At 40.7% G+C, this 72,089-nt stretch overlaps 1 protein-coding gene across 3 annotated transcripts; it reads right to left on the reverse strand.

Annotated features, from left to right (window-relative positions):
* Nucleotides 1-21,217: 21,217 nt before the first annotated feature.
* LOC140725920 (uncharacterized) lies at nt 21,218-48,403 on the reverse strand. Of its 3 annotated transcripts, none has more exons than XM_073041852.1 (5): nt 48,322-48,403; nt 26,699-26,808; nt 26,445-26,484; nt 23,798-23,979; nt 21,218-23,571 (listed from the first exon to the last, which is right to left on the reverse strand). In XM_073041852.1, exon 5 carries the CDS (start codon nt 23,158-23,160, stop codon nt 22,195-22,197), a length of 966 nt encoding a protein of 321 aa, XP_072897953.1. In that variant the 5' UTR covers nt 23,161-23,571; nt 23,798-23,979; nt 26,445-26,484; nt 26,699-26,808; nt 48,322-48,403; the 3' UTR covers nt 21,218-22,194. The 3 variants fall into 3 exon arrangements, with proteins under 3 accessions (XP_072897953.1, XP_072897952.1, XP_072897951.1); XM_073041851.1 differs by having other exon boundaries at nt 21,218-23,567; nt 26,441-26,484; XM_073041850.1 differs by having other exon boundaries at nt 26,441-26,484.
* Nucleotides 48,404-72,089: the final 23,686 nt, after the last annotated feature.

Genomic DNA, 72,089 nt, shown 5'->3' on the forward strand with positions numbered 1-72,089 from the left:
CACAGTACAATGCAATACATAATAGAGAATGATGTGAATTGCAGTAAGTGTGTGTATGTATATATATATATATCTATATATATATATATATATATATATATATATATATATTATATATATAGTTTTATTAGTTACATTAAATAATCAGTGCAAAAAACAGAAATAAAAAAGTAGTGTGGTAGTGTGATGGGTTCAATGTCTGTTCAGGACATGGACGGCATAGGGGTCTGTTGATTCAAGGGATGTTTCCTGAAGAGATCACTTGTAAACTTTGTGAGATCACTGTGCCTTGATCGCAAAAGTTAAAATGATGTTGCCTGCATGGGGAAGTGGGAAGCGTACAAAATTCATTTACCGCTTCTTTGCAAGTTTTGTTTCAATAGGAGCAACGTTAAGTGTTGGGTGGTTTATGGACAGATGGTCAGCAACAAATATCACAAGGATTTACCTTTTTTCTCCTCTTTCCCCAGAAAGAGAGATATGCTGAGATGAATACACTTAGCTATTTCAGAACCCATATGCAATGATTGTACACTGGGAGAGTTGCTTGCAGCTTTGTGAGCATTCCTTGATATTAGCTGGAGAACTCCTGCTGTTCTGTCTGAAAGAACGTGAAGGTGCTGTCCATGGAGACAACTGCATCGGTTATTGTTTTGATCCCTATGCATGGGTAGCAGGTTTCCTAATTTTGCAGGATTGGTTTTGAACAAGCCACTGCCATAACAAATGGGGACAGCACCCAAAGATTGCTGGCAGCTTTATCCTGAAGGTGCAGGTATCATCATTATAGGAAGTAAAGAGGCACTTTGCTGACCCAAGGAATTCAGAGCTCATTGTCCCGGATAAAGGCAGTTAAATGTGCAAAAGTCTGCTGAAAAAGTAAAGAGTAGTTCAGAAATAGGAGACAACAGTCAGTGGAAGCTGTGATAATGTAGGTGGGCACTGGAGTTCATGGAAACAAATGCACAAAATAGAGAATAAATTCAGCGCAAATTGCCATTTGAGTTTACAGCATAATATTAGTAACGAAAACCTGCTCAAAATAAAGGAAAGAGGAATTAAATATTCCTCCTCCAAAATATTCAGTAAAGATAAGAAGAAAAGGGTGGGTGTATTAATCACATTTACTGTTACAGTACCTAAAGGAATGATGCACTTGTCAGTTTGAAGACAAGAATCGGCATGGTTTGAATTAAGGAATAATAGATGAATCATTTTGCTCCTGGGTGTATGCTTTGGGTCTCCAAATAGAAGGAGGAGTGAAAGCATGAAAAAAGCAAGAAAATATTAAGAGGCTGTGAGAATTGTGGGCAAATTATAAAAGGGATTTAAATTATCCATTAGAAAGGGGGCAGGTAACACAGTCATGGAGAAAGACGGAAAAGAAGTTATGAGCCTTGAGAAAGAAAGTTTTTGTGATTGATACATTTTTTTGCTGTGCAAGGAAGGAAACAATACTTCTGAGGGAAAGATGCAGCGAGAGCTGGGAACATGCAGCAGTGTTATAGAGGAGTACAACAATTAATTATTCAATAGGATGAAGGCCAATTTCAATAGATTGTGAGGACATATAGGTGCAGGTCCACTGTGATCAAAGGTTGACAGGTAAAATTTAATGAGCAGTGGACAACTTGATTGTTAATATTAAGTATGACACGTTTCCCTGAAGGGGCAAGCAACTGGTGAGGTGATTCGAACAAAAAGGAAAAGTAAAGATTTAACATGTTGAAAAGAATTTAAATAAATACAGAAAGTAGAAGAAAATTAAAAATGAGTTAAGAAATAATTGATGAATCATTTTGATGCTGAGTGTAGGCTTTGGGCCTTATTTATTGCATCCTTTGTTCCTGATGTGACTTCCTATTCTTGTAACACTTAGAATGGATGACTGCTTTGCCAAGTACCAGTGTGTCCAGTCTGCCATACCATGTTGGTTCTCCCAGCTAATAGCCATTTTGATGCTCCTCCACATCCCCACACCAACATGTCTGTCTGCAGCCTCCTCCCCAGGGTGAGGCCAAGCTAATATAGAGTAACAACATTTATTCTATCTAGATAGTCTACAATCTGATGGTATAAATGTTGAATTTTCCAATTTCCAGTAAACTGCTCCAGCCTGTCCCTTTTCTCTCTCTTGATGGTCTACCCAGTTCATCCTACACCCATCACAGCCCCTATCAACCTTCTTTGTTCCTCTCCTCCACCTTCTCCATGTATCCATCTTGCACACACTCCTCCCAGTGGTTCTCCTCTTGCATTACCCCCATCTGCCCTCCCCACCTTGATTCCATGCCCCATCTTTCTCTTCTATCAGATTCCGCTATCCTCAGCACTTTGTCACTTCCACCTACCATCTCCCAGCTTCAGGCATCATTTCTGCTCTCCCCTCTCTCATCTGCCTATCACCCTCTTCACCTGGATCCACCTATCTCCTGCCAGCTCTTGCTCCATCCATTCCCACTGCACCTTTATCCTCACTACCTCCCCTTTATCTTTTAGTCCAGATGAAGATTCGCGATCCAAAATGGCAACTGTCCATTTACCTCCACAAATGTTACTTGGCTTGCTGAGTTGCTCTAGATTCGGGCATCTGCAGTCTCTGTGTCTCCAACTGAAGTCAAGGTGGTAACAGAGGTGCTAACTACACTGGATGTTGCAAGAGTACAGCAGTTTCTGGGTTTCATCAACTATATAAGCCAGTTCCTATCCCATCTGAGTGGGATGTCTCAACCCTCACTGATAGGTTGCCAAGAAGGATGTAAAGTGGCATTGATTCAACATTCATGAGTAAGCAGTCAAACAAACAGAGACACACACAAAATGCTGGTAGAACACAGCAGGCCAGGCAGCATCTATAGGGAGAAGCGCTGTCGACGTTTTCAGCTGAGACCCTTCGTCAGGACTAACCGCCCGGAAACGTTGACAGCGCTTCTCCCTATAGATGCTGCCTAGCCTGCTGTGTTCTACCAGCATTCTGTGTGTGTTGTTGTTTGAATTTCCAGCATCTGCAGATTTCCTCGTGTTTGCTAAACAAACAGAGAGGGCACTTACAGCAGAACTTGTCTTGCAATATATTGCTGGCAAGAAGTACATGACACTACAGACAACCTCCTCAAAAATGGATCACAGCAATGATCTTGAAGAGGTTCAGGCAGTAACAAATACAAGCAGAGTTCTGACAAGCTTTGAAGATGGTATTAAGAATGAACTGTTTGCTGTGATCTTTAGCCTGGAGAAGTTTCACATACAGGGGAATTGTTTATGTACATATGTGCAATGAAAGCAAGTCACTCAAGATCTTTGCTATTAAACTCATCCCAAAGAGACATGACACTGATTGAGTGATGTCCAGGTAAAGACATATATGAAACTATTACATTTAGCAGGCCTATTCGAGAGTTTGTGATATCATAAGGCTACTAAACTTGGGACAAACAAGGTTGTAAGGCACATTCCAATGTACCAGCTATTGTTGTAACAGCTTGACAAGACTAACTGGCATGAAGATATGATACTGTACTTAAAACAACAGATTCAGACAGGATAGAAAGAGATACAGTGAGAGGTTAAACCTGTTTTCAAACCACACTTGCATGTGAGAGGTAATGAATTTCTGAAGGAAAAACATATTTGCTTCAAAACTAGGAAGGAATAACACCATCAAATGTGTTTGCTGCTCAAGTCAAGGAATGATTGTTTGTCTCCACTGCCCAGCTCTTTTAGAAAGGATTTCATACAAATAATTATATTTTTCAATTCATGGCATGTACATTTTTCAAATAATTAGAACTCAATGAGATAGACACAATCATTATCAAAAATTACATCCATGTAAAACATAATTACTAAAATTGCTCAATATTGATTTCAATGGGATTATGTCTTTATTAACACAGTTTCTCATGGGTTCTTCTTTAAATGATTGAAACATCTGGTGCAGAAGTGTGGAAGATGTAAATTAGCTAAGGATTAATTGGTAAACACCCAATATCAGAGACTGAAGCCAAGAGCCCAAGTTTTTTTAACCCCGTTCCTGCTCTGCAATTGTATTGTAAATAATAAGCAAAGTAATTGAATCATGCTGAAAAATAGTGATTATGAGTTAATTGTGTTTTCAGAGGGTGGACATTCCTGTCAAAGCAATAGGCAAGATAGGTTATATTGGATGAAGATTTGGATTGTTAGAAGCTAGTGAACACATTATCATTCAGAGTCTAATTAGCAGAACAGGCATTTGGGGTTGTCGGTCCTTTTGGAATATTACACCAGTCAGCCATATCAGATATCAACAATTCAGTTAAAACCATGGGTTAATTACGCATAGAAAGCCAGGAAATAAACTTTGGAGGAGGAACTTCAAAACTCACCTGTACTCATTGTCAACTACTTACAAATTTGTAATTTGTCAGTGAATGACTTAAGATCCCTGGCTACTGGCAAGATGGGGGTTAATTCTCTGAAATGAGGACAGAAGTTCTTTTATATCTGTAGAATGATGCTGGCAGAAATTGGCTAGCATCAACACTGATCTTTTATACTTCTGGTTGGCAGAAATGAGTGCTCTGCAGCAGCTTTGCTTTGCCTTCTGAGAGAAAGGAAGAAAGCAAGGAGGAGGAGGAGAGCTGGACAAGCTGCCAGAAGAGATGGGTGCAGGAAGGGGAAAGGCTCTGACCAGATGGACTATGTAGGTTGAGCCATCAGGGAGCATATGTCTTATGCATCTTGATCCAAGGGACTTTAGATTCTGCCACATGTCAGCTAGAGGACTCCAATACACAACGTGGAGCTGTATCAGAACCACACAGGATTTAATTCTTTAAATTTTCAGTAAAACATAACCAAAACATTGTTATATCCATAACATGTAGAGATCAACATTTTGTGTGTTTTGCTGTATTCAGCCTTATTATGTGTTACACTGCAGACACTACCTCAGGCCAATAGGTCACTGCTGAGCTGACCTCCTGTAGATAGTTTGTCAGTCCAGTCAATGTTCAACTCACAAGAACCAGTCTTGTTATGATAGGTTTCCAACCATTCACAATATTGGTGTAAAAACTGAAAATGCTATAAGTATTCAACAGGTAAGGCAGTACCTGTGGCAAAAAAAACAAAATCAGTATGTCTTCTGTACAGATTTTCATTAGAATGGAGGATGGAACATAGGGCACGATTTGAGACGAGTGCTGTAATAAGCTTTCATGATGTCTTTACTGATCTTGACCACATGTGTGAAGTCATTAGACTATTTGCAGCATTACATCCTGTTATTCAACCGTCATTCCTGGTACTGGCCTCAAGTGTGACCTTCTCTGTCTGCCATTTGACCATTGAGCTTGAGTAACTTCCAGACCCCTTTAAGTAGAGGACCTACTCTCCATATTAGGGATCCAGAGCATTGTTGGAAGATTGGTCTGCCCAATGACTGCTGCGCTCACCTAAATTCCCAATTTGTCTTCAGTCAAATGCCAATTGTATGATCAAGTACATGTGTTTTGTACTTTCTTCTGAAATTTAGTTCCATTGTACTTCAGAGATCCACATTTTGGAAGCAGAAGAATGATGGGGATGTCATTGAAAGCCCTAGATAGAATGGATGTGGAGAGGATGTCTCCTAGATTGAAGGAGTCTAGGACCAGAGAACACAGCCTCAGAATAAAAGGATGTCCCTTTAGAAAAGAAATGAGGAGGGATTTCTTAACCCCAAGGGTGGTGAATCTGTGAAATTCATTGCCAAAAATGGCTGTGAAGACCAAGTCATTGGGTATATTTAAAACAGTGTTTGATTGTTTCTTGATTACTAAGGGCATAAAAGAATTACAGGGAGAAGGCAGGAGGATGGGCTTGAGAGGGATAGTAAATCAGCCAGGATGGAATGGCAGAGCAGACTTGATGGGCTGCATGGCCTAATTCTGTTCCTGTCTTATGGTCTTACAATGCCCATGTGAATATATATTTAGAATTGAATGCATCCTGCCAAGAACTATATTCCATGCTATAAATATTATTTAAATATTAAATAAAATATGGGATGTTTTTCTATAAAACTGGAACTTTTTTTTCTTAAATAAACCATTTGAATCCACCAAGAAAGCTCTTACTCCCAGGTAGTAAGTAGAAAGAGAAATTTTCAGTCTCCCTTATAAATAGCATTGCTAACACCAGCATCACTGAAGTTACATGATCACTGACTCTATCATTTAAACAAACTTTGCTCCCATCTACAAGATTTACATAACTGATAAGTTAAAAAATCAACGACAATGAAAAATAAAATAATTTTATTAACTTTGCCTTTTCTCATTTGTAGAGATATTCTGAATGCTAACTTTCAAATGCTCAAGGGTTCACAACAAACTTGGTGCATTTGTAATCCATTGTGACGTTTCTTTGCAAAAAAAAATTGCTGCATTTTCCTACCTAAACCAACTACATAATGTTAAAATTGTTCACTGTTTGCAAATTCAGAAATTGGTGAAAATAGTTGGAAAAGTGAGAGCAGGGTGAAAGTGGGTTGTGGTAATTTATTATTCGCTTATTTCTGTGTGCAATATTATTTAAGTGCCTGACATTAATAAAGCTGTTAGAGTTGCCATGCAAAACTTGTATTGAAATTATAAACTCAATTGCACTATTTTGTTACATTTACAGTATACAGGTCGACCTTCACTAATCCGACTACCTGTAATCTGGTTCCTTCGATAATCCAGCACTGATTTTAAATTTTCTGCGCAACTGTAATTTCAAATTTTGCAGGCCACCGTACCAATCTGTTTTGGTTGCACTAGATCTGTTCACATGTTGGTGCACTCTTGTAAGCAGAGAGAGGTGATTCCTGCTTGTTTTCCTGCATTTATTAATATCATTTGTGTGAGGTGTGGCCACCCAGCACCCACCTGTCTCACCCACCAGCAGCGGGGGAGTTAGCGCGCACTAGGTCGATCCGCGTTCTCGCCCGCCTGCCGGCAGTCGTGCACTGCCCTCCAGCGTCACCCGGCCAGCGCTCCATTCTCTTCTGCCTACGACCTCAGATCAGACATGGCAACCCATTGAATCTAAGCATATTACTAAGCAGAGGAAAAGAAACTAATGAGGATTCCTTCAGTAACTGCAAGTGAAGAGGGAAGAGCCCAGTGCCGAATCCCTGGCCACCTGGTGGTTGCGTGAAATGTGGCGTATAGAAGATCTCCTTTCTCCGACTTCTGCTTCTGCTCACCCAGATGTGCTGCCACCAACATCAACAGTTTTTGAAGAAACTGCTGTGCCAGTTTCAGCACTAGTTCCTGATGCTTCACTCATTTTTCAAGATGAAGATGTTGATGATCCTGACAACCTCACACTTGCAGACATGTAACTTTGCCTGAAGGTATAGTAAATGTCTTACTTTAGAAGCAGAAGTGCTCAACTGTTCTATATAAGTCAATTCCTGTACATTTACCTGTACCCTTTCTTTTATCTGTGCCTAAACAGTATATTGCTTTGTTAAATTTTCACTTGCTACTCATTTAGCTTTTCTGTTTCATTATTATCTAACTTGTACTGATTTACACAATATTTTAAAGGTATGATGAGGCAGTTAACTATTGCTTAATATGATCCTTCTGTAATTCGGCATTTTCACTAATCTGGCACTCCTCAGGCCCCAATGGTGCCGGATTATGGAAGGTTGACCTGTATATGCTATTAATTTCATTCTGTTTTATATGGTTTGTCTATTATTTTGCTGCAATTAATAAGAGACTTAAATATTTTAACATCTAATTAATTTGGGCCATGTTGTTTTAGTTCTCGTCAATGTTGAAAAAAATCCTGATAATTTTAGTTATTAGAAAACCTTGACAAGAAATGCATTAACTTTCAGCCTTTAAAAAAAGTGCAGAAAAATCAAAATTTTCCAAGTACTATCGTTGCCTTCCCAAATAATTCTCTTAAATGCCTCAATTAGCTTTACAGTTATGGTTTTCTACTATAGTGGAACCTACATTCCCACAGCCCATTGTCCAGAGATTTTCCTGGAACTAGTCGAATTAGCCTCAATGACCACTTACATCTACTGTGATGAAGCGTTTTGAGAGATTGATGAATAAACATATCAACATCTGCCAGAGAAGCAACTTTTTTATATCAACAATGGGTTCACAGGAGATGTCATTTCATTTGGCTCTTCACTCAATCCTGGATACCTGGACAGCAAAGATACATACATTAGGATGCTTTTCATCAACTACAATTTGGCATTCAATGCCATCATCCCCTCGAAACTAACCAATAAACTTTGAGCTTGGCCTCAATACCCCCTTGTATAATTGAATCTTCAATTTCTTCACTTGCAGACCCCAATCAGTTTGCACTGGCAACATCTTCTCCACAATCTCCATCAGCAGAGTTGCACCACAAGGCAGAGCTCCAATGCCATATTTAAGTTTGCTGATAACACTGTTGTTGCAGAATTAAAGGTGGTGGCAAATCAGCATATAGAGGGAAAATGAAAATCTGGCTGAGTGGTGTCACAACAACAACCTCTCACTCAATGCCAGCAAGACCAAGAAGCTGATTTTTGAGTTCAAGAGGAGGAAACCAAAGATCACAAGCCAGTTTTCTTTGGGGATCGGAGGTGGAGAGGGTCAGCAACTTTAAATTCCTTGGTGCTTTCTTTTCAGAGGAGCTGTCCTGTGCCCAGCTCATAAGAGCAATTACAAAGAAAGCACAGCAGCACCTGTACTTCCTTAGAAGTTTTCCAAGATTTGGGCATGATATCTAAACTTCTATAGATGTGTGGTGGAGGGTATATTGACTGGTTGCATCATGCCCTGGTATGAAAACACCAATGGCTGAAATGGAAAATCCTACAAATGTAATGGATATGGTCCAGTCCATCATGGGTAAAGTCCTCCCTCCATTGAGCAGCATCGATGATCAGGGATTGCAACCACCCAGGCCATGTTCTCTTCACACTGTAGCCATCAAAAAGAAGGAGCCTTAAGACCTACACCACTGTGTTCAGGAACAGTTATTACTCCCCAACCATCACACTCTTGGATCATTAGGGATAACTTCTCTCAACATCACTTGCCCCATCACTGAAATGTTCTCACAACCCATAGACTCACTTTCAGGGACTTCTCCTCTCATGTTCTCAATATTTATTGTTTATTTATTTATTTATTTATATTATTTCTTTGTTTTGCTTTGATATTTGCACAGTATTTTGTTTCTTGCGCATTGGTGGTTTGTCTATCCTGTTAGGTGTGTGTTTTCATTGATTCTATTATGTTTCTTTAATTTATTGTGTATGCCCACAAGAAAATGCATCTCTGGATTGTACACGGTGGCATATACATACATTGATAGTAAATTTACTTTTAACTTAGAATTTTGAACTATTCTATTATAAGCTGTGAAGATTACTGCTATGGTCTAGTTAGAAAACGTGGGGACAGGAGAGGTTCCGGAGGATTGAAGGGTTGCGGATGTTTTCCTTTATTCAAGAACGTGTGTAGAGATAGCCCAGGAAATTATAGACCAGTGAGCCTTACCTCAGTGGTTGGTAAGTTAGAAACATAGAAAACGACAGCACAGTACAGGCCCGTTGGCCCACAAAGTTGTGCCGAACATGTCCCTAGCTTAGAAATTACTAGGCTTACCCTAGCCCTCTATTTTTCTAAGCTCCATGTACCTATCTCCAAAAGTTTCTTAAAAGACCCTATTTGATGGAGTTGATGGAGAAGATCCTGAGAGGCAGGATTTATGAATATTTGGAGAGATACAATATGATTAGGAATAGTCAGCATGGCTTTGTCAAGGGCAGGTCGTGCCTTATGAGCCTGATTGAATTTTTTGAGGATGTGACTAAACGCATTGATTAAGGTAGAGCAGTAGATGTAGTGTACATGGTTTTCAGCAAGGCATTTGATAAGGTACCCCATGCAAGGCTTTTTGAGAAAGTAAAGAGGCATGGGATCCAAGGGGACATTGCTTAGTGGTTTCAGAACTGGCTTGCTCACAGAAGGCAAAGAGTGGTTGTAGATGAGTCATATTCTGCATGGAGGCCAGTGACCAGTGGACTGCCTCAGGGATCTGTTCTGGGACCCTTACTCTTTGTGATTTTTATAAATGACCTGGATGAGGAAGTGGAGGGATGGGTTATTAAGTTTGCTGATGACACAAAGGTTGGAGGTGTTGTGGATAGTGTGGAGGGCTGTCAGAGATTACAATGGGACATTGATAGGATGCAAAACTGGGCTGAGAAGTGGTAGATGGAGTTCAACCCAGATAAGTGTGAAGTGGTTCATTTTGGTAGGTCAAATATGATGGCAGAATATAGTGTTAATGGTAGACTCTTGGCAGTGTGGAGGATCAGAGGGATCTTGGGGTCCGGGTCCATAGGACGCTCAAAGCAGCTGCACAGGTTGACTCTGTGGTTAAGAAGGCGTATGGTGTATCGGCCTTCATCAATCGTGGAATTGAATTTAGGAGCCAAGAGGTAATGTTGCAGCTATATAGGACCCTGGTCAGACCTCACTTGGAGTACTGTGCTTAGTTCTGGTCGCCTCACTACAGGAATATGAATAGCTACAGAATATGAAAAGCTTTATTTATTTAACTCAGGGGTACAGCTTTACTTATCCTTCTCTCTTCTCCATCATACTAGCTGTAAGACAGATAAGAGTAATCATTGTCAATTAGTTTGCTTGCAAGTGTTACTGTTTATGAAATGCATGTGTATCTGATTTAAACTTTGTGGCGGGGAACCTAATAAAATAGGCTTGCTTACATGATCTCAAAAAAAAAAGTCTAGGCCAAATGAGGCCTGCTAGATGTTGTTGGTATTTCTGTGTCTTTAGTATCTGGTTTTATATTACTCAATTATACACTAAACACTTCTGGAGTTTGCACACTAAAAATAAGTCAGACAGTGAAGTCACAGAAGCCTGTTATGCAATAATATGTCAAACATAAAAGATAAGATTTCAAACTAAGTTGGCTTAGGGAATTTTCAAAACATAATGTCTGCACATGAGAATTCTGAACATGATGTTTTTATTTCTGCTCTGTAGAGCAAAGGTCATTTGAAAGGTCAAAGGGCAATTGAAGCAAAATCTTTGGATAGTTCAAGGCAGAGAGAGATAGAGTCTGGATAAGCTAGGAGACCGAAAGTTACTACCGGTTGACTAGAGGCAGAGTTGAGATCACAAGTAGATCAGCCATGATCTTATTGAGTGGCAAAACAAGCTTCAGGAGCTAACAGGTCATCCAAAGCAGTTCCATGGCTGATGTCTCATCCTAGCCCAACAGTAATCTCAAGGGACCCACTGGAGCAAACACAACTCCCATCCCTAAAGAGAATGGAAGTCTTACCTGGAATATGAGGGCGAGTCTACTAGCTGAAGTAAGAACAGCATCTATACCTCATGCTCAAGCAGATCTTCATTCTTCCAATAAGAGCAACTTTTAATTTCAAGGTCCACAGCATCATCTTAGGCTTCAGTATTGCAGGAAACACTTCCAATGTGCTCTGCAGGTTGACTGACTTCACTGCTCTGGCTTCCATTTGTAGGCATATCATATGGATGAAAGCCAGCAATTCAGTTTCACGTGGTTTCCTATGTGTGTGTTGGAGTGCCAACCAGAGTTTGCAATCAATGTTACACTTCTATTCATTTGCACTGTACATAGAAATAGCATGCACTATACTATTCAATTATGAGGCCAGATAATGAATTTACTGTGGGAAGAATTGTCAGGTAAATTACCAAGTGTATTTCAAATGTTTTTGAAACATTGTACACTATTGGTGAACAATAAGTATCATTAAACAGATAATATTCAAAATTTTGGTCCTACTGATAATCCCATTTCAAGATTCATACATAACAATTCATTCACACTAAAACTAACATTACATTGTATTTTACTACTGTGCATTGAAGTCAATGGAATTAAATTTCTGAATGGAAGAAAAGTACGTGCCATACCACATGTTGAGCAGGTGCAACTCAGGAAGTCTAACAAGCTTAAAGGGTAGTAAACATTCATATTTAATCATGTATATTAGTTGTACTTAAGAGATTTTTAGGACCAAATTTCAGAGAGGTTCAACATGCATGTTTAAAGCTCCTGATGCTGTGTAAAGTTCTCCAAGTTCTCCATAGACTTCAGAATCAGAATTAGGTTCATATTAATTATCATTGCAAATGATTTGAAACGTGTTGTTTTGCAGCAGCAGTATGGTTGTGGGTCCCATACCCCAGCTGGGTCATAGGGGCACTGTACAGATGAGTGCTGCACCAGTTGCCCCCATTTTTTACAATTGTGGGCAAGTGGCTGGGTTGCGGCAAAGCTCTCCCCAGTCCACTCTGCAATGTTGTCTGCCCATTTCTTCCTCTGTCTGCCCTGCTTTCTTTTCCCCTGCACTCTTGCCCCGAAGAATTGTTTTTGAGAGTTCACTTGATCTTGTTATGTGGCATACTATGTCAGTTTCCTCTTCTTTACTTTGGACAGAATATCTTCGTAGTGTCTCATGTGCTGGATGATGTTGCTTAGTATCTCATCACCTGAGACACGGTCTGTTTAGGAGATGCAGAGGAGCCTTCTGAAGCATCTCATTTCTACTGCCTGGATCTTCTTTTGCGGTTCTGCTGTCAAAGTCAATGATTCACATGCGTACAAGATGGAGAGCAGAAGTGCATGCAAGAGTTTAAACTTGGATCTGAGAGCGATGTTATTGTCCCTCCAGATGATTTTAGTTTAGCCAGTGTTGCTTTTGTTTTGGGCTGCCCTTGCTTGCAAGGAGTTCAGGCTTTGATCTTTCTCAGTTGACGATGGCGCCAAGATACTTGAACCGCTTGACAGTCTCTAGTTCTTGTCCTCTGACTGTGATTTTTGTTGTGATTGCCTCCTCATCATTTCTCATCAGGTTGGTTTTCTCTGCACTGATCTCCATGCTATATCTGGTAATGTTTTGTCCGGACGATACAAGTAGTGCAAAGACAAAAAAAAAAACTATACATTACAAAATAAATGAATAGTGCAAAAATGAATTAACAAGCTAGTGCTCATGGATTCAAAAATGTGATTATTCTTTTAATTCTGTGCCATTTAGATTACCAGTTTAATTATTGACCAGTCATTATGTTTTTGTAAAGCTCTATTGTACATTTTCATTGAGCATACTTCATATCACACTGAAAATATTCTTAAGCTCGTTATACCTGCGTATTTAAAGCTTGCTGAAATATTTGAGGGCCTTAATAACAACCAATTTGTTTTCAATATATGGCAAGCTGAAAAGCATTATGGGTGAGATTCATCATTCTAATAAAGCAGTGAGAGTGAAACAGAGAAAGATGGGTTTATATGCTTATATGAATGATTGAGACAAAAGATGCTAAACTAGAAAGGTCATGCTTATTAAAGAAATAATAAAGCACCACACGCAAGGATTTGCAAATGATTGAACTATATCAGGGGCTATTGCAGAGATATGAAATTACTCACTTTTAGAGGAACATTTTAAATGAATGTTATTTCAACTGAACACATACGTGCTTTCCTAGCATGATTAAGAACTATTAGAAGTGATTCTTGCACCAATTGGCACCTGCGTCTATATTCCCTGATTATATCCAGGCTTTTTGATAATGCAAAGATATATGAAGGTAATGTTAATGCATTGTAGTAGTTCGCAAGGACTGTAAACATATTTGTGCTTTGGAGTTGAATATTCAAACTGACCACAAAGACTGATGAAATTGAGTATCTCCAACCTGAGAGAGGGATCGAGTTCAAGTTTTCCATTACTCTGAGTCCCCATTTATCATAAGGGAACACACAGAGATCAGATCCTAAACTATCACAGTAGCCACCCAACTGCATGTAACAAGAGTTGTGTCAAAACTTGGTTCTGAAGAGCAGAGAGACACTGCAGAACGGCGGAACTAAAGGATAAAGAGGAGAAACATCTCTTTAATGTACAAACATTTGTATTTGCATGAAACAGATACTCACATAACTTCATACAAAGATGCCTATGAGGTCGACAATGCACCAATCAAGAAATAACCAAATGGGTTGTCCTTCCATATATTCAATATACTTATGAAATGATGGCCCAGCTGCTCGAAGATCACAACATTTCAGTTGTTCATAAGCCAACAGCAATGTTGAAGAGAGTACTTTACAGACCGAAAGGGCAAACCAAGCTACTGGGCAAGACCAATGTGGTCTACAAAATTCAATGTAGGGCAGCAAGTATTACATCGGCCAAGCTATCCACAGGTACCCATGAACATCATCTGGCTGTCAAGCAGCATGACTAACTCTCCCTAGTCTCTACCCATGAAGAATCAGGTTTATTATCATCGGCATGTGACATGAAATTTGTTAACTTAGCAGCAGCAGTCTAGTAAAGAATAAAAAATAATAAATAAAATAAAATATTAATAATGATATAAATAAACAAGTAAATCAATTACATCTATTGAGTAGAGTGAAAAAACAACATGCAAAACAGAAATACTGCATATCAAAGAAAAGTGAGGTAGTGCCCAAAGATTCAATGCCCATTTAGGAATCGGATGGCAGAGGGGAAGAAGCTGTTCCAGACTCACTGAGTGTGAGCCTTCAGGCTTCTGTACCTCCTACCTGATGGTAACAGTGAGAAAAGGGCATGCCCTGGGTGCTGGAGGTCCTTAATAATGGACGCTGCCTTTCTGAGACACTGCTCCCTAAAGATATCCTGGGTAATTTGTAGGCTAGTATCCAAGATGGAGCTGACTAGATTTACAACCTTCTGCAGCTTCTTTCAGTCCTGTGTATATCAGACAGTGATGCAGTTTGTCAGCATGCTCCCCACGGTACAACTACAGAAGTTTTTGAGTGTATTTGTTGACATGCCAAATCTCTTCAAACTCCTAATAAAGAATAGCCACTGTCTTGCCTTCTTAATAACTACATTGATATGTTGGGACCAGGTTAGATCGTCAGAGAACTTGAACTTGAAGATCTCGGAACTTGAAACTGTTCACTTTCTCCACTTTTGATTCCCCTATGAGGATTGGTATGTGTTCCTTTGTCTTACCCTTCCTGAAGTCCACAATCAGCTCTTTTGTCTTACTGACGTTGAGTGCCAGGTTGTTGCTGCGGCACATTCCACTAGTTGGCATATCTCACTCCTGTATGCCTGCTCGTCGCCACCTGAGATTCTACCAACAATAGTTGTATTGTCAGTAAATTTATAGATGGTATTTGAGCTACACCTAGCCACATAGAGATATGTATATAGAGATTAGAACAGTGGGCTAAGCACACACCCCTGAGGTGCGTCGGTGTTGAGCGTCAGTGAGGAGGAAATGTTATCACCAATCCGCACAGATTGTGGTCTTCCAATTAGGAAGTCAAGGATCCAATTGCAGAGAGAGGTACAGAGGCCCAGGTTCTGCAACTTCTCAATCAGGATTGTGGGAATGATGGTAGTCAATGAACAAGTCCTGACATACATGTTTGTGTTGTCCAGGTGGTCTAAAGCTGTGTGGAGAGCCATTGAGATTGCACCTGCCATTGACCTATTGTGGCGATAGGCAAATTGTAATGTGTCCAGGTCCTTGCAGAGGCAGGAGTTCAGTCTAGTCATGACCAACCTCTCAAAGCATTTCATCACTGTCAATGTGAGTGCTATCGGGTGATAGGCATTAAGGCAGCTCACATTATTCTTCTTAGGCACTGGGGAATTGTTGACTTTTTGCAAGTGGGAACTTCCGCCTGTAGCAGCGAGAGGTTGAAAAGATCAAGAGGGGCATACATTCAATGGGCATCAGTGAAAGTCATGGTGCATGCAAACACGCGGCAAGCAAGAGAATTCCTAGAAGCATGGTTTTCCGTAAACGATTCTGTAAGCAGGCACATAGATCCTGATCCTATTTATGAATCAATATGGGCAACATTCCAAACCACAACGCACGAAGTTTGCAGCAGAACCAATCAGCAATGAGACTTCCTCCCTGCTTCTCAATGGAGTTTCCGTAATGATGACCAATCAGCTGTTCGATAAGTATATAAAAGCCAAGTATTCAGAAGACACACCACAATTAACAGTGCACTGATTATGTTTCCTCCTATGGTGACAAAACAATTGCACGTAAATTGCCAAAATCAGATAACAACTCAACCCAGCTATCAACCACCGAAGCTACATTCTGAATTATTTTCCCATTTATCTTAAAATTGGAATAATATATTCTGCCTGGACGCATTATGACTTGATATGGAAACTGCTCTGCACGTGACCAGAAGAAACTGCAGAGAGTTGTGGACGCAGCTCAGCATATCGCAAGAACCAGACTCCCCTCTATGGAGTCTATCTATAGCTCCTGCCTCTGTAAAGCAGTCAATCTCTCCTCTCCTCACTCGCTTTGGATAGAAGATACAGAAGTCTGAAAGCACATACCACCAGGTTCAAGGACAGTTGCTATCCCACTGTTATCAGACTCTTGATTGGAACTCATGTGAGATAAGATCGAGTCTTTACCTCACTATCTACCTTGTGCACTTTATTTTTTACCTGTACTGCACTTATTGGTAGCGCTTACACTTTATTGTTATTGTTTTATCTTATTCCAGCACAATGAACTAATGTTTTGATCTGTATGTATAGTGTACAAGCTTTTCACTGCATCTTGCTATATGTGACAATAATAAACCAATACCAATGCTAGTTATGGTGCACTTGGGGACAACATGACCAGAGATAAAATAAAAACTTGAACTGCTATTTGATTGTCACTTTGTTGAACTGTTAGAAACAAAAAAAAGAGAAATATAATATGCATCCAAAAGAATATTTAATTACTTGTGACTAATCAATAAAGCAGCCTTCCCTGTGATAGTCTAATGTTTGTAACTAAAGTGAATGATGGACAATTAATGATATGCCGGGTATGAAGGGCGAATCCTGCTACTCTGACTTCTCTCTTCTGGAGATGACAGACAACTTGATTCCGGTAGTCCTTTTTTCCTTCAACTCAAGATCAACATTTCTATTTTGCTTGCCATCTACAAAACACTGTGTGATTTATTCAGCCATGTCCTGTGCAAACAAAAAAGATCAGGGGTAGACCAAACTCAAAAAAATCTCTAAGTCATTGGACAGGTTGAGAAGCATTCAACAACTTTACTGAAGCAGTTCAACTCTTGCCAACTTCTTATAACAAAACTCATGAAACATTTGAGGGCTGAAGACTTCATTTTATTGCTGGCATTGAAGAAATTATTAATTAGGAAATTACTTGATTATTAATTAGAAATTACTGTAGTTAACTGCCAAGTTTGTTGAGGTAGAAAAGTAGTTAGAATTTTGTTGCAAACAGCACAGAATATATGTTTGGTTATTTCTTCATGTTTCCCCTTTTGCGAAAGATATTAGGTGTTATAAAGGAAAAATATGCAGATATGTAAAAAATGCCAAGAAAGTGGAACTAATTGGACAGCTCTTTGCATTATTTTATGAGTGACAAACATTCATTGCTCCTCTTTTCAATGTAAGTTGAATCAAAGCATCACCATTGCACAAAAAATATTACATAAAGCAACAGTTCAAGGACCCAGTGAATTATGTAATACATATTCTGCTCTTACAAAAGCTCACCTTCGACCAGTCAGCCTTTGACTGATTTCCTTCAAGTTTTCCACACAGCCTGCCAAGAAATATTTCATCTTCCTTCACCATTATTGGAATTCCTCATCTATTACCATTACAGGAGAGCCTTCACTATGAGGACTGCAGTGCTTTAGTACTTCCTTATGCAAGGTCAAATAGAGGTGGGCAATAAAATACTAGGCGTGTCAATGATATCCATATTCTGCAAAAGCATATTAAATAAAAGAAACAAAGTAAATTTGTAGCTTCCAAATCTTTAATACCACAACATCTAACCCTCCCACAAAGCATTGCCTTTGCTGCTAATAAACTACTTGCTGGTTAGTGTGCTTACTATGAACCAGCAGTTGCTTTATACTCATTTTAGCTTGACAGCTGATGAAGAGTCATACAGCATGGAAATAGGCACTTCAGCTCAATGCGTCTTTGCTGACCGCCATGCTAATGGCGGATATACTAATCCCACTTGCCTGCATTAATTCAATGTCCCTCTATGCCCTGTTCATTGAAATATCTGTCAAAATGCCTCTTAAGTATTGTTACTGTTCCTGCCTCAATACTTCCTCTATTAGCCCATTCCAGATACCAACTCATCTTTGTGTGAAAAGATTACTCTTCAGGTCTCCTTTAAACTTCCTTCTTACCCTAAACTAATGCCCTCTAGCTTTAGACATCCCAAGTATAAGAAACAAACTCTGGCTATCTACCCAGTGAACAGGCCTTCATACCTTAAAGGATAAGGTCCCTAACTTTAAAAAAGTCATTGGATATTGACCTTCAAATACCACATGCCCCAAAATACTTTTCCATGTATAGTAAATCCACTGGAGATTAAAACCATTTTGTGGACAGGGATGAGATGGCCATGCAAGTGGAATCTTGTTCAGACTAAGGTAACCATTACGTTCTGGAGTAGTGGAAATTCAAAACCATAATTAGCCTAAATATTATTCTTGAGGAGCTGATACACAAAATAGAAAAAACTGTGATGCCCTTAGAAATCGTATATAATTAACCAGCTGCCTCGAGTCGGTAAGTTAAAGAATTGGATTTGTTAGAGTTTGAGATCATTCTTGCTCAGCTGAAATTACTACATCTAAACCAAGGTCCTAATTGACAGGTTGGTGCTGACAGAACATGAAAGGGAAAACTTACTGGGATCTATGTAGGAATATAGAACACAGAACTGCACAGCACACAAACAACCCTTTCAGCCAAGGACTGTATGTCTGTCCTATCCATGATGCCAATTAATCACATCTGACTGGTTTATGTCCCTCCATCCACTGCTTGTTCATATGCCTGGCCCAATGCTTCTTAAACTTAGCTATCACATGTACTACTGCTACCTGATCTGGCACTATGTTCCAGGCACCTACCACTCTGTAAAGACAAATCTGCCTCATAATTCTCCTTTAAACTTACCCCCTCTGTGTTCTCTAATATTTGATGTTTCCTCCCCGAGAAAACTCCCTCTCTATGCCTTTTATAATGTTATATACTTCTGTCAGGGCACCTCACAGCCTCCGGTGCGAGAGAGAGAGAACAATCCAAATTCATCCAACCTCTTTTTTCTACCTAAAACCTTAATTTGGGCAACATGCTGATGAATTTCTATACTGTCTCTAAAGCCTCCTCATTCTACCTGCAATATGGTCACCAGAACTGTAACAGTACTCCAAACGTGGGCTAACAGTAAGTGTTAGACAGCTGAAACATGACGTCCTACCTTTTATACTCAGTGCCCTAACCAATAAAGGTAAGCATATGTTTCACTTTCTCTACCAGCCTATCGGTTTGTGTTGTTACATTTAGGGAACTGTAGACTTGCACCCCAATATTGCTCCTTACCGTTTACCTGCACTGCACTTTCTCTAAAGTTGTTACACTTTATTCAGTATTCTGTTATTGTTATGGGCAGGCTGGTGGTGTAGTGGCATCAGCACTGGACTTCAAAGCAGATGGTCCTGAGTTCAAATCCAGCCGGGTCCCAACCTGGGCAGCAGCAGTTTCTACATGGAAGAAAGGCCTGACAATCTACTTTTGTATCTTGCCATGTGTCCGTGAGGTCACGAAGAGTCAGACTCAACTGAAAAACAACGAAGTTATTGTTATACCTTATTTTACCTCAATGCATTGTGTAATGATTTGATCTGTGTGGACAGTATTCACAGTATCTCAGAACATGTGACTATAGTAAATTCCAATTCTAATTCTATGCATCACTGCTACATATATTACAAACAATCAAAGCCCCACAGCCGATCCTTGCTGAACACCCTTGTCACAGACCTCGAGTCAAAATAAAACCCTTCTACCAGTACCCTCTGTCTTCTATAGCTAAGCTAATTTTGAACCCAACCTGCCAAGTACCAGTGGATCCCGCGCACTTTTATCTTCAGAATCAGCCTCCTAGAGGGACAAAATAAATGTTGTCATTTACTTTTAGCCGATTAATCCAAAAGGAAGCTTGTGAATGCTGGATCTACTGCCAGTTGGTGCCTTTGCTATCTAGACTGAATAAGGATGGTGGCAAATTTCCTAGACAAATAGAAATGCCAGCTTCGGATTTTTTTGGTATCAGTAAAAATCATGAGGATTTTCCCACTGTGATTGCACATATAGTAACTTGCACTTGCATCTGTGTGTAGGTACAGTGGCTGGTTGAAGAATAAACTTCTGAGATCAGCTTTTGTCTTACATTGGGCTTAAGTCTTCCTGAAATTTATGTTTGAAACTTGTCAGCTTTGAAACAAGTTTGACAGTCTGCCAAAATGCAAAACTGCATGACGATATACCTAGACAACTCAAATTCGATGGCTGTTTTTACTACTGTAATTTTGTGAATTCTGGGGTGTATCAAGTGGCACAGTGATGCGGGTAGGAGAGCTGCTGCTCCAGCAGCTTCTGTGACTTAGGTTCAATCCTGACCGCTGCTGCTGTCCACGCACAGCTTCCATAATCTCCTTGTGAAAATAATGGTTTCCTCTGAGTACTCCTACAATAATGCAGATTTGTAGGTGTGTTGGTTATTATAAATTGACCCAAGTATGTAGGAGAGTGGTAGAATCTGGCAGGAGCTGATGACAACGTGGGGAGAATAGGCTGCACTATGAAAATTAATTGGAAGTGGACCCAAGGACCAAGATCACCCACTTTTGTATTATAAGGAAATATAATATTGTAATGGTGGTAGTGAACCATGTTATCCAGATTTCAAAGGAATCATGAATTAAGCATACTCAAAACTCCATCACCCCAAGTTATTTGCACATCTGTCAAGAATCATCACATGCTCAGTAATCCCTGCTATTGAAAACACTCACAGGTTTAGGATATCAGCCAAAGCACTTGGTCCATACCTTGTTTTGTCTGGACTCTGTGACATAACGCTAGAAACACTCCATGTCCTAATTTCCACATTATCAACATTTTATTCACAGCATTTACTACATTTTGCAACAGTACTGCAGGTATAGCATAAATTATCACTGTCATGAGTGAATAGCTTTCAGGACAAATAAAACAAGAATACTGTACTAATCACTTCTAGTAAGCCTCCTACTCACTAGACCCATGTCAAGCAGGCATTGTAGTCCGTTCAGATAGAGACCATGGACTCAGCAAGTTTCTTTTTGAAATCAGAGATACATTAATAAGAGCTCAGGCACAAACTTTTAGCATCCACTATGTTTCCCAATAGGGTTACATTTCAATCTAAATTCACAAAGACACCATCAATCTGAATTGCAGCCTGGCTTAAGACTGAAACTTGCACAGCAGGAGGCAGTCCTTTCAAGTCTCACTGAAAGTGGTTGCAATCTAGATAATGTATCCTTCAGCTTCCCTGGGGTGCTTCTTCTTCTGTACAACCACCTATAGAGAACCAGTTTCAGTCAATTCTGCCATGCACTGTGTGCACCAATGAAACCTTAAACTCTGCAAGTAAATAAAGTTATGCAATAGAATATAGAGTTGTTTATATTGTTCCATTTGAAATGCTTTCCTTCTCTATTTTTGGTTTAGAGAACTTCTCTTTGACTGGCTGTCACAACATAACCTTCAGAATTCAGGGAGAGATATTCACAGCTTCTGGTTGACTATATGTTGTGTTCTTTATATTAATACATACCGTGAGTTTCTAATAAAGATCCATATAGTGGAAGAAATAGAACTTTTATTTAACAGCAACAACCACACATGTCTAACAGTGCCATGCTTCCAGATCTTTTTACCATTTCTGCATATGCTCAGAACTCTCTCCAATGACATTTTTACATGTGATATCACCATATCTTTCTTTCCTTAAAAGGAAAAACAATTAGCAACATTGACCAGAACAAATGCATAATTTAACATGTCTCTATCATTCTCTCTGGGAGTTTACGAACACAAGTAGACCTTCTAAGTGGTTCACACAGATCTTGTGTTTCATTGTTATTTCCATGATTTGTCTGATCTGCATCAGTTAACTGAAACTCTGAAGTTGGCTCTTTCTTGAGGTCTTTGCGATTTCTTCTTAACACTGCTGCTTCTTCTATTTAAACCATGTATGATCTGGGTTGTACTTCTTCAAGTACTGTAGCTTTCTTAATTCCTTCCACTTCCATTTGTAATGAAATACGAATCTTTTTTTCTTCATCTAATTCATTCATTAACTGTGTAATCTCTTTTTTATGCTGAGACTTCATCATTTCAATAAAACTTCTCAATTCTTTCACTTGTGCTTTCACTTCTTCAATTGGATTCTGATTCTTGTCACTCTTTGACTTCAGGTCAGTGTTGTACTGTACCGGCAAGTTTGGCCTCTGTCCTCCTGCAGAGGTGAGATTGCGATGGAATGCATGGCCCATTAATGCATGTGTGTTACTTCCAGAGGGCAAAACTGCAACTCCTGGTTTTGGTGACAATGCTTTGTCAGATGCCAGTAACAAAGGGATGGGTCCGGGAGCTTTCTTTATGACTTCTAGCTGTTCCATTCTGTCAAGCTCTGTTTTCAGTTGATCACATAATGCAAAAAGTACTTTTCGACATGGATGTACTACGAGTGGCACTGTGTTGTCAATTTTAATCATGTGCTCTCCTGGAAGACATCCAAGCCCTTTGAACAAGTCCTCATACTCTTTCATCAAGTCACTGTATTCTGACTCTGTGTCACTATCCAGGACTAATACTCTTTTCACCAAATTCAGTCTCTCACAGGCAGATAAACCCAATATTGACTGTACATTCCTTGGCACCTCCACAAATGAAAGCATGTGCACCATATTTTTGTGTGATACTTTTGCCACACATGTTCCTTTAACTGGAATGTCTGCACCTGAATACCCAGTCACTTTTATATTTGTCTGATGTAACTTTGTTCTTGGCTTTAATACAGTAAACTCAGATTCTGCAAGAACATTTACTTGTGTTCCAGTATCAAGTTTAAACAGAATATTGTTTTGGTTCACTTGCAATGGAATAGTCCAGTCATTCTTAATTTCGATTGTTTTCACAAAGCACATCTATATAGAACTCCTCAAGTTCATTTTCAAGCACTGCATTTACTTGTTTCATTTTCTTTCTGCTTCTGCAACAGCGTGAAAAATTATCACTCTCACCACAGTCATTGCACATTTTCCCATACGCTGGACACTGTTTTGGCCGATGCTGCCGTCCACAGTGATCACATAGCTTTTTCCTTTCAGATGACGTCTTGCTCTCTGTCGTTTTTGTTGTTGTTTTATTATTTTTTCTAATATGTTCGCAATTCCTCACAGCGTCTATGTTGCAGTTCTCAATGAAAAGTTCTTTAGCCTGTGACGTCATGGTTTCCAAAGCTTTGCAGAGCATCAAAGCTTTTTCCAAGTCTACGTCTTGTTCTCTTAAGAGTCTTCCTCTCAGACCATTATCCAGAATGCCACAAACAATTCTGTCTTTAATGAAAGAGTCTGTCAGTTCTCCAAACTCACATGTTTTACTCCAGTGTATCAATTCAGTAACATATTGATCAATAGTTTCACCAGCTCTCTGCGTGCACGTAAAAAATTTGTATTGCTCATACGTCATGTTACGCTTTAGTATACAAAATGCTTCAAATTTGTCTATTATCGATTTTAGATTTAAATTATCTCTATTTTCAAAAATAAAATGATTATATACCTCAATTGCGTTGTCACCTTTAACGTGGGGTAGAAGCGCAGCTTCTGTTTTTTCCGGTTTTCGATCCGCTTCAGTCACCGATAAATACGGTTCAAAACGTTGCTTAAATTTTCTCCAGTTCTCAGCTACATTCCCAGACAATTGAAGTGTCTGTGGAGGTTGCAGCCCTTCCATTTGCAAAACTGTCAACAAACACCAAAACAGTTGGAACTCTTTTGGATTATCTTTGATTCTCCCATGTTAGGTAACATATTATTATTCCAGACTGACTTCTGACACCATGTTGTGTTCTTTATATTAATACATACCGTGGGTTTCTAATAAAGAACCATATTCTGGAAGAAATAGAACATTTATTTAACAGCAACAACCACACATGTCTTACAGAACCATGCTTCCAGATCTTTCTATCATTTCTGCGCATGCTCAGAACTCTCTCCAATCACATTCCTACACGTGATATCACCACTCTATGCACCATAGATTCAAAAATAACCTGAGCTCATGTACTGGGCCCCTCACTTACGTAACAAAGGGGTAAATGCCTGTTTCAAGCAATCACCAGGAAACCTGAAATGTAGCCTGATCTAATATCCAATATCAAGCCAGAAAAACTTCCTGCTTGAGATATAGGTCTTCATTATTCCCAGTTAACCCCATGAGTAATTTTTTTAGTGCATAAACTAGACTAGGCAGGTCAACCTGTAGCCATTGAGTGTCATTGTGTTATTCTCTATATTTTGACATGGCTGGAGAATACAAAGGGCATCTTATGCAGTGTTTTATTACAAATGGTAGTTAATTTATAAACCTAGAAATGCTATTTTATATACTTCAGAGAATAAAGGCACAGGAACAAAAAATGAATGCTGCATTCCAGTCAAAAATACATGTTGGAAAAGAGCCCAGTTGTAGCAATGATCATTCAGAATAGGAATAATTATTTAGAACTAATCTGTGGAGCTGGAGCCCCTTGGGAACAAAGATGATCTGACTAAATTTCTTACTAGATTCTTACAGCAGGCACAGAACAAAGACATTGCTCTTATCAGACTGGACATGTTTTAAATATCAGTCGCAGAGCTGGAAGGATTGTTCATGGTAGACAAAATCAAAAAAGTATTAAGATATCTATTAGAAAACTCCAAGTGCAATTAAAAACTCTGATACTTTATGAATCCCTTTCAATTATTACAGTGTTAGGCTCCAAAAATCATTGAATTCATGTGAATTTTGAGTATGAAAATCAAAAGTACCAACCATTTAATCATGCAGGGATAATATGGACATTATGTGAACTGGAAAAGAGAACGATAGGAATATACACTCAGTGGCCACTTTACTGGGCACAGGACTGGAACTGAGTGTGGTCTTCTGTTGCTGTAACCCATCCACCTCAAGGTTCAATATGCTCTTCATTCAGAGATGCTCTTTTGCACACCACTTTTGTACCAATGGTTATTTCAGTTACTGTCCCTTTCTTGTGAGCTTGTACCATTCTGGCCATTCTCCTCTGACCTCTCTCATTAAGACGTTGTCACCCACAGAACTGCCACTGACTGGATGTTATTTTGTTTATCACCACATCCTCTGTAAACTCTAGAGACTGTTATGTGTGAAAATCCCAGGAGATCAGCAGTTTCTGAGATACTCAAACCACCCCATCTGGCACCAACAATCATTTCACAGTCAAAATCACTTAGATTACATTTCTTCCCTGAACAATAGATGAAACTCTAGACCATGTCTGTATGTTTTTGTGCATTGAGTTGCTGCCACACGATTGGCATTAATAGTTGCATTAATGAACAGGTATACAGATGCACCTAATAAAGTGGCCACTGAGTGTATATTTGGCACCCATGAAATGGCTACCCCAAACATTTGGTTTGTGGGAATAGAAATATTTAACAGGAATACAATCAGGTGTAATCTGTTTTATACTATTACCCAAAGTCAAAATCGAAGTATCTTTCAGAATTTGCTACAATGAAACTTCAAAGCTTTGAGCTTTTTAATGTGAGTTATACTAACATAAAAATTTACTATTGGTTGTTTGCACTGAATGACCTTGTGTAATAGTGGCTATGCATTATAATTTTCTGAAATCCAGTTCTATTAAGATCAATACAGAGCTGTAACTGTATACTTGAGTGTAACACACAAAAGTGAGGGCAAATATTTCAACAGCCAGCTCTCAATGAGGTTCCAGAAAATAAAATTGTTCAAAAATCACAATATACTAGAAAAAATTATGTTGTTTATTGCTTTAAAAAATTGGGCTCAATTTTATACTATGCTAACCATTATAATTGCAGAAAAATTTTGCATAATGCTTAATAGCCTAAAGCATGAATCTATATAATAAATCAAGTTATGCTATTGAGATGGGATCAATAGATAGACATGAAAATGCCAAGAAATTTCAGTAGTTAAGTATTTTGATATGTGACATCTTTGCTTTCAAGTTTCCTTAATAATAGCTTAGACACAGACAAAATAATTGAACTGGGTTATTATCTGCATTTAACTATCTATATAGCACTAACAAGTGTTATATAGTACTGTATCAAAACTAGCAATGTCTCTGTCATGCCTCCAAGCTTGAAATAAAATTGAAGAAACACAGTGGTTTGCACTTACCAACCTGGATTAGAGTTCACTGAATATCTTTCCTGCATGAGCCCCTGAAAAAAACCCCACAGAAGATGTTAGAAATGAGCACCAGGAATCTACATTTAATGATCATTCTTCTAAACTAGTAGGAGGGATTGCAGGAGGTACTGCATTTAGGAAGTGTAGAACAGGACAAGAGTGAGAAGGACAAAGGGAGGTAGTGGAGGGTTGGAGGGATTAAGTGACAGAAAGAGACGATGAAAGGCAAAAATCTGAGTCACTTACATTGCCACAGGATATAAAAGTTCAGTGCTGGCAAGCCACCACATCCAAGAAACATGAGGAAAATATGAACTGCTAGGCAAGATTGTAGCAACCAATAGGTGAGTCCAGGGCTGAAACAGAAAATAAAATTATCAAAGTATGCATAAAGAAACAACAGAAGCCCGTTCAGGAAACTATGAAGAGGTGGAGGCAGAAGAGAAGGATAAATGGAGAAGAAAGGGTCAAAGGAGGGACCAGATGGGAGCTGGACACATGGGGAGGAAGGAGTCGTGGTGGCCCGAGAATTTATTAGGCAGATACACTGAAGTTATGTTATGGGGTGATGCATCAAGGAAGGCAGAGCATGATCACGTCCCTCCGGCAGGACTGGTGGTGGCAAGGGATGAGCAGGGAGGTTGAGAAATTCTGCCCCCATTGTATCATTTGTGCCTAGCAAAACCCTGGTAAGGGCAAAAAGCTACAGCTGGCAAACCAGCCTTGGCCAAGGGGACCCTGGGAAAACATCCAGATGGATTTCACGGGGCCCCTGCCAAAATGCAGGAGGAAAAGCTACAGCCTAGTAATTATGGATCACTTCATCCAGTAGGTAGAGGTCTTCCCAACAAGGGACAACACACTACATGGATTCTAGCTCAGAAAACCCTCCCAAGGTGGGGAACCCGAGTCCAGGTGGACAGATCAGGGAGCACATTTCACAGGGAAAGTGATAAAGGAAACATGCCGACTGTGAGGAATTCAACAACGGTTCCACATACCCTACCACCCTCAGAATTCAGAGTTTTTTACACTCAGTTCAATGTCGCCAACACAGAGCCCCCAAGGAGAGCCGCCGATGCGACCTGCACCTTGGTCATCTCTGAGGCTGAAGTACACAGTTTCCAACGGGTGGACAGTCGCAAGGCTACGGGACCGGACGGCATCCCAGGGCAAGTACTCAGGATGTGCGCGGCACAAACGGCAGGTGTGTTTACAGACATTTTTAATCTCTCCCTCTCCCAGTGTAGAGTGCCCTCCTGCTTCAAAACATCCACCATTGTCCCTGTACCTGAAAAGACCAAGGTAACATGTCTGAATGACCGGCATCCTGTCGCACTCACCTCAATAATAAGCAAAAGCTTTGGGAGGCTGGTTAAGGACTACATCTGCAGCTTGCTACCACCCACACTGGACCCCAAGACAATTCACCTACCGAAACAACCGATCAATAGATGACACAATAGCCACAGCTCTACACATTGTCCTTACACACCTAGAGAAGAGGGATGCTTATGTGAGAATGCTGTTCTTGGACTACAGTTCAGCATTCAACACCATAATTCCCTCCAGGCTCGACAAGAAGCTCAGAGACCTTGGCCTTCACTCTGCCTTGTGCAGCTGGATCCTGGACTTCCTGTCAAATCACCAGCAGGTGGTAAAAGTGGACTCCCTCACCTCTTCCCTTCTGACCTTCAACACAGGTGCCCCTCAGGACTGTGTACTAAGTTCCTTCCTTTACTCCTTGTATACCCATGACAATGTGTTGGCACATGGCCAAGTGGTTAAGGTGTTCGTCTAGTTATCTGTAGGTTGCTAGTTCGAGCCTTGGCTAAGGCTGAGTATGTGTCCTTGAGCAAGGCACTTAACCACACATTGCACTGCGACAACACCAGTGCCAAGCTGTTTGGGTCCTAATGCCCTTTCCTTGGACAACATTGGTGGCATGGAGAGGGGAGACTTACAGCTTGAGCAACTGCCGGTCTTCCAATTAAAAAAAACCCTACCCAGGCTTGCGCCCTGGAAACTTTCCAAGGTGCAAATCCATGGTCTATCTAGACTAACGGAGGCCTACTACTACCCATGACTGTGTCACCACCACAGTTGCAATCTGCTAAAAATTTGCTGATGATACTACATTGATTGGCCTTATCTCAAATAATAACAAAGCAGCCTACAGAAAAGAAGTCTGACACAGTGGTGTCAAGAAAACAACCTCTCCCTCAATGTCGCAAAAAAAAAGGAGCTGGTTGTGGACTACAGGAGGAATAGAGACAGGCTAGCCCCTATTGACATCAATGGATCTGGGGTTGAGAGGGTGAATAGCTTCAAATTCCTTGCTATACATCATCGAGGACTTCACTTGGTCTGTACATACTGGCTATGTGGTGAAAAAAGCACAACAGTGTCTCTTTCCACTCAGACGATTGACAAAGTTTGGCATGAGTCCCCAGATCCTAAGGACTTTCTACAAGGGCACAATTGAGAGCATCCTGACTGGCTATATCACTGCCTGGTATGGGAACTGTGCTTCCCTCACTCACAGATTCTTCAGAGAGTGGTGTGGACAGCCCAGCGCATCTGTAGATGTGAACTTCCCACTATTCAGGACATTTACAGCAACAGGTGTGTGAAAGGATCATTGGGGGCCCAAGTCACCCCAACCACAAACTGTTCCAGCTGCTAACATCTGGGAAATGGTACCGCAGCGTTAAAGCCAGGACCAACAGGCTCCGGGACAGCTTCTTCCATCAGACTGTCAGACTGATTAATTTACACTGACACAATTGTATTTCTAAGCTATATTGACTGTTCTGTTGTATATCTTCCTGTACATACTATTTATTACAAGTTACCATAATTGGCATATAACACAATGAGACAGAGACATAATGTAAAGATTTTTACTCCTCATGTATGTGAAGGATGTAAGAAATAAAGTCAATTCAATTCAATGGTAGAAAGGATGAACTGAGCAATTAGGAATGCCTTAGCCAAAGCTATAGCTGAGATGGGAGAGGCATGGATTGGTGTATTATCAGGAGACCTCATGAGATTGTGAGCAACCCCGAACTATATGCTGAGTCTCAGTCCCTACCGGTTACTGATGGAGTGAGCAATGCGACTCCCTTAACCAAGCTAAACAATAGCAGCACAGCTGATCAGAGAGAAATGGAGGGAAAGGAGGTTGTTCTCCCACAACCAGGTGACCAAGTCATGGTGAAGGTTCTGCCTGACAGGGCAGAGTTTGCTCCCACATGGACAGGACCACAGAGGGTACTTTCAACAAGTGACATTTGTGGTCTGTGTGCAGACTCAGCAAGGCAGCCAGTGGAAACACTGGACTCAGGTTAAACCATATAACTCACCTTCTTGTTGCTCCCACAGGCAGAGCGGGGGATCAAGTGTACCCAGTAACTGTGTAATTACAGAGAACCTAAGAGATGAACACCAGCTGGCCACACCAGACCTGACCACAGCTGGTGGAAACACACTCACAGCAAACGTGAAGGCAAAAGACAGCGAGAGCGTGCTCAAGTGTGATGCTAACAATACTCTGTAATAAAGGCTGGTTGCTGATGGTAGATGATCAGTTGAATAGCAGGGAATAGAAAAGATATTAGGGAAAACATATGGGAAGGGACTTTAGTTAAAGCAGAGACAGCAGGTTCCACGACTTTGATAGCAAGGCAAACTGAGAAAAATTGCACATCGCATCTGAAAGCAGTCACGTGAATGGGGAGTGAACACTAATAATCTGGCCCCTTTCAGCAGTTGGGTCAGCATTTGACTGGACAGTTCAGCAGCGTTGCTTCTGGGGAGAGGCCCTTGCAATCATTCAAATACAGACCACCCCCAACCCCTCCCTGTACATCGATGAGAGGGCCTGTGAGCCTGATGCGCTTACCCTTCTGGTACATCTGGAAAGAGAGAGTTTTAGCTACCAGAGAATGAAAGGGTGAAGCTGCAATCTGCCAGCAGAAAAAGAGCCAATGGACGTATGAATGAAGCCAAATTTCTGAAGACTATTGTTCAAATTTCTGGAACAATCTCTCTGCTTAGCATTTTGTAGGTAGCAATTAGGAATGATAGGGTAGATGTAGATGCACAGAAAACAATTGAGTGGGGGGTGGGATTCCAACACAGGCCATTTCTGCTGTCCTATTTGAATAGACCCTCCTTAAGATTGGCCTTCCCTGGTACAAAATTTATTTTTGTCCTGGAGGACCAAAAGGAGGGACTGCAGATTCCCAATATCTGCAGCATTTTTCTATTGTAGGATAGACTACAAAAACTGTGTCTGTCATATCAACCCACAAAGTTCCATATGGGCAAATTAAACTAGCTTTCTGGAGAAAGATTCATTTATATCATTTTGCCTAGTCCTGAAGCAACAGTACATTCTCATCATAATTACCTATTGTTTTCAAAAAATTTTATTCAAATGTTTATCTAATTTCAATTTAAAATCATATTCTAGTCAAAGAATGCGTTATATAAAAGTATTCCATCAAACAGAGTCAACAAGCAGGAAAACAAAAAACCTCATACCAACTCTTTTCTTAACCACACCCTCCCCACCTGACATCTCCACCCCACCCCCACTGCCACCGCCATCACCACCACCCACTTCTACCACATGTTCACTACAAGATTTAACCAGGCTTTTTACTTCTTTTGCAAAGATTCTTGCTACAGTGTTAGCTGCCCCAGAGCAAATTGTCACCAAAATGCTCTTTGCACCTCTCTTCAGTACAGCTAATGTGAAAAGCACAGAAGGGCACATAGGATAAATATAGTAATCATGAATTTCTGAATTTTATTGCATTTTAAGATGAGCAAAAATATAGAAAGAAATGTCTCACATTGGTTTTGTAAGGTTTTTTTTGCTTTCACGTGTGAGGATAATTAATGGAAATTGATTGATTGGCACAGTTCCCTTATCGATGGGTGTTACACATGTTTTGAATTTGCGCCAATATATTCCTTTTAAATCTTCACTGATTGGACCAAATCTCTGCTTCTGCCTGCTTTACTTGGGAGCTCTGGAATTTTATCACACAAAGCTAAAATCAACAAGAAGGAGATTATTTCAGTAATTGGAACACTGCTGGCTGATGAAAAATTCCAGGTAGTCATCCTTTTGGAAGTAGTTCATTGATGATACAGTATATGGTATCGCTCAAAGATTACAGAGCATGAAGACAAGCCTAGTGCTTGGCCATTGGATATTGACAATATATAGTCTGCTATCATTTAATAGAAAGCATGAATTATATGGAATGGGAGAAATGGTTTTCAGGTCAAGTAAGTCCAGTAACTAGAGAGCACTGATTTACCATTATTGCCAAATTAACTAGATGGAAGATACGGAGTTTTTAATTCTATAAATGGTGAGATTTTATGCTCTGAAACATACTGACAGAAAGTGTAGTTGATTAGATGTTCAAATGCCATGGAAAAAAAACTCTGCATGAAAGGATAAAACAAGGTGCGAAATGAATTGTATGGTTCCTTCAAAGAGCTAACAAAGATACCATAGCCAAAAATGTACAAAGATACCATAGAAAGTGGCCACTTTCTATCCTCGATTATTGTATGACTCTGTGTGATAATATATGGCACCAGTTACAACTGTACATTTTGTTCCCATTTTACTAATTCACAAAGCAATAGATATTGCAGACAACTTTTCCTCATTAAAATATTCTGATGTAAAGCCCTTATCTAAAAAGAAGATTTAAATGAAGAAGATAGTGTGAACATAACAAAGCACACCATTTAAATTGGACTGATAAATCAGGGGCACTTCATTGCTTCTGATGCTGTCTGGTATAATAAATTTTTTTCTTTTAAAATCTTTTCAGAATTCTAAGTAAGTCTGTTCTACTCCTTCTTTCACATTGTTCAAGTTCCTTATTGAATTGCACACTTTTATCCCTGATATCTTCTTAGAAGTTTGCACAGATTTGTCATGTTATCTAAAACTTTGACAAGCTTCCGTAGGTGCACAGTTGAGAGTAACCAAGCTCATTGCACATAGCCTGGTATGGAAACACCAATACTTTTGAATGGAAAAGCCTACAGAAGTGGTGGACACACCAGTCCATCCCAGGAAAAGCCCTCCCCACTATAGAGCACATCTACAAGGAGTGTTGCCACAGGAAAAGAGCATCCATCATCATTGGCCCCTCACCTTCTATGTTCACTGCTGGCAGCTGCCAATCAGAAAAGAGATACAGGAACCTTTGGTCCCACACCCACCAGGTTCAGGAGCAGCTATTACCTTACAAGCGCCAGGCTCCTGAACTAGCATGGATAATTTCACTCACCTCAACTCTCAACGTATGGACTCACTCCCAAGGGCCTTACAACTCACGTTCTCAGGATTATTTATTTATTTATTTATTATCCCTTTTTTTCTTGTATTTGCACAAACATTGGATATTTGTCAGTATTTGTGTGTAGTTTTTCACTGAGTCCATTGTAATTATTTGTCCTACTGTGAATGCCTGTGGGGAAAATGAATCTCAGGGCAGTATTGAATTGATTTGAATTGAATTGTGACTTTATTTCTTATATCCTTCGCACACATAAGGAGTAAAAATCTTTACGGTACATCTCCATCTAAATGTGCCATGTGCAATCATAGTAATTTATAATAATTTATAATAAATAGAACAGTCAATGTAATATAGAGTATACTCAGATAAGCGTGAGTTCATCAGTCTGATGGCCTGGTGGAAGAAGCTGTCCCGGAGCCTGTTGGTCCTGGCTTTTATGCTGCGGTACAGCTTCCCGGATGCCAGCAGCTGGAATGGATTGTGGTTGGGGTGACTTGGGTCCCCAATGATCCTACAGGCCCTTTTTGCACACCTGTCCTTATAAATGTCCTGAATTATGGGAAGTTCACAACTACAGATGTGCTGGGCTGCCCACACCACTCTCTGCAGAGTCCTGTGATTAAGGGAGGTACAGTTCCCTTACCAGGCTGTGATGCAGCCAGTCAGGATGTTCTCAATTGTGCCCCTATACAAATTTCTTAGGATTTAGGGGACCACACCAAACTTCCTCAACCCTCTGAGGTGAAAGAGGTGCTGTTGTGCCTTTCTCACCACACAGCTGGAGTGTACAGACCACGTGATGTCCATGATGTCAATAGGGGTTAACCCAACTCCATTCCTCCTGTAATCCACTACCAGCTCCTTTCTTTTTGCGACATTGAGGGAGAGGTTATTTTCTTGACACCACTGTGTCAGAGAGATGACATCTTCCCTGTAGGCCACCTCATTACTGTTTGAGATAAGACCAATCAATGTAGTGTTGTTGGCAAATTTAATTAGCCGCTTGGAGCTGTGAGTTGCAATACAGTCATGGGTATAGTGACATATACATACTTGGATAATAAATTTACTTTGAACTTTGAACTGATATCATCCAAGTGAACCTTCAAGCCCTCCGTCATGCATTCAAAATCAGATTACGTGTCGTATTCCAGCTTTGCCTAATTTGCTGTTTCACCTCAAATTTTACTTTTAAATTCAATGTCATTGTAAAGAAAAGCCAAGATCCTCTCTTTCCATGATAATAATTAATTTTATTTTCCATATATTTATGAATGTTCAGATACATGTACCCATACTCATAACATCAGTACTGCAGTCTTTACCACAGTTTCCTAATCCCCCGTTTAGATATCTTGACAACTGAAGTAAATTGCACAACTTCAGGCATTACTTATCTCACGTTCCCTGAAATCTTGCATGAGATTGCACCATTTTGTAGCTGAAAGCTGTGTCCTTTGCCATTTATAGCTTTAAGTCATCTATGAGGAATATTAGATCAATAAAGCCAGTTAAAAATATTTTTTGTCATCATCCCAGTTCTTAATGTGAGAAACTGCATTTACCAAATTGATGGATTTATTCCAAGGCAGGCCTTCCAGGTCTTGGCTTCACCCATTTGGCTTATTCCCAAAAATAGCTTTTTAATGAGTCAGCACAGCACTTTAGGATCCTAACATGATTTCCTTGAGGGTTTTTTTGAGTCTTATATTCTACAAGTATTACTGCCAATGTTAATATCACTGGATCCATTTATAAAGATCAAGAGAATAATTTCTGGTTCATTAAGCTAATTAATTTGGATTATCACAGCTTGTACTTGATTGGATAGATAAATGTACTGTTGATGATTTTAGTAGAGAGAATGCAGTATATTCAGTGTCAGCATTTTAGTGGGGCATCTCTATTAATGTTGTCAATTTAATGCTCAAATGCTATTTAAAATGGCAATTGCATAATCTCATCCATAATACTGAATAATATGGTGTAAGTAGGGACAGCATAGGTCAAATAACCTGCAATAAATTGCACTTGATTCAGCAATTTTCCAAAAATATTCCAGGTCTCTGAATCAATTTATATCTAGGTGCATGCTCAAAATGCTACAATGTCAATGATATTTATGGGACTTAGATGGTGCAGCACTGGCAAGACCAGACATTTTTTCAAACCAATTTGTGAATCGAGACACAATTTCAACCAGTAAAAGATGAATTAAATCATATCAGGAAGTTTATTCACTTACAAAGAATGGGAAAGTTATAGAAAGAACCTTTGGTAGTGTAAAATAAAAAATCCAGTAACTGCTCAAAACATTCAGATATAATGACCTGCGGAGGTTTTTGGCCAGGCAGTGAGTTATAACATACCCCTTCCAGCTGTAGATATTTCATGATCTATTTGTTTAGTTACATTAACTGTATTTTAAAGTGTTAATGTCCACCATTTCCTGGATGTCTTTAACATTGGCATGTTTGTAAACTCCAGGAGCCCAGATACTATATCTTAAAAATTTAGTAACTACTCCTGTGCCAGAAGAGATACACCAATTTCAGCACTTGTCCTGGTTGTCTAACGTATATATTGAAGACAGAACTGGTTCTTGATTGTAATTCTTTACTATTGTTCTAACCTTTGGTACCTTCTAATTCCAACATTCTACTGGCTAGCCTCCCATTTTCCCCGTCAAGATTCAGACCCTTTAAAATACCACTATCAATAACCCAACCCACAGTTAGATCCACTCATCCATCACTTTCATGTCTATTGATTTATACTGTCTCACAGACCCCAACAACTCCAATATAAAATTTGCTCCACATCTTCAAATCCTTTCAAGGTTTCACCTTCCCATCACAAGTACTCATTCACTTTTTGAGAAATCCGGACTTTTCTACCGCTGACCTCATGTCCATCCTGACCTTAATTTGTACTATCAGTTACATCTGTGAAGAGGTCCAGTTTACTTGGTTATACTTGACAAACATCAGAAAACTTTCATAGGATGGCAAATACATCAGATCAAGAAAATGAGATAGATATGGTAAATGTGCATCAGAAAATCCTTTAATAAAAGAGTACAATAAGAAAAATACTAAATAAGGAAGATGGAATTAAGAGGAAGATGGAAGGATGGATTAAATAATTGGATGGAAAATATAAAGGGTAGGTCAGTTTTCAGAGTTGTTGGTCAGAGACATTAATGTAAAAAAAAGATTCAGCTAGGGCCTCTTCCATTTAACCTTCTGTGGCTGAGATAAAGAGCTAGATCTTCCTGACATAATAATCAATTTATCTTTTCCGAGTTTACACATTTACTCCTCTTTTTCCTCTTTCATATATGTAAAGCTAGAGGATATGATGTGAATATTGGAAGGAGCAATCAAAATGGAATTTATAGTTATTTCTTGGGAAGACCAGCTGAAGATATAAATTGACGTTGATGATATTGCAAAATGGCCTAAAATTTAGCCGACGATATTCAATGTCGACTGGTGTGAAGTAGTGCATTTTGGCAGCATGATAGCATAATGGTTACTGTAATGCTATTACAGCTCCAGTGACCTGGGTTCAATTCCCGCCACTGCCTGTAAGGAGTTTGTACATTCTCTCTATAAACGTGAGGGTTTCCTCCAGGTGCTCCGGTTTCCTCCCACATTCCAAAGACGTATGGATTAGAAGGTTAATTGATCACATGAGTGTAAATGGACCATGTGGGCTCATTGGGCCAGAAGGACCCGCTACAGTGCTGTACCTCTAAATTTAAAAAAAATTGGGGCGCCATGGTAGCATAGCAGTTAGCGTGATGCTGCTACAGCCTGGGATATCGGGGTGTTCAGATTTCAATTCCAGCGTCCTTTGTAAACAAGTTTGTATGTCTGTCCTCTATGTGTGCGTGTTTCCTCTGGGTGCTCAAGTCTCTTCCCACTGTCCAAAGATGTACCAATTAGTATGTTAATTGATCATTTTAAATTGTCCTGTGATTAGACTAGGGTTAAATTGGTGAGTGGTGCTGCTCGAGGGTCCGGAAGGACCTATTCTTTGCTGTATCTCTAAATAAGTAAAATGAAAACAGATACAAGTTATCATGTTCTCAGTGCCATAGGAACAGGATATGGGGACATAGGTTGGATGGACATTAAAAATATGCTTCAGGTCAGTGAAACTATAAATAAAAGCTAACACAATGTTAATTCTAATCTCAAGAAAAGTGACATATAAAAATCAAGAGAAGTCTATCCAGAGCCTCTTGAAGAGCTCAGTCAGAGTATTATGTGCAGGATTTGACTCCAGGCTATTGAGGTTTCAGAGAGAGAATAATGTAGATTAAACAGGATACTGCTCCACAAGAAAAAGGAAAGAAATCTGAAGAAAGATTTGTAAAATCAGATCTTCTTTAGAACAGTACAGATGATGGGCTTATGTGATTCAATAATTTAAATTCACAAACAAATTACACAGGTGAGAAAGAGGGAAAGGGTAGTCATAGATGAGAGTCTGAATGACTAGGATAAAAGAAAAGTGAAGAAGTAAAGGGAACAACAAAGTTCAAGTTCAAGTTAATTGTCATTCAATCATATAGACCACCAAATGAGATAACTTTCCTCCGGATTGCGGAGCACAATGCAGTACATATAAATTGCGATACAAAACAGATAAGGTAATATTACCGCAAATAAATTAACAAATAATTAGCTTCATTTACAACATGAGTTTAAAAAGTAAACAGTATAACACTACTGGAGCTTCATACATGATCAGATGTGGGTGGTGGCAGGGTGTTCAGGCATCTCATGGCTTGGGGAAGAAGCTGTTCCCATCCTAACAGTCATTGCTTAAAGCTTTAAGACAAGTATTGGTCCATTATTAGATGAGAATAGAGAACTATTGATGAAAAATAGGGGAAATGGCAGAAACTTTGTATCTCTGTTCACAGTAGAATATTGAGTGGAGGTTCTTTAGTTCTATTTCTCTTAGTTATACCATTATTGCCACTTTAGTATTGCTTTTTGTACTACTTCAGATGGTTCTTTAAGGTTGTTATAGCTGGGGTGGTAATGGGAACAAGCACCACTACCTATTAAATGCTTCCAGTGGCGTGCACCTCAAATAGCCTCTGACAACCACGTCCAGCTCCTAGCCTTCATGTGTGGCTTAGCTACTGAGCACAATGGAACCGTTTCTACTGACAAGAGAAGGGGCAAAAGCAGATTACTGGCACCTTAATATCGGTTGCTTCGGGCAGATGGGCTTGTCAGTCGTAGATGGTAGCTCATCTAGGAGAAGGAAAACTCTGATCTCAAACCTTCACTGCCTTGCAGCTATACCCACTCATGGGGAAGGCTTTAGGAGTAAACCCCAAGGGAAAAATCTAGAGCAGTCCTACATTGAGTTCAATGTTGACTGGCAATTCCTGCGACACTGCTGGTACCAAACTGTATCAGTCTCTGCCATTCCTTTGGGTTCATCAGATGCTTGGAGAGGGGGAGCTTGCTACATGGGCAAGTGCTCACTCTCCATTTCATACAGCCCAGGCTTGCAAATCTAGACAACTAGGATCTGTTGGATCCTAGGATCAGAGCCCATGGTCAACTCTGATCGATGGAGGCCTCACACTACAGATGGCAGTACTGTCTTTGAACCATTCAGTTGTTCTATGCTCATTGTTACATATATTAGAACCATATATATTGTTTACACTGTGAGCTTTACACGAGCAAGGAATTCTATTGCACTTTGGTGCAAATGACAGTGAGCTAATCTGAATAAAGAGACCTTCATTCAAGGTAATACATAACCCTGATATCAAGACTTCTTCCCTTACCGAATAACCATATATAGAGTCATAGAACACTACAACTCTGAGACAGGCCCTTCAGCCCATCGAGTCTGTACAAATCCATTAATCCGCATAGTACCATCGACCTGCACCTGGACCATAGCCTTCCATATCCCTCTTATCCAAATATCAATCCAAATTTCTCTTAAATGTTTAAATCAGTCCTGTTTCCACCACTTGCACAGGCAACTCATTTCACACTCTTGCAACTCACTGAGTGAAGAATTTCCACCTCATGTTCCCTTTAAACATTTCACCTTTCACCCTTAACCCATTACCTCGAGTTGTAATCTCACCCAGCCTCAACAGAAAAAAAATTGCTTGCAGTTACACTATCTATACATCATAATTTTGTACACCTCTATCAAATCTCCCATAATCTTCTATGTTCAATGGAATAACGTCCTAAACCATTCAATCTTTCCCTATAACTTAGGTCCTCAAGACTGGGAATACTTTTGTAATTTCTCTGCATGCTTTCAATCTTATTTGCATCTTTCCTGTAGGTAGGTGACGAAAAGTGCACACAATGCTTCAAATTAGGCGTCACCGATGTCTTATGCCCAACTCCTATACTCAATACATTGATTTATGAAGGGCAATATGCCAAAAGATTTGTTATAGTCTTTACAACTGTGATGCCACTTATTAGGGATTATGGATCTGTATTCCAAGATCCCTCTGTTCTACCATACTCCTCAGTGCCCTACCTCTCACCGTGTAAGAGACCCATATGGTTTGGGAAGACCTGGTTGATCCTCCAAAATTGCAATACCTCAGACTAGTCTGCTTTAAATTCCATTTGCCATTTTACAGCTGGTCTAGATCCTGCTGCAAGCTTTGGTAGTCTTCCTCACTGCCCACGACACCCCCAGTCTTGGTCTCATCCACAAATTTGGTGATCCAGTTTATCACATTATCATTCAGATCATTTATATTGATGACAAACAACAAAGGACCCTGCACCGATCCTTGAGGGACACTACTAGTCACAGATCTCCAGTCAGAGAGGCAACCACCTACAACCACTCTCTGGCTTCTTCCTTGAAGGCAATGTCTAATCCAATTTACCATGTCATCTTGAATGCAGTGCTAAGACACTGAACATTCTTGACCAACCTCCAATGCGGGGCCTTATCAAAGGCCCCTCCAAAGTCCATATAGACAACATCCACTACTTTGCCTTCATCAGCTTTCCTGGTAACTTGCTCAAAAAACTTTATAAGATTGGTTAGACATGACTTACCATACACAAAACCATTTTGACTATCCTTAATCAGTCTCTGCCTATCTAAACACTCATATATCCAGTTCCTTGGAATAATTTCCAATAACTTTCCCACTACTAATGTCAGGCTAAGAGACCTACAATTACCTGGTTTAGTCTTAGAGCCTTTCTTAAAATTGGAAAAAATACTAACTATTTTCCAATTCTCCGGGACCTCACCCATGGCTAAGGATGTTTTACATTTCTCTGCTAAGGTCCTTACAATTTCTCCACTAGCCTCTCACAGAGCCTGAGGGGAGACCCTGTCAGGCCCTGTGGATTTATCCACCCTAATTTGCCTCAAAACAGTAAATACCTCCTCCTCTGTAATCTGTATATGGTCCATGACCTTGATGCTACATTTCCTCATATCTATAGACTCTGCATCCATCTGCAGAGTAAATACAGATGTAAAAAAAACCTACTTCAGGTCTCCCTCATCGCTTTCAGCTCATGAATAGATTACCAGTCTGACGTTCCAAAAGAGCAATTTTGTCCCTTGCAATCCTTTTGTCTCAATACATCTGTAGAAGCCCTTAGGATTCTAATTAACTCTGTCTGCTAGTGCAGCCTCATGTCTTTTTTTAGCCCTCCTGATTTCCTTCTTAAGTGTTCGCGTTCATTTCTTTTGCCCCCTCCTTTACTCGCTGTATACCCATGACTGTGTGACCACCCACAGCTCCAAGCTGCTAATTAAATTTGCTGATGATTCTATGTTGATTGGCCTAATCTCAAATAATAACGAGGCAGCCTACAGAGAAGAAGTCATCAGAATATTGAGCAGCCAGTCCTGCCCCTCCTGCAACCAAGTCTCACTAATGGCTACAATGTCGAAATTCCACATGCTGAGCCATGCCATAATATCATCCACCTTTCCTGTACTAGTCCTTGTATTGAAATATACGCAGATCAAAACATTAGTCCCACAATGCACAACCTTTTGATTTCTGACCTTTTATATAGGCTTAACAACATCTTTCTCCACAACCACTCCATTATCTGTTCTGGCACTCTGGATCCCATCCCACTGCAATGCTAGTTTAAACCTCCACATGTAGCAAACTTTCCCAGTGGGATATTAGTCCCTCTCCAGTTCAGGTGCAAACTTCTATAGAGCTCCCACCTTCCCTGAATGATCCAAAAATCTAAGCCCTCCCTCCTGCACCAACTCCTTAGCCACTTATTAGACTGTACAATCTTCCTTTTTCTAGACTCACTAGCACTTGACACAGATAGCAGTCCTGAGGTCACATTCCTGGGGGGTCTTGTCCTTTAACCTAGCACCTCTCTTCCTAAACTCCACCTTGCAGTAACTCATCATCCATCCTACCCATGTCATTGGTACCAACATTGACCACAACCTCTGGATGCTCACCCTCCCACTTAAGAATGCTGTGGACTCAATCTGAGATACCCCTGACGGTGGCATCCAGGAGCCAACAAACCATCCAGGAATCTTATTCTTCTCCACAGAACTTCCTTTCTGTTCCCCAATCACTACAGCTCACCTATTCTCCTTTCTTCCACTCTGAGACACAGGGACAGACTCAGTGCCAGAGACCTAACTGCTGTGGCTTTCCTCTGCTAGGCCATCTCCCACAACAGTATCCAAAGTAGTATACCTGCTGTTAAGTGGAACAACCTCAGGTGTACTCTGCATTGGCTGTCTATCCCCTTCCCCCACCCCAACACTCACCCAATTACCTGTGTCCAGAACCTTGGGTGTAACCACCTCCCTGTATGTCCTGATAATCAACCCCTCAGTCTCCCAAATGATCTGGAGTTCATCCAGTTCCAGCTCCAATTCCTTAACACAGACTGTTACAAGCTGCAGCTGGATGTAATTCTCATTTGTCAGGGACACTGGAGGTCTCCCTGCCTTCCCACATCCGGCATGAGGAGAAATCCAGTATCCTGTCTGGCATCCCCACTGCTCTAAATATGCAGTAAGAAAGAAATAAAGAATACATAATAAAACAAAATCTACCTACAGCTTACACCTTTCCTCTCCAACATTAGCTCACTCACACAATGGCCACTTCCTCTTCTTAAAATGTCTTCCGAAAATATAAATGTGCAACATTCATTGGTTCCTCTTCATCCAGACTACTTACTACACCCTCAAGGAGCTAATAAATTTCTCAATTACAGTTTCTCTTTTATTTTTTGTAATGTTGAGCCTTTGTTTCCTCAATAATGGATTTAGGTATCAGGCTAACAAGCTGATAACTTCTTACTTTCTGCATTTAAGTAAGGAGGGAAACTACAAGCTATTTAGCCTAATGTCTGTTAGATCTGCAATTTTACAAACCACTGGGACTCTTACGGTATGTAGCAAACTTTGGAAGCATAGGCCTAATCCAGCATCTGTGTCTGCAGCTAGTTCTTTAAAGGCCCAGGATGTAGGCCTTAAAAGACGATTTTAGTTTTGCAGGGATCATCAGTCTTTAATCCTGTTAATTAACATAATATCTCTTCTCCGCTGTAGAGAAAAGTATTGGGGTTTTAAGTATTTAACATCTGTATTATTGATCGTAACAAAATTTGTGGATGATACAGAGGGTAGTTTGAAAATAAGCTGTGAAAAAGACACAGTAAACCTGCAAAGACTGGTTAAGCAAGTGGCAGCATATGGCAGATAAAATTTAATGTGAAGAATTGCAGCATAAAACTACCTTGGAAACAAGAATAGTAAAATTAAAATATTGTTTGAATGGAGAGAGAGTACAGAAGGCTCACAAAATTTTGCTCTCCTCATTTTAGGAATTTCAGAGGAGATTTATTAGAGAAATTTATTAGGATGAAGGAAATGTCATGAGGAAATTTGGAACATGTTAAGCCCCTCATTTATTGGAATTTATAAGAATAAAAGTGATTTTATTGAGATATATATATAAAAATTCTGAGAGCTATATGCTGACAATCTAAAACTAGGTGGTATAGTTTCAGAATAAGGGGCTGTCATTTAAGATGCTGATGAGTAGAATTTTTTCCTCTCATAAATAGGGATAGTTGGAATTCTTTGGATTAATGGACCCTCAAGCATCAAGAACTGTTGGGTCGGGTTTAAACTAATTTGGCACGAGGATGGGAACCGGAATGATGTGGCTGAGTATGGGGCAGTTGATATACAAGTAGATGTGTGTAATGAGACTGTGAGGGAGGACAGGTAGATGACAGGGCAAAATTGTAGTCAGTGGAATGGGTTGACATGGGAGAAAACTCAAAAATGATGTTTTATAGAGGACTGAATGTGTTATATTTGAATGCATGCAGTATACAGAATAAGGTAGATGATCTTCAAGCTCAATTAAAAATTGGCACAGTGGCATCACTGAGTTGTGGCTGAAAGAAGATCAGAGTTGGGAGCTCAACATCCGAGGATGCATATTGTATTGAAAGGACAGGCAGATAGGCAAAGGGGTTGGCTTGGCTCTATTGGTAAAAATGAAATCAAATCCTTAGAAAGAGGTGGCATAGGATCAGAAGATGTAGAATCCATGTGGGTAAAGTTAAGAAACTGCAAGAGTAAAAAGACCCTGATAACAGTTGTATACAGGCCTCAAACAGCAGCTAGGATGTGGGATACAAATTATAATGGGAGATAGAAAAGGCATGTGAAAAGGGCAATGTGTGATAGTTATGAGGGATTTTAATACGTAGTTAGATTGGGAAAATCAGGTAGTGCTGGATCCCCAGAAAGGAAATGTGTAGAATGCCTATAAGAAGGCTTTCTAGAGCAGCTTGTAGTTGAGCCCACAATGGGAAAGGCAATTCTGGTTTGTGTGTTGCGTGAATCAATCAAGTTTGGTTAGGAAGCCATAGATAATGGAACCCTTGGGAAGCAGTGATCATAATATGATAAAATTCACCCTGCAGATTGAAAATGAAAATAAAGTCAGATATGTCAGTATTAGAGTAGAATAAAGAAAATTGGAGAGGTATAAGGAAGGAGCTGACCAAAGTTGATTGCAAGGGAACACTAGCAGGGACTACAGTAGAGCATCAATGGCTGGAGTACCTGGGGGCTATTTGGAAGGCATAGGATATACACATCCTAGATATGAAAAAGTATTCCAAAGGGAGGAGGAAGCAACTGTGGCCAACAAGAGAAGTCAAAGCCAACATAAAAGCAAAAAAGAGGGTGCACAATAGAGCAAAAATGAGTGGGAAGTTAGAGGATTGGGAAACTTTTAAAAACCTAAAAAACAAATGAGGCAGGATGTAAATAAGCCAAGAGTGCTGTGCACCATGATGGGAGGTAGGAATAGGTGAAATGGAATTGAATTTACTGGGAAGAGTGGAACCTGTTGAGAGGCCGACCAGGTGGTCATGGTGTTAGGAATTAAATCACATGGCACTCGTAAGGGGTGTCCATATATGAACTCAACTACGGATGACTGCAGGTCCTCTTTCGAAGCTGTTTTGAGCACTAACAGGAACCACAGGACATGAGCATGCCAACACTCATCAGTCAGGGAAGCCCTCAGAGCAGCCTTTAAGGAGCACTGAAAACACTCCCATTGGCCACTAGACTGTAGGTGATACGCCGTGGTGTGATGTAGCCTAACACTGAGGTTCTGGGCCATCACAGCCCAGAGGTTTGATATGAATTGGGGACATGATCAGGGGAAATATCAGATGTGATGCCTAACCGAGCAACCCAGGTGCTAAAGAATGTTGAACCACGTCTGCGGCCATCGTCAATGCTAGGGGGTGACCCCTGAACACCAGGTGGTATGGTACACCATGATAAAGAGGCGAGTAAAACCGCGGGAGGGGAGGAGAGGGCCAACAAGGTCCACATTGACTTGGTCAACCCATCGCTCAGGGACCTCAAAAGGTTCCAATGGTGCCTGAACATGACAGTTTTGGCCCACTGGCAATCCACACAGGTTGCAGTCCAATCACGCACGTCCTTTCAAAGGCCGTGCCACACAAATCAGTGTCTGCGAGGCCTTCTGGCCCTGATGCGAGAGGTCATGTACAGAGTCAAAATCGGCCTCCGGTTTGCACGCACAATGGGGCAAGGGCAACTAGTTGAGATATCACAAATGAGGGAAACCCCAGCTTCCCCAGACTTAATGTCAGCCAAACGCAGTCCCCTGACGGCTGTTCAGTAAGGCTGGATCTCTGGGTCAGTAGCTTGGTCGGCTGTCATGCCGATGTGTCGACCCTATGTGTACGGCCTCAGCGGCCGGCCATGAGAGGCAATCAGCCACGGCATTATTTTTCCCCTTGCTATGTTGTATATCAGTTGTGCCCAGTGATGCTGCCGTGCAGACTAAGAGTCTGATATTTTGGCCATCACATGCACGAGGGGTTTGTGGTCAATGAACACCGTGAAATGGCCAGCCTCTAAAAGAAAATGAAAATGACAGACAGTCATATGGAGACCGAGAAGCTCAGGGTCAAACGTGCTGTACTTCCCCTCAGGGGGACGGAGCTGGCGGCTGAAGGAAACGAGCAGCTGCCGCATGCCTCTGACCAACTATTCGTACACAGCACCCACAGCGCAGTTTGAAGCATCAGTAGTAATGGCTATAGATGTGTTGGGGAGCGGGTGCACCTGTAGGGCCACATAAGAAAGAGCTCGTTTGGTACCATCAAATGCCCTGCTCATGTCTTCTTACCAGTCAAGCACGTGATTAGGGGTATTGCCTTTGAAAACACTATACAAGGGAAGCATAAATTCAGCAGCTCGTGGAATGAAGCAGTGATAGAAATTCACCATGCCTAAAAGCTCCTGTAGTTTTTTTAGTAGTGTGGGTTTTTAATTCATGGCTACTTTTGAGGGGAGGGGTTTTGCACCTTCTGTGGAGATGTGATGGCTGATACAGTCAACGGTTAGCAATCTGAAGTGGCATTTAGCAGGGTTAATAATCAACCTATGTTCGCTTAAGCACTTGAAAAGTGTGCATAGATGGGAAACATGCTCAGATTTAGATGCACTGCTGACAAGTATGTCATCCAGGTAAACAAAAAGAAAGTCTCAGTCTTTTCATGCAAAGTCCATCAGCCATTGGAAAGTCTGTGCTGCATTTTTCAGCCCAAACAGATTGCACAGGAACACAAAGAGGCCAAATGGGTTATCACAGCTGTTTTGGGAATGTCCTCAAAGCATACAAGCACCTGATGGTACCCCCTAACTAAACTGACTTGGAAAAAATTGACTTTCCAGCTAAACGTGCTGAGAAGTCGTGGATGTGTGGGACTGGGTAGTGATCAGGGGTGGTGACCACATTAAAGAGTCAGTAATTATCACAAGGGTGGCAACCACCATTGGACTTAGGGCTTGGTGAGATTTGGAAATTTGCCCAGCAGTCGAATGAACTCACATGCAGTGGAGCATGCGCTTGACAGAGTCATTGAGGGGAACTTACTGGGTGAGCAGGATAATGACTTAAAGTCCTTGACATCCACAAACTGGCAATTTTTAAGGTCAACCAACAGGCGTTAGGCACACAGGAAATCTGTACTGAGAAGAGGTCTAGCCACTTTAACCAGGATAAAATCCCATATGGAATGTCACCCACTGAAGCAGACCGTCATCTGTCGTGTGACTTACGTTTGGATCTTGTTGCTGGTGGTGACCTCCAGCAATGTTTCATCGCTCTTTGCCTTCTCACCAATAGCCAATGCTGGCAACACACTCACTTGAGCACCCATATCACACAAGAAGCGTTGCCCTGAAAGGGTGACTATAATGAACAGTGGACGACCCCGGGAGTTGAAACCCGTGATGTTTACAGACCTCTGATGACCTGATGTGCTAGCACAGTCAAAGCTGCAAGGTAGTCGGAACTTCCTAGTGTTCCTACCAAAGCGAGCAAGGGGAAAGCAAGGGCCCGACATCGTCTGCTTCATGGGTGCAATGTCCTTATGTTCGGGCCCTTACTGACCTGGCTTATTGAGGTAGAGAAAGCAGAAGAAATGATTCATCGCTGCCCAGTTGATTGTAGACTACCAGCCATTTTAGCAAGTTCCCTATATTGGGTGCATTAATGAGGGCTATATAAACTTAATCAAGCATTTGCTGCATGATGAGTTCTTTAAAAATAAAACAAGGATGGTGATTTCCAGCATGTGGTCCATTAGCTCCGAAGGCTTACCTTCACCGAGGCCAGGCAGAAAGAGCAACTGTTTGGTGTGCTCAGACTCCGATAGTCCAAATATCTGTAAAAGATGAGTTTTCAGTGAACGGTATTCTTTGTGTTCAGGAGGGTGTTCCAGAAGACTCACAACTCTCGCAGCCGTAGAGTTTGCTGAGTGATACTACGACATAGAAATATTTGGTGTTGTCAGCGAAGATTTCTAGAAGCACGGATTGAGCTTCTGCTTGTTCAAAATCAGCGATGGCATTTTGCTCCTAAAACTCTGGCAGTTTCAAAGCAACTGTGTTGGCTGACATGCTCAATAACTTTGGAATTGTCCTGGAGTATCAGGGTCACCAATGTAGATTTTTGCAAATAAAATGAAGTGAAGCATTTTATGTTTCAGAAAAGCCATAGCAACTCGTTTATTGAACACCAAAAAACTGAACTCGAAAGGGCGCTAAAATCCCTTTACATAATTACAACATCATGTCAGACCACCTCTTAAAGCAAAACCCCAATTCAATGTCAGAGGTTGCGTAATATGTAATTACGTTATCTGACAAAGTCATTAACTATATTTAAAGTGGAAATTGATAAGTTCTTGATTAGTCAGGGCATCAAAGGTTATGGGGAGAAGGCAGGAGAGTCAGGTTGAGAGAAATAATAAATCAGCCATGCTGGAATGGTGGAGCATTCCTAATTCTTCTCCAATGTCTTACAGTCTCATGAAGAGTCACAACTCAAATTGGCAACTGTCCATTTTCCTTCCACATATGCTGCCTGATTCACTGAGTTCCTTGAGCATTTTGTTTGCTACTTCAGATCTCAACATCTGCAGTTCCTTGCATTGCCAACCATCAAAACCTCCTCATTAGATATTCCATTCATCTCAGCAGTTAATCTAAAGAACCTTCTCTGAACTTCTTAATTAAATAAGAGTCGAGTCATTGAACATATTCAAGTTTGAGTTGGACAGAGTTTTGGTCTGTAGAGAAGCCAGGGATTATAGGGAAAGTGAAGCTGAGACCAAGATCTGATCAGCCAAGTTTTTAGTGAATCATATAGCAGGCATAGTGGACCATACCTTCTTACATTATTATCTCCAACTTTATATTCTTATCCCCCAACATTAAGAGGCTGTGAAATTTACATACAGGCACTTTCAGGCAGTAACCATGTTAGCAATTAAGATTGAAGGGAAAGAAATCGTAGACATAAAGAACCAGTTGAAAATGTAATTACTATTATTGGGTCACATGAAGACCAAACATGCATTTCACAAAGTGCAGACATAAACACTTTTTTGCCAGTTATTCAATTACCTTAACTTTATGGCCATTGCTGAGGCAGTGTTAAGGGCATTCAGTGATTTCTTGACTGAACTGGTCATCTGGAACTGCAAACTCCGTAGCATAGGTGAGTGTGTAGTGCACAGAGCCTGCTTACTCAACCCAAATCTGATGGAACATAATGAAATGTCTCAGTCACAAATAAGAAAATGTTCAGATGCTGGAAATCCAAGCAACACACGTAAAAGGCTGCAGAAACCCAACGATCCAGGCAGCATCTGTGGAAAAAAATAAGCAGTCAATGTTTCAGGCCAAGACCCTTCATCAGGACTGAAGAAAAAAAGATGAGAAGTTAAAGTAAGAAGGTGGGGGGAGGGGAGGATCAAATAGGTGAAATAGGTGGTAGGTGATAAGTGAAACTGGGAGAGGTGAGGGGGTGAAGTAAAGAGCTGGGAAGTCGATTGGTGAAAAAGAGCTGGAGAAGGGGGAATCTGATAGGAAAGGACAGAAGGCCATGGAAGATAGGGAAGGGAGAAGGAGCACCAGAGGCAGGTGATGGGCAGGTAAGGTGATAAGGTGAGAGAGGGAAGTGGGAATGGGGAATGGTGAAGGACAGTGTTGGGGGGTGGAATTTTCTAAGGTTCCAGAAATCAATGTTTATGCCATCAGGTTGGAGGCTACCAAGGCAGATTATAAGGTGTTGCTCCTCCACCTGAATGTGGCCTCACTGCGGCAATAGAGGAGGTCATGGACTGACACGCCAATGTTTCAGTCTAGGGTTGAGGTCAGTTTGCCAATGATAAAGTTGGATTTAGGTCGGTTTTAATTTTGCGTCCGAACAGATCTCTACCATCATGCTCTGTGAGGGGGAGCATCAATATCATGAATGCGCACACCAGGTTACCTAGGGCTTAATGATTTACTGGTACCCAGACAAACCCATCATTGTTACAACCTCCAGACCCAGATCTAATCGGCCTGAAATGCTTCTCTCATTTTTCCCTCTGCACTATCAGTTCTCTGTGCAACGTAAGCAGGACTCTGCTGGTGATGAACCTCGCGTGTGTGAGAGCTGAGACAGGTAGGGAATGCTTCAGCTCCTGTTGAAAAACAAGGTCCCCACATTCTGTGTCTCTGTTCCTGCAGGAAGATTATTTCTGCACCCATGGCATCTCTCTGTGGAGAGCAGTTGGCTGCCCACTTGTAGCAGCCTTTGTCTCCAGTAAGACCACTAGCTGGTCATGAGCACAGAGCTTGCATCAATTAAGAGCAGCAATCTGCTGCCTAAATGGCTGTTTAATGAGAATAGCAATAGTCTAATGAGTGGCATTTCTCAGATCACTGAGGACATGAAGCTATTCGCAGGAGGCATGTTGCTGTTTATTCCGAGCTTCAAGCGGCTTTTAGGTGACAGAGGCCTGACCTCCAGCTGGGTCAGGGTGAGATGAAATGGAAGTAACCATTCTCTCTCAAGTCTTCAAATCAATCAATTTCAAGCAGCTTCTGAGTGGTGTCCAGTTGGGCATTAATGCCAAGTGTAACTCATGCTCAGAGGACAACAAAGGATGAAATCAAATAGTTATCAATACATTCCTTAAAAATAATTAGAAATTGGCCTTGAAAAGGAATCTGCCACAGAAATATTGCAATTTAGAAAGTGGACTGCCTCCTGTCTTGAAAAATACAGAGTCTAATTTCAGCATTAAAACGGACAAAATTGAACATGAGGCATTTCAAACCACTTGAAAGTAGTCCATGATTTTATTTCCAACTCTTTCCTGCATCTGGGAAGCAAAAGTCCAGTGTCCCGCCAATGAATTCAGTGTGTGCTAATGGTACATACTTGATGCCACTTCCAAAATTTACACATATTTGCATGCCTGTGCTGTCCTGAGCTACTCTCGTGGAGGTACAGAGCAAAGAAATGGAGCTATTCAGACCAACTCATCCATGCTGAACGAGTTGTCTTCCTGAACTATTCCAATCTGCCTCGCTTGGCCCCACGTTGCTCTAAACCTTTCTTACCAATGTACCTGTCTAATTATAGTTTAAACATTGTGATTGTATCCAACATCACCACTTCCTTTGCCAGCTCATTCCACTTACCTATCATGTGAAAAAGTTGCCCTTCATGTCCCCTATAATTCATCCATCTCTTTTTTAGACTCCCCTATCCTGTGGAAAAGACTGTGACCATCTTATCTATGCCCCTCGCCATTTTATAAACCCTTATCAGGTCACCCTCAGCCTCCTATGCTCCAGGGGAAAGGAGACCCAATCTGTCCAGTCTCTCCCTATAGCTCAAGCTTTTCAGTCCTGGTAACATCCTTGTGAACCTTTCCTGCACCTTCTCCTGCTTAATGACATCTTTCGTATAGCTAGACAACTAGAACTCTGCACAATACTCTCACCAAAGTCTTGTACAGCTGTTACATGAGGACATGAAGCAGTTTTCCCACAACCTGAGCAGTTGCAAGTCAGTATTGGGAATCCATCACAGTATATTCTCCAGATCTAAAGCAGGGTGCCATGTCATTCATTTGCTCATCTAGGTACAGAGTATCAAGTGGACACAATAGTTCATTGTGGAATTATTCAACAGAACAGTCAGCACAGAGCAAACAATGTTTCAAAACATAACAGTCTTTAAGATTCTCCCTCCTGCTATCTGGGAAAAGGCACTGAAGTATTCAGGCTCTTACAACCAGACTATGTAACAGTTTCTTCCCCCAGGCCATCAGATTCCTCAATACCCAGAGCCTGGACTGACACCAACTTACTGCCCTCTACTGTGCCTATTGTCTTGCTTATTATTTATTGTAATGCCTGCACTGTATTGTTCACTTTATGCCGTCCTGGGTAGGTCTGTAGTCTAGTCGAGTTTTTTTTCTGTTTTGTTTTTACGTAGTTCAGTGTAGTTTTTGTACTGTTTCATGTAGCACCATGGTCCTGAAAAACATTGTCTCGTTTTTACTGTGTACTGTACCAGCAGTTATGGTCGAAATGACAATAAAAAGTGACTTGACTTGAACTTAAAAGCTGGTAACCTACCAATCTTAAGGACTTAGCACCTGGTAGATAAACACAAGATAGGCACTTGACAGCTCTTCCATGTGCTCCTCCACCCCTGATTGACCACCATAACAACACACCTCCCAAAGCAAATGACACTCAATCCCTGCCAAAGGGTTTCATCCCGAAATGTCAACTGCACTTTTTCTCCATAGATGCTGCCTGATCTGCTGAGTCCCTCCAGCATTTTGTGTGTGTTGCTCACTCAATCCCTTGCCACCCACGGATCTGCCAAAGTGACCTGACACTCCGACTGATCAAACTGTCCATCTGATCCAGCAACCTCTAACTCATCAGCCACAACCCCTCTAACTCCCCTAACCACCCCACCCCCAACAACAAGCCTTCACTCACTAACCCCGTCCAACTGAATCTTACTCCAGTAGCTCTATTGGCCATAACTACCCAAAGATGATCTCTCTCCCCTCTCACTGATATGCCACTGAATTAGCAAGTGACAGATCATCAGACACAATGTTATCAGGTCTGGCATCATTTGATTGCTCAGAATTACATTACAAATGTCAACCAATTCTTAGACCGATTCTGCATTGAAAGAATGTGCAAGTAGCAAAAGAATCAATTTCTATTCCTAGTGTTTGTAAAAGAGCAATTTAACAAAGTACAGGAAGAGAGGAACTAAATTGTGTGGCACATGTAGAGAAAAATAAGGCATTAATCAGAAAGTCCAGTAAGCTTCCTTGTGCATTGCATCATCATAAAATTCTCAGCAGGAATCACAGGCTATTTACTTTATCCTGCAAGTATTCCATTTAAAGTAAATGGTTCATTATAGGGTGCAAGAGAATTATATCCAGTACTTTAGTGTAAATCAGTAACCACACATTAAATCAATCACCAATGTCCCACTGAGGCAGATAATTTTGATTTCCTGTATCCCAAGCTGCAGTTAAAAGAATGTAAGAGGGGTTTATCAGAAAGCATGCTCCCAGCTCTTCACTTCCATGTCTACCCATCTGTGGAGAGGCAGGAGATTCAGAAGAAATTGCAGGTAATTTCTGGGTAACAAATGGCTTCCATTTTTATGGATGTCCTTAAATTAATTTTGTCCGTAAGTCAGTAACTACAAAAAAAACACTAAATATGGTAACCAGACCTCTACAGTATTGAAACGAATGGCTTAAAGTGGAGAGAGAAAGGTAACAACTTCAGGTATTCATAGGAACAAATGTATGTACATACAGTATGTCAGGCTTTTGAATTTAATATATTATGGGAGGTTGTTCTAATGTAGGGATGTCAACAAAATAGGAATTCTCAACCAAGATATGGGTTGTAGTTAGTTCTCAAATATTAGTTTTAGTTCACAGAGTTCAAAAATTTAAAAAGCTAACTAGACACTAACCTGAAATTTGTTATTCAGGTTTTTCACTGTCACTAAGGTTTTGCTTTTAATAAACTTCATTTATTGTTGACATCTTATTTGAAAGTTTGAGTGTTTATTTACTTCTGTTCAAAGAAAAAATAACAGAAATATATATGAATTGCAATCACAGGGGTATTGATTTAACTCCTTGGTCTTATGTGCCAAAAGTTTTCTCAGATGCACAGACCTCTAACCTTAGGTTTGGGGCTTCGACTTCTGGAGGTCAACTTCTGGTCTCACTGACCTTGGTCTTCAATCTGTGCTTTGACCTCTGGTCTCGCCGATCCCTGGACTTCGAGCTCCAGACATCATTGATCTTTGGGTATCAACGTCAGTACTCACTGATCACGGGATTTTGACCTCCAGGCCCCAAACTCTGGATGTGCATGGACCTCAACCCCCAGAACTTGACAGCCTGGGGTGGGGCAGTGGGGGTTGTCACTGGCCCTCATGCCTCTTGCCCACACAGATCTCCGACCGTAGAATTTGCTGACCTGGAGGAAGCTCGCTGACCTGGGGTTCACTCACCCTCACATTTGGGGCCCACTGACGTCAGTAACTGACTACAAGCACTCCAACCACTGACCACCATTTCCTGCTCCAATCGCTACATTTACTGACCTTAATCTCTAAACTTTAACCTGCCTGCTAACTTCCCGTGATGACCCAAATCCATCCCAATGAACCTGAAAAAAATTAAGTCTAAGCCATGACCTTGATGAACATGGCAACTCGGTGCAACCTTGACCTTTGAATGACCAAACTCCTTTGCTGGGTCAAAGTAACAAGACAATCACAAGGTTGGTCCAAAAGTTTCTGAGGCAGAGTTCCCAGCAAGACCATTCATCTACATTAGGGGCAATCTATGCTGGCCAATTAATTTATCAATCTGCAAATATCTTTTGGGTTGGGGAAGAACCCAGAGAACCATTAAGAAACTCATGTAGTCACAGGGAGAAAGTGTAAACTCCGCACAGATGGCACCTGAGGTCAAGGGATAGGTCACTGGAGCTGTGAGCCAGTAGCTCTATTACTTGCACCAATGAGCCACATTTTTCCAAACGACCAAGTGGATGATTTGCCATTTTTTCCACATAATATTCCACCTGTCATGTCATGGTCCATTCATTTAACCTGCCTTAATATCCCTCTGAATCCTTTCTGCATCCTTCTTACACCCAGCTTAGCACCATCAAGAAATTTGAGTATCATCCAAATTACTGACAGGGAGAAAGTAGATAATTCAGATAAGCTGCCTGATATTGCAATGAGCTAGCATAGACACAACAGGCTGAATGTTGTCACTATTCTATGATGGGCAATTTTTGGACTGCCAATTAATTGGTGGATTTCTGCTTTCCCTTCATCTAGCTACTACTGCCAAAGTTCCTGAGCAGAACAGTTGTAATGTTCCTAAAATGTTGTTTCTGAATGAAAGGAATCCACTGTTGTCCAAGGAGCTAATGTTTAAAATTAGAACATTTAATGTGTAAAGATGTTTGCTTAGATCCCTAATGACAGTGGACTGTGAATTTTTAACCATTAATGAGACCAAAAAAAAGGAGATGACACTGTTCTAACATAACCATTGTTCACTTCCATGAGGGGTGTTGGACTTCACTGGATAGAGCAGCAATTATTGTCCATTTGTAATTCCCTTCAAAGTGGTGGTGGTGACTCATTTTCATTTGGTGAATCATCAGTCTATCAGAATCATGTTTATTATTACTAACATATGTAATGAAATTTCTTGTTTTATGGGAACAGTACAGTGCAAGACAAAAAAACTGTTATGATTTACAACGATAGGTAGATTGATAGATGGATGAATTTTGCAAGAGAAGAATAGCAAGGTAATGTTCATGGACCTGATAGCAAAAATCTGATAGCAGAGGGGAAGAAGCTGTTCCTGAAATGTTGAGTGTGCATCTTCAGGCTCCTGTACCTCCTATCTGATGGTAGTAATGAGAAGGTGACCTGTCCCAGATGGTGAGAGTCATGATGATAGTTGTTGCCTTTTTGAGGCATCACCTATTGAAGATGTCCTCGATTGTGGGGAGGACTGTTACCCTGATGGATCTGGCTGGGTCTACAACCCTCTTTTAAGTCGTGTGCATTGGTGATGCCACCAGTCAGGTTGCTCTCCATGGTACATCTGTGGAGATTTCCTAGTCTTTCGTGACATACCAAATGCCCTAAAGCTCCTAATGAAGTATAGCTGCTGGCCTGTCTTATTCATGGTTACATCAATGTGTTGGGACTATTGATTCCAAGATAGATCCTCTGAGATGTTGAGACTCAGGAACTTAAAGCTGCTCACCCTTTCCACTGCTGACCTCTCAATGAGGACTGATGTATGTTCTCCCAACTACCCTTCCTGAGATCCACAATCAATTCCTTGCTCTTACTAATGTTGAGTGCAAGGTTGCTGTTGTGACATCACTCAACCAGCTGATCTATCTCTCTCCTGTTTGCCTCCCCAGTGTCATCCAAGATTCTGCCAAAAGTGGTATCATCTGTGAATTTATAGATGTTGTTTAGGCTGTGAATTTCAGTCCTGAGTGTAAAGAGATTAGAGCAGTAAGCTAAGATATTAGAACTAGTGTCCTTCTGATAATCACATCACCATGTCGGTTAGAGAGTTCCAGGATTTGAAACCAGGGACAATAAAGGAAAAATGATATATAGTATGTCCAGGTCAAATTGGTACATGGCTTGGAGCAAACCTATGGCAGTCATTAGTTGAGGAGGCAGAGCATTTTATAGCTCGTACACTGGCAGCCAATTAGTAGTGGAGGCAACAAGGATCTAGAGTGGTGGATAGGGTGCCAATCAAGCAGGAAGTTTTGTACTGGATGGTATCAAACTTGTTGAGTGTGCAACTAACAGGCAAATAGAGAACATTTTGGATTATTTAATTAACTGAACTAAAATTCACCAACTGCCATAGTCGAATTAGAACACATTGAACACATACCTCTGGAAATGCTGGTCCATATCTTTCAATATTGTGCATTTTCCCAAGCTATTCTTCTACAAAGTCTCATTTATTTTTCTATTCTATGGATCCTTCAGATCCTGTTGGCACTAATCCATTCATACAAAGGATACCCGTGATTCTGTCAGCTATAAAATTTAATTAACTTTCTATGCTGGTAAAAAGAGCCTTTCTGTACCATCACAGTACAATGAAAATTGGCACTTGAAGAGTTAAAACATGAACTAAGGTCTGTTGCTATAATTAATATTGTTTTGTAATTTGCCAAAATGTATCAGGAAAGTTTCAAACTTATTTTAAATAACTAGTTCTTTTTGGAATAGGAAAAAATTACAGTTAATGCATTTTAACTCAAGTGTGGCAATGGCAATAAAGCCACACTAAGTCACTTATAGTGCATAAAAGATTCAATATAGCAGAACATGGTGCACTTAAGTAGTTTGAATCCACCCACTGAAATAGATTTTTAGTCCACTCGCAGTGAATGAAGCCTACATTTTTAAAAAGCTATGGCATTATAACTGTCTCCTGTGCTTTGAAGCAAAGAATGCTGATATCCACCTGTTACAATACTATATAAGTATTACAGGTCGAGCACCCCTTATCCACAATCCAAAATCCAAAAACCTCCAGTATTTTTTGAGCGCTAACATGACATCACAATTGGAAAATTCCACAAGGCACTAGGATGGTTCCGGGGTGATATGCAAGTTTCTACACACCACAGACACTTCTGAGAAGTGGCCTCACAAATGTAATGGACAGAAGTTAATGAAAAATAGAAAAACACCACATAAAGCAACAAGTGAAGATCTCACTAATGTATTGAAAGAGTGGATTAACATATGCTGCTTAACGGTGTGCTGATTATGAAACAAGTGAAATCTATCATGACAAACTGAAAATTGAAGTTAATTGTGAATATTCAAAACATGGCATTAAATTTTTAAAGTGTCTGCTGATCACGAAGCAGAAGAGAAATTCATTGATGAGTTTGCCAAATTCGTCACTGATGAAAATTGAACACTTGAACAATAGTGGCAATAATAATTCTAGTCAGTGACGTTGTCACCATAGGTTGTTAATTGCTTGTATACTTTAAATAAAACTGGGAAAAAAAGTAAAATACAAATATTTTACTATAAACTTTTAATCAAAACATGACATTGTAGGTGGAGACAGAAAGCCTGCCATTGTTTGTTGTTGTTCAACAGCTGATTGAGGTATTCTCCTGATGCTGCTGTGATGCTACACACATTCTATTTTCATTCTAGTAATGGTATGCAATAACTTGTACTGTTATGTGTGGTGAACAAGTGTAAGATAATGACTGCTTAACTGTAGCACATAAATTCAGAGTCGGAAATGATGGTGAACCCAATCTATCTCATTATATATTCCAAAATCCCAAAAAAAAATCCAAACTCCGAAATGCTTCCGGTCTCAAACATTTCAGATAAGGGGTACTCAATCTGTATTATCAGCTAAACAGACAGGAACTTTAAGATTGAGTAGTGTTATGATTGGTTGTTGGCAATCATAATTATTAGTTGGTGACATTGTCACCACAGGTTCTTGATCAAAGAGAATCATTGATAAATTCATTTCTAACATCTATCATTTATATTACTCCTATCCAGAGTTGGAAACAAGATTTCACTGATTTAAAAAACAAACACAAATTTTAGTACGTAGGTCCTGAGATAGCAGAGAATGAATTTGAAAGTGAAGCTAGAACATTCAGAGTACTGAATATATTGCGCAAAGCAACAGAACACCCTGTTACGCCTGTGGCCCCCTCCTTTTTGAGAATCGCAGGATCGCTATTGATTTGGGTCAGGAGACCCAGGAAATGAGAGAGAGATGTTTGGAATATCTTGGCCCCCCCCGGCAATATAAAGCTACGGGAAACAGCCATTGTCTATTGGAGACGGAATTGTGTATTAAAATACTGTTCTTCGTGGAAGCCCTCAGGCAAAGTGGGCTGGTTGGGGGATGGCATCATTCCACCCTGATTGACATCTGAGACCCCGTGAGTGGGGATAAAAGAGGGCCTGTGGGAACAGCCCCTCAGACACACGCACCAGGAGAAACGCTAGGAGTTCCGTGACAGCGTTTAATAGCAATAGCCGGTGGAGGGCCCACATGTGTCCTTTCCCATTGCCCCGGGATTGGGGTCCTACCACGGAGGGCGGCTTAGCTAAGGAAGAGATCACCACCGATGCCATTTCGAAGGATTGACATCATAAAACGGAATACCAGGCAAGTTCTAAAAACCTCATCTCTCTCTCCAACCAAAAAGCTGCAGCTTGAATGAACTTGAGTGACTTTTATATTTCCATCGGACAATACATTATCCCCTAGACAACGATAGAGCTATTTCTTATTGATTATTATTATACCCGCGCTTTTAGATTTAGTATTGACGACGTATATTATCTGTATGTTTGCATCGATATTATTTTGGTGTATTTTATCAATAAATACTGTTAAAAAAATAGTACCATCAGACTTCAACGGACCTCTCTATCTTTGCTGGTAAGTGACCCAGTTATGGGGTACGTAACAATTGGGGTTCTCGTCTCAGGATTTGACACCAAATTGGGAGGCCAGTGAATCGGACTTGTAAGTCCAAACTTGGATCTGGTTATGCGGGTAGCCAGGCGGGAAACTAGCAAAGATGGACGTGGATGAATTTATAGAAAACCCAACTCTAGAGGCGCTAGAGGCGGCCACTAAATCAGACTTGATAAATCTGGTGAAAGGGTTAAACCTCGCAGAGGTGAGGTTGTCCATGAAAAAGCGGGAGGTGTGAAGGGCAATAACTCAGTGTTATATTGAGAAGAATGTGTTTGTAGCTGAGGTATTGGAAAATATCCCTGAAAAGGCACCAGCTAGTGGGACGGCTCAGTTAGAGTTGGAGAAATTGAGGCTGGATGCGGAACAGAGGAAGAGGGAGCATGAGTTCCAGCTAAAGGAGTTAGAGCAGGACAGGGCTGAGAAACAAAGAGAGCATGAAATGCAGCTAAAACAGCTGGAAGCAGCTGAAAAGGAAAAGGAAAGAGCCGAGAAGAAGAGAGAGTATGAGGAGGCAGAAAAACAGAGGAAACATGACTTAGAGATGGAGAAGTTAAGGCAAGAGCGAAGCGATCAAGGGTCAGACTGAGAGGAGCAGTTTAATGTTAGTCAGGAGTTGAGGTTAGTACCTCCGTTCGAGGAGACGGATGTTGATAGTTATTTCTTGCTTTTTGAGAAGGTGGCAGTGAATCAGAAGTGGCCCAAAGAGCAGTGGGTGGCGTTGTTACAATGTGTGTTAAAAGGGAAGGCCCAATGAGCATATACGGCGTTGTCCATGGAGGAGGAAGAGGAGGAGAGTTATGACAAAGTAAAAGCGGCCATTCTCCGGGGTTATGAGCTAGTACCTGAAGCGTATAGACAAAAGTTCAGAAATTTAAAGAAAGGGTGGAATCAGACATATACCGAGTTTGCCTATGAGAAGGTGTGCTCTTGGACCGTTGGTGCACCGCAGAGATAGTGGAAGAGGATTTTTGGCGTCTCAGGGAGTTAATTCTGATAGAGGAATTTAAAAGTGGTGTTTTGGAGGATATCCGGATGTATTTGAATGAGAAGCCAAATAAGTCCATCTCTGAATTTGCTAAGTTTGCAGATGAATATGCCCTAACCCACAAGACAAAGTTTTCCTCGAATAAAAGTTCCCAGAGAGACCGTGGGAACGATAGAGAAAGCCCGCCGGCTGAGGCAGAGGTCCCGCCGGGAGCTAGTGGTAAGGTTGGGGAGGAGAGGCAAGACGGCCAGAGATTTCCGGGCTTGACCTGTTTTAATTGTGGAAAGGGGGGACATATTGCATCTAGGGGCTTTGCTCCGAGGAAGGAGACAGGAAAAGGGAAAGCAGCGGTCCCTATCGGATGTGCCGTGGTAATCAGTAAATCGACAAGAAATCCCCAGGTAGACAGAGTACGAGAGAGTCTGAGACTTGTATGTCAAACGGAACCGTGTCTGTGAGGGAGGGAGGTACACCAGTTCCAGTACGGATCTGGAGAGACACGGGCGCTGAACTGTCATTGATTAGCAGTAAGGTACCAGATTTTGGTCGCAAGACAGGAATGGTAGCTGTGAAAGGAATAGGAAAAGGGATGGAAATGGTGTCCTTGCATAGGATCATTATGAATTGTGAGCTAGTCTCTGGACCAGTTGAAATGGGGGTGCGATCAGAATTCCCGAGAACTGATGCGGACGTCCTTCTTGGTAACGATTTAACCAGTGGTAAGGTTTGGGCAGCAATGACGCTGACGAGCCGGCCGGTGAGTGTTGCGGTCCCGCCCCTAGATTCCAAGATCTATCTCACATGCGCGGTCACTCGCAGCATGTCGAGAAAGGCAGCTGAGACAGACAGCAGTTTAAATCAGGCCAGTATCGATTTGGCCGAGACGTTTTTACCGACCCTGTACCAGGAGGGTGGGAAAACGGAGAATAGGGAAGTGAAAGAAAGTAAGGGAGAGGGGGTAGATCTTCCGTTAGTGAGGAGAAAAGTTCTAGAGGCATGAAATAAAGATGAGAAACAGACAGAGCTGTTAAAAGGTCCAGAGTTGGACATGGATGATCTGTCTGGTTTGGCAGAACTGTTTGAAGAAGTTGAAAATTCTAAAGGTGTTCCTGATAATGAAATGAGGGCAGTCCTAGATGAAAAGGATGCCATTACCTTGAAGAAGTCTGCTGGGTTGGCAGATGAGGTTGTTTCAGCCCCCGGGGTTGAATTTACCCCGGAAGGGAGTTGCCCAGACAGTAGCTGGGAGAATCAGGGGAATTTAGAATTTGGACCGGGTACGGGTATTGAGAGCCTGGAAGAGGCAAATGTCCCGTTTGAGTGTGTCCAAGATGTGGATGCACGTGGTACTGAACCTAGTAATGGAGCTCAGAAAAAGTCTGAGGTATTTGATTCAATTGAAAAGGAATGCAGTCCCTGTGGGTCAGATGGACTTGGTTCAGTGAAGAAAGGGTTAACCTTGGTAATAGTGGGAAGTGAGAGTTCCCAGGTGTTTGTGCTCGAAGGTGTGTTAAAAGTTAGTGGGGAGATGAATATTATTACTGAAGGAAAAGGGAAATATGTAGTTCCCAAATTGAATGAAGAAAATTTAAAGGCTGGACTGATATCAAAGGCAGCAACCAGGCTACAGAGACAATGGCGTGGTACCACACAGCCTGTGAATCAATTACAGATTGAGTTGGAAGGTAACGGGGGCCCCACACGCTATTGTTATTCCAGAGTGTGGTGTGAAAAGGCAGAATTTGGAATGCTGTTTGAACAAAGAGTTTGAACTGAAAATTAATAGCCTGAGGGGTCCTGAAGAGAAAACTAGCACCTTGCATAAAATTAAAGAATTGTGTGGAAATTCGGAAAATGGTCTAAGTTTGGAACACATTGTTGATAAAATAACTCCTATGGAGGGAGCGGACGAAAGCCTATTTCGCCAGGGTGCACAATCTCCCCACGTGGGAATTAACCGGAAAAGAGGCGAGGGTTAATGGGGACACCATTTTTAAATAGCAGAAACCGGTTTTAAGGATTTCGACAAAGCCTGTGAATAATAAAAGACAACCCCCATGGAAGCCTGCCTGTTAAGTTTGAAAGCAACATAAAGATTAGTATTGGCATGAACTGTTGTAGTATACCCGTAAGCTAAGATCACAACTCTTTAGTTTTGTTGGCTAAAGAAACATAAGACCTAAAAATAGGTGGTTATTAAATTGGAGTCTGATGCTACAAGACTTTAGTAGGGTACAAGATGTTAAGATATTAAAAGAAGTGACAATGTAATCGGTAACCATCTAGATACTGAATTGAATGTATAACTGTATTACCCTGTAGAAAAAAAACTTTTGTATGGTGTTAGATTCTAAAATCCTGTAAGACTCTGTATTACTTCGTTTTTACCGATGGTAAAAACGCGTTGAAGAAAGGGGGTGTTACACCTGTGGCCCCCTCCTTTTTGAGAATCACAGGATCGCTATTGATTTGGGTCAGGAGACCCAGGAAATGAGAGAGAGACGTTTGGAATGTCTTGGTCCCCCCGGTGATATAAAGCTACGGGAAACGGCCATTGTCTCTTGGAGACGGAATTGTGTATTAAAATACTGTGCTTCGTGGAAGCCCTCAGGCAAAGTGGGCTGGTTGGGGGATGGCATCATTCCACCCTGATTGACATCTGAGACCCCGTGAGTGGGGATAAAAGAGGGCCTGTGGGAACAGCCCCTCAGACACACGCACCAGGAGAAACGCTAGGAGTTCCGTGACAGCGTTTAATAGCAATAGCCGGTGGAGGGCCCACGTGTGTCCTTTCCCGTTGCCCCGGGATTGGGGTCCTACCATGGAGGGCGGCTTAGCTAAGGAAGAGATCACCACCGACGCCATTTCAAAGGATCGACCTCATAAAACGGAAAACCGGGCAAGTTCTAAAAACCTCCGTCTCTCTCTCCAACCAAAAAGCTGCAGCTTGAATGAACTTGAGTGACTTTTATATTTCCATCGGACAATACATTATCCCCATAGACAACGATAGAGCTATTTCTTATTGATTATTATTATACCCGCGCTTTTAGATTTAGTATTGACGACGTATATTATCTGTATGTTTGCCTCGATATTATTTTGGTGTATTTTATCAATAAATACTGTTAAAAAATAGTACCATTAGACTTCAACGGACCTCTCTATCTTTGCTGGTAAGTGACCCAGTTACGGGGTACGTAACAACCCTTATTGGTTAATTGTTAAAGATGGATGCTCAGGTTTGAATTTAAGAGACTTATTTCTAGAAACTACAATCTGGCAGTAAATACAAAAGCAGATACCAAAGAAGAGCCAAATTGTAGCATAATTATTACTGCTGGTACAGTGATCACTATTATACATTGACATAATGTATCAATGGCACGTATCAAAGTTCAAAGTACATTTATAATCAAAGTGTGTATTCTATATACAACCTTAAGATCTGTCTCCTTACAAGCAGCCACAAAACAAAGAAACCCAAAAGAACTCATTAAAAAAACCCATCAAACATCCAATGTGCAGAGAGAGAAAATAAACAAATCATTCAAACAATAAAAGTAAGCAAAATAGCATTCAGAATGAAAGTGAGTCCTCAGACGCGAAGCTGGATATCACTGCAGCCAGAGAAGGCCACAACCTCGGTCCAGTGCAAAGCCAACTAAATGCTGCAGAGCAGCGAGCAGAACTGGCCCAAGCCTGCCTCTGATCCCGACACCCTGCCTTTTCATTCCGGCATTTAAATTATCCAAACACCAGGTCGTTCCTCGCTCAAGGATCCAGGCCCTGTCACTTCGATATTTTCTGGGCCTGGACCCCGCCGCCACATTTCGGCCTGTACCCAACCTTTCCAAGTGGGCCTAGCACTTAGATTGACTAAACCTCGGATCTTTTCTTGTTCTCAGTTTTGGTGAACAGGCCTTTCCTCAGCTTGCCTCATCTGCCTCGCCTCCACTCACCTTCACTTGCCTCCCCATTGTTTGTGGTGATCTTTACCGGTAATTTTGCCAGAAGAAGTATTAGCAATAAAGTAAAATGGCGACATCAAACAATTCCTCAGGCGACATCTTCCAGGTAAGAATCTCTTTAACTATTTCACTTCCTCTACATCTTCTGCTTGTTTTTTTTTACCTTGACGGTGTTATGAAAACTTCTGGAGCCAGTGCAGTGCAGTTTTGAATTTGATCAAGTGATCTAGTGCTCTGCGGTGGCCGGAAAGCTGCTTCATGAAGAAGACCAGAGAGGGCACCCGAGAAGGACTGAGAACACGAACTGACTCGTGGAAAAGACCAGAGATGGGGTGCAGGGTTATGAATGACTCCATTTCAAAGCGTGGAGGATGATTGAAACATCGGGGTGAATGTGAAGGGGGTCAGCGATCACTTTCAACAGAGGCCACTGGGGCAGTGATCAGTAGCGAGGTCAGCGGGAGACAGACCCAGAGTGGTGGACTGTCTTCACAGAAGGATGAGATTGTGCGCCCACTCTCCTCGATGTTTTCAGTATTCTGAGATTTATGTGATTATTGGACTGTACTTTATATTAGTTTCCTTCAGTTTTCCAGCGTTTTCTTTCTTATGGATGATGATAGTTTTTGTGAGAGGGAGGGGTTGGGTATTTGGGGTCTGATTTTCTTGTTGGCATTTTTATGCATGGACAATCTGTTAGTTTTTTTGTTTGAGAGGTTGGGGATTTAATGCTGCTGACACTGTTTTTTTCTGTGAGGGAGGGGAGCTTTCAGGGTTTGTGAGTTTTGATTCCTTTTCATTTTTGTGCCGAGGTGTTGGTGGGGGTGAGTTGATGTTTTCCTATGGTTTTTTCTGTATTTTATGGCTATCTGGAGAAGACAAATATCAGAGTTGTATTGTACGTACATACTTTGTCAATAAAATGAATCTACGAACCTTTGATTTAGTTGTGTTCTTTGTTTTGTTTGTTGCTGATAAGTAGTCACTGGGCTTCACGAGCTCCATCTTAAACCAGAAGTGTTTTTTTGAATAATACTTTTTAATCATTCCTTTGCAGAAAATGGAATTGTCGTGAATAAGTATCATACTGATGCTAATCTCAGCAGGGGAATGAGAAAGTGTCAATTTAACCTAAATCAGAACTAATGCAGAAAATTCTCCAGAGTAAGGAACAATATTGTTTAGGTTCTGTATGCAAAATATAGTACACTATGACCTTCTTTTACATGTTTATTTAAATTACATTTACTCCAGTTTTGTTTTCAACTATACATACTCATGGGGAGGAGATTTGTAAGATTGAATAGAAGAAGGACCAGTTGTATTTTTGCTTATGACACTGGTATTTACAATACACTGTTGTGCCACCTGCCCTTCAGCTATGTCTCTTGGCGGACTTGCTACTTGACAATCAAGAGAAAACTATTAGGAAGCTAGCAACCCTGGAGCAAGTGAAAGGCCTATCAACTCTATTATATTTTCTTTTTTCCAAAAGAAAATACCTAGGCCTCAACTGGCAATTGACATGATTGAAATCAAAAATCCATCATCTGCCTTAATTTGCTTTGTGCATTAGAGCTATTGCATTGTTTATTGTACAAGAAAGGGTATAACTTTGAAATTTGACAAACAACTGAATCATCTATATTTTCCTCACAGTTCTGAATGTGCTACTTACTGTTAGTGGTTCTTCTAATATTGAATCTGTCATTGCTAGTCATTTGTTTAATTTCCTTTAAATCATCAAATAAGCTGGAATATGCTTATAATTTTCTTAATTAGAATGCTATTTTAATTTTGTCAATTTAAAGCAAGTGTAAAACTCTGAAACAAGCCAGCAAATTTTCAGATTTGGAACTGAACAGGGTGATTTGTTAAAGCTGGAATTTTTCACTGAAGTCTGCAGCATCAAGTCCATTATTAGTTGAAGCATGACAGGAAAAAGGAGCATTAATACTTAGAAGTGCAGCCTTGAAGTTTTGAGAGTGAAGGACGAAAGTTCTTTTGAGTAAGATGAATGCGAAAGTCATTTGTCACAGTGAAAAATGAGATTATCCTCACAGAAGCAAGGATCACAGTCACCTACACAAACCTCATGATTCCCACTGCAAGGGTTGACTTCCCAGCATGTGATCTCCATAATACCCTATTCTGTGCAACTAATGGTTTTATCTGCTTCATGTCACTACCATTTAAAAGTGACACTGGTTGATGGTTCATTCTTTCTCCCTAGGAAGGACAGATGTATTGTTGAGGTACAGTTTAGCAGAGAGAAAGAAAGGCTGCATGGCTAGGATACAACAGAGTGAAATATGGAATGCCTTACTAGTTCATCACAGAAAGCCAGACTGATTTTTTTCAGGTAGTCCTTATCATGCCTAAAAAATGGCTAATGTGCAATCTTTCTTGGTTGCTAATAACCATACGTCCACGTTCCAGTTCAATATATGCTTGTCTTAATTCTTCCCCCAGTAGTCTCGCCTCACCTGCTCTGTATGGAAATATTGGTCTAATTTTCCTGAGCTTCCCAATCTTGGTGTTGGAAGGTAAGGAATGGCATAGTTCAGCTATGAATCTAACAGGCCTTGTCTGTTTATTTCTCATGGTAAGGGATTCTAGGACAAAAGGACATGACTTCAGGATTGAAGGATGTCCTTTTAGAACAGAGATGCAGAGAAATCACTTTAGTCTGAGGGGGGTAAGTCTGTGGAATTTGTTGCTACAAGTGGTTGTGGAGGCCAAGTCATTGTGTATTTAAGGCAGAGATAGATAGGTTCTTGATTAGTCAGGGCATCAAAGGGTATGGAGTGAAGGCTGGGGAGTGGGGATGACTGGAAGAGTTGGATCAGCCCATGATTGAATGGCAGAGCAGATAATGGGCCGAATGGCCGGCTTCTTTCCTATATCTTATGGTCTTACGGTCTGGGGTGGAAAACTAATAAAATTTTCTAAATGGTTTAAAATGTCTCTTGAGAAGCATGAAAAAGTATTAAAATTGCAATAACTGCTTTTAAAAATTAAGAACATTTTACTTAAAAATTAAAGAATGTGTTAGTTTCTCTTCTAATATTTTTCTTGGTTCTAAGGTTTCTTTTTCAAAAGACAATTTATCTTAATCCTATTCCAGGTGTAGCCAGTATAGAATTACAGAGATGGTTTCCTCACATAAACATTTGTAAATCCCAGCACAATTCAGCTCACCCAATGGACTACAGAGTTCAATAAAGGAGATCAGGGAAAGATGTGACATTACCATGTCTCAACTTGTCCTGAGATCTTGCTGGGGCTGCGTAAGGCTGAGATGTACTAACCAACAAACTACTGAATTCTGGCAATGCCTTTTGAAACTGCCAGCCAGAGCTAAGATATTCAAGCCAAACACATAATTAATTAGCTGCCTGTTATTCTCCTCCTTTAACAGAAAATCTGTCTCAATTTTAGCCCTTGATGAAACTGCTCAGGCAAATATATGCTTGCCTTAAATAAATATTGCCAATTTCAGGTAATACCATTATATATTATAATATTAAATATTTAACATTCATGGCAATATATAACTGTATGGCACTTTAATTGTTTAGTATGACTCTAAGATGCATCATAAGTATGTTTTAAATAATGGTTATACTTTTCATTTAATTAAAACACAACCTTCTAATTCAGAGGAAATTTTTATTATTTATTAATTCTTCTCCTTAGAAGCTCTCGGTCCTCTCAGTAAAACATTATACTATCATTTATAACTTCCAAAGTTGTTTTAATTTTCACACTATCCAAAGTTCAATGTTAATTTATTATCAAAGTACACATATATCACATTATACAATACTGAGATTCATTTTCTTGCAGGCATACTCAATAAACCCATAACAGAATAACAATCGTAATAGAATCAAAGAAAAAAAACACCACCTCGTGTGTTCAACCAATGTTCAAAAAACAACAAACTCTCCAAATACAAAGAGAAAGAAATAATAATAATAATAATAATAATAATAACAAAATAAGCAATAAAAATTGAGAACATGAGATAGAGAGTCCTTGAAAGTGAGCCCATAGTTTGTAGGGACATTTCAATGATAGGGCAGTGGAATTAAGTATGGTTATCCTGTTTGGTCAAAAAGCTCAATGGTTGAGGGGTAATAACTGTTTCTGAGGCCTGAGGCTCTTATACCTTCTTCCTGATCATCAGTGAGAAGAGAATATGACATGGATGGTGCGGGTGTCTGATGATAGATGGTGCTTACCTGCAAAAAGGCTACGAGTAGATATGCTCAATAGTGGGGAGGGCTTTATCCATGATGGACTGGAGTGTATCCAATACTTTTTATAGGATTTTCAAGTCAAGGGCATTGGTGTTTCCATATCAGGCTGTGATGCAGCCAGTCAATATATTCTCCATTACTCATCTATAGAAGTTTGTCAAAGTTTTAGATGTCATACTGAATCTTCACAAGCTCATAAGGAAGTAGAGGCACTGCCATGCTTTCTTCATAATTTCACATATGCTGGGCCCAGGACATGTCCTCTGAAATGATAACACCAAGGAATTTGAAGTTGCTGCTTCTCGCCACCTCAGATCCCTTGATGAGCACTGGCTTATGGATCTCTGGTTTCCTCCTCCTGAAGTCTATAATCAGCTTCTTGGTTGTGCTGATATTGAGTAAGAGTTTGTTGTTATGGCACCACTCAGCCAGATTTTCAATCTCCCTCCTATATGCAGACTCGTTACCACTTTTGATTCGGCCTATGTCAGTGGTGCCATCAGCAAACTTGAAAATGCCATTGGATCCGTACTTAGACAGTCATTAGTGTGGACCAGGGGGCTAAGCACACAGCCTTGTGGTGCACCTGTGCTGAGGGAAATCATAAAGGAGACATTGTTCCAGATCCAAACTGACGCTGGTCTGCAAGTGAGGAAATCAAGGATTCAATTGCACAATGAGGCATTGATGCCAAGGTTTTGAAGCTTATTGATAATTTTGAGGAGATGATGGTTTTGAATGCTGAGCTGTCATCAACATAGAGCATCCTGATGTATGTACCTTTGCTGTCCATGGTATTCACAAGCCTAATGTAGCACTTTCTACAAACTACAGAAACATTGAATTCTCCAATTTCAGGCAAACTGTTCTCACTCTGTCCTTTTTCTCTCTTCCCTCCTAATCTACCTAGTTTCCCTTATCCCTACATCTTCTCCTCCTCCATCCACTCCATCTGCCTTTCACTTGCGCAATTCTTCCATTGGGTGTCCACCCCTATTGTCACCACCCTCCCACCTCACCATCTTTTTTGATTCCATGCCCCACTTCCCGCTTCCCACTTCCCATCCTCTGTCATGATTTCCACTCTTCCCTCCACCATCCTCTCCTTGCCAGCACCACCCCTTCACTTCGGCTCTTTATTCTGGCTATCTCTACTCTACAACCAATTGCCACTTTATTAGGCACATTTCTGTACCTGCTCATTAATGCAAATATCTAATCAGCCGATCATGTGCAGCAACTTAATGCCCAGAGGTTCAGTTGGTGTTCAAACAAAGTATCAGAGTGGGGAAGTAATGTGACCTAAGTAGTTTTGACGGTGGAATGATTGTCGGCAGCAGAAGGGGTGGCTTGACCATCTCAGAAACTGCTGATCTCCTGGAATTTTTACACACAACAGTCTTTAGATATTACAGAGAATTGTGCAAAAAAATGAAAAGCACCCAGTGAGCAGCCGTACTGTAGGCAAAAACTCTTGTTACTGAGAGAGGTCAGAGGAGAATGGCCAGACTAGTGCAAGCTGATAAGAAGGCAATAGTAACTTAAATAACTGTGCATTACAACAGTGGTGTGCCTAAGAGCATCTCTGAATGCACAACATGTGGAATTATGAAGTGGATGGGCTACAACAGCAGAAAACTATGAACATACACTCAGTAGCTATTTCATTAGGTAAAGTGGCCATTGAGTGTATGTTTCAGTCCAGATTAAGGGCCTCAACTAAAAATGTCAACTGTTTTCTTCCACAGATGCTGCCTGACCTGCTGAGTCCCTCCATCATTCTATGTTTTCCTCCAGCATCTTATTTGTTGCTCCAGATTCCAGCAGCTGCAGTCTCTTGTTCAAAGTCCAAAGTAAATTTATTATCAAAGTACATGTATGTCACCACATACAACCCTGAGACTTGATTTCTTTCCGGCATACACGGTAAACCCCAGAAATGCAATGGAATCAATGAAGGACTGTTCTCAATAGGACAGACAAACATCAATGTGCAAGAGACAGCAGACTATGGAAACACAAATGAATGAATGAATGAATAAATAAATAAATAGATAAGCAAGCAAGTAAGCAAGCAATGAATATTGAGAACAAGAGATGAAGAATCCTTGAAAGCAAGGCCATAGGTTATGGAAACAGTTCATTGATGGTATGAGTGAAAGTATCTCCTCAGATTCAATTGCTTGATGGTTGAGGGGTAATAACTGTTCCTGAACCTGGTGATATAGGTCCTGAGACTCCTGTACTTTCCTCCTGATAGCAGCAGTGAGAAGAGAGCATGTCCTGGGTGGCTGGGGTCCTTGATGATGGATGTGTAACCACTTTTACATTATACTAATTTAATTCTGTTCATGGATCCTTAGATTTTAAACAGAGCTTCTATTGTTTAAAAATATCATCTAAAAAGATTCTGTTAGGATTCATAGTAGTTGCGACATTTCTTATATTTCTTATATTACAAGCAATAATATTTAATATGTCATAAAACATAAAACGTTGGGGTAATACAGTTGCGTAGTGGTTAAAACAACACTTTACAGTACAAACGATCTGGGTTCTACTCCCGCCACTACATGTAAGGAGTTTGTACGTTCTCCCAGTGACCACATGGGATTCCTCCAGGTGCTCCAGTTTCCTACTACAGTCCAAAGATGTTCCGGTTGGTAGGTTACTAGGTCATTTTAAATTGTCCCGTGACTAGACTCGGATTAAATTGGTAGACTGCTGGGTGGCACAGCTCAACGGGCCGGAACGTCCTATTCTGCTCTATATATCAATAAAACTTTTGGAGACATCCTGATGTCTTGAAATGTGCTACAAAAATGCCTTCCTTTTCTCTTTTTTAAATTTGTACACCTACTTCTCTGCAGAACAGGCAGAACACCATACAGATGGCCAAACATCAGTGACAAAATAATGAATAACATATAAATTAATTATAAAATGCTTGAAATGGTTCACATGGCTGCAAATTTGGAAACATCATTCTACATTGAAGTACATTAAAGTACCAATGAGGTAGTGAACCAGACAATGTTCAGTTGTGGACTCCTTAACAAAAAGGTTTATTACACAGCATTGAGTACTATAAAAGCAAAATGCTCACATTAAAATTTACATATGTGTTGCAGGTTGAGATCCTCTTTTGTTTCTGGTGCATGTTGGAAAACCACGAGCTCAACATTATGATTCCCTATAAATCCTTGCAATGGGTAATATTCTGTGCTGCTAGATGAATTAACTGAATTATCCTGCATGAGGCAAAGCTCTAAGTGAGATATTTCAACATAGGGACATTTAAAAATACATTACATTGACTTTTTTAGTATCAGGCCTTATAAATCAGTAATTGAACATGAGTTACAGCAACATTTTACTATCAAGTGCTAGCAGATGAGTTGTTCTTTGCCATATAGTTGAAACTCAAACCTTACCATCCTTGGTTCATTTTCATCTTGTTTCATCACAAATTTTGCACCAGTTTTCATGGTCACAAGTTGCAATCTCATGATCAACCACCCATGGTCTTGAATACAGGCATGGCCATTTCCAGTCCCTTCCTGAATCCTTCACAGACCCACATTCCCTTGATCCCTTTCTGATCCTCTCTTACTTTATCTAGTTTATAATAAGCTACCCTTCAGTCCTTTACAACACTTTCAAACCCTCATTTGTCTCTGTCCTTCTATTTGCCTTCACGTGTTGAGCCAGTTCGGCCTTTTATGCCTGTGTTATGAACCCCATAACTGGGTCACTTACCAGCAAAGATAGAGAGGTCCGCTGAAGTCTGATGGTACTATTTTTAAATGTTTTTATTTATAAAGGGGCACAAAAGTAAGGTTAATACAAACATTCAGATAATATACGTCGTCACTACTCAATCTAAAGCGCGGGTATAGTAATAAGCAACAATAAGAAGTAGCTCTATCGTCTGTCTAGGGGTAAAAATATTGTCCGATGGAAATATCAAAGTCTCTGGAGTTCATGCAGGCTTTTAGCCTTTTGGGGACCGCTGGGTTTCACGTGTTGGAGAGAGAGAGAATTTTTGGTAAGAAAATAAACTTGCCAGCCTTTTGGACTCAAATCGTTGAATCGAGAACGTGGGTTCCCCGTTGTCAGTTCGAAGTCCTTTTCGGTGTTATCAGCCACTCACTCCCCAAGCTAGGGGAAACGAACTACACGTTGCTTCCGAATAGCTTCCCGTCATCACGGGAGCGATGAGCGATGGTGTCTCCTTCTGGTGCATTGCTAAAGTACTGCCTCCTGCAGCTCCCTTTTTATCTTGACTTGCAGAGTTGTAGATGTCAATCAAGGTGGGATGATACAATCCCCACCCCACATTGCCTGAGGGTGTCCATGTAGCCATGATAGCTGGCTAGATAGTAGCATAGAATCGCAATCCACAAAGGTGTCTCCAAGAAAGAATGGTCAAATCCGTTGCGTTGTCTCTCTCTCTTTTCCTGGGTCCAAGACCCGAATTAATAGCGATCTTGTGATTCTCAGGAAGGAGGGGGCTGGTATCATAACACCTGTGACTATTCTT

This window comes from Hemitrygon akajei, chromosome 4, assembly GCF_048418815.1.
Source record: "Hemitrygon akajei chromosome 4, sHemAka1.3, whole genome shotgun sequence".
Taxonomy (NCBI): Eukaryota; Metazoa; Chordata; class Chondrichthyes; order Myliobatiformes; family Dasyatidae; genus Hemitrygon; species Hemitrygon akajei.

Coding starts and splice junctions, on each gene's coding strand:
- LOC140725920 (XM_073041852.1), bottom strand. CDS start 23,160: ATGTGCTTTGTGAAAACAATCGAAATTAAGAATGACTGGACTATTCCA.